Source organism: Sylvia atricapilla, chromosome 1, assembly GCF_009819655.1.
Source record: "Sylvia atricapilla isolate bSylAtr1 chromosome 1, bSylAtr1.pri, whole genome shotgun sequence".
In the NCBI taxonomy this organism is placed as follows: domain Eukaryota; kingdom Metazoa; phylum Chordata; class Aves; order Passeriformes; family Sylviidae; genus Sylvia; species Sylvia atricapilla.
The window spans coordinates 10,530,134-10,601,988 of record NC_089140.1 but is presented as its reverse complement, the minus strand read 5'-3'; the positions used below and the strand labels follow the sequence as shown (position 1 = coordinate 10,601,988).

The following is a 71,855-nucleotide window of genomic DNA, read 5'->3' as shown; positions in this document are numbered from 1 at the left end:
AGGCTGCTGTTCCCTGGTTGTGCCCCGCTCTGAGCAGGGATCACGCAAAGCGGGGAGCGGAGCGGGCTGCGGGCGGCGGGGACTGCACTCGGCTGCTGCTCTTCTCGCTGCTGGCTGAATGTTTAGGAGTTTATCCTGTTTAGGGAATTACAGAGCAAGAACTTGGCAGAGCAGACAGCATGAGGCGAAATTGGTCCATAAGTTTACAGGGCAGGGTTTAATGAACTCTTGGAGTCCGCGGAGGGTACCCGTGCCTTAGGTGTTAAACATGTTTATTTATTGCTCCACCAGTTCGCTGGTAGAGTTTCTACATGTTTTGGCCAAACAAAGCGAGCTTTTTGAGGATATTTTTGTACTTCTCGTAAGTCAGCAGAAGGCTTATATTGGAAGATTGATCAGACACCGAAGGCAGTATTGGAAATATTACTGTACTGAAGAAATCTTCTCATAGAGTGCACAATGCCTTTCACCTATGCATTGCTTTTACAGGCAGTTTGAACTATCCAAATAGATCAGTCAGGTTACTTCCTTTCTGAAAGAAAAAATAAACTTTTTGACTGAATTGAAAAAGATGTTTTGGTTGACTTCAAACTTGTTTCGTTTGGGAATAATTTTGCAGCTTAGGTAAAAGAACCAAAAGCTACTGAACTATTTTGAAAAAAACACATGTTACTTCAAACAGTGCAACTTTTCAGGGGTAGAAATTACTTGATGTATTTGCAAAATATGCTGGTCAACCTTAACCACAACAGGTAGTTTTGGGTGGCAAAGTATTTCTCAGAGAAATATTACCTAAAAAGACAGCAAAGACGAAGACTTTACACTGGTCTTGAAGGAAATTTTAAATTAATGACAAACACCCCCTAGAGCTGCTTTCACCCATGGGCTTGTGCCAGTGACCTCCCTCCTGACAATCAAAAAAATTCCTGAAAAACCTAAGTCAGGTAGTGCTGTGTATTTTGTATCACCACCATGCTTAGGTAGACACTACATACAGGCTGCTTTACCTATTTAGCTCCTGCAGTAAAGTGCTCAATTCAAGCCCATGGCAGCCAAAAAGAGCCAGCAGAGGTTTTGGAGTTACCACCCCCCAGAGGAGCTTTGGGGCTGTGCCAGTTGCCTCCAGCTGATTCCAGGTGTCCATCTGAGCACCCCTGGCTTTTCTGGTGGAGGGATCTCACTCTCTTAAGAGAATTTGAATTTTTTACATTTGTTCTCCCTGGAATGCCCTTAGGAAAGCCCTCAGTGAACCCACCCCACCAGACAGGGGGAGCTGGCATGGGGCCAGTGCTGCCCCTGGCCACCCACTGGTGGGTTCAGGCTTCCTGCATTTTGGCACCTCAGGGTAGCTGCAGGCACCAGCTGTGCACTCTGGCAGGGATTGCTGATCATTTTGTCAGGCAAGACTGGCCCTGCCACTGTGACCCACCAGTGGTGAACAGGGACTGAGCAGGGAGCTCCAGGTCTGACCCTTCCCTGGGTTTGCAGCATGGCTCCGAGCAATGCAGTGCCTCCAGACTGATGTCAGCTTGCTACAAGTAAGAATCAAGCTCCCTGAATCCACCTGCCACATAAACCAAATTTCAGTCACTCCAAAATGAGAGTTGTGTTCCTAATTTATGAGCAACAAGAGTGTAGGAGACTTGGATTAAACGATTTACCTGATTATCTAAAATACTTTATTACCTTTAAACACTTGAGAGAATAAACTTACAGTTTTCTTTTTCAAGTGCTACAGGCTTTTTATTCTCTATCCACCCTCATCAGCTGCCTTGCACCTGGGTTGATCTGGGCCATGGAATCATCTTAGCAGCTCATGCCACCAGCCCCTGCTCCCATCACGTTGTCTTGCCAGCAAACACCAGCCCAGAGCCCCTGGACTGAGAAGACAGGGGACAGCCTGAACTCAGTGACTTTCCACGGGCTCATTAAGGCAGAGTACCAATAGATGTCATCAATATTTCCTTTGCAGCTCGTTGTATATTGGTGCTAGATAACTGCTAGGATCTGCTGTTGGACAAACCCCTGAAGATGTTCTGTTCCCCAGGAAGATTCACATCTGGGTAATTCCCACATGCACGATCCCACCCAGACAAGCACACTAAGCTGGAAAACAATGCCCACCACAAAAAGCAGTATAAATCTAGCCCTGAAATGCAACAGAAGCAAGCTAATTAAAAATGATAGCAAAATAAGAGAGATGTAATTACTAAAAATCAAAAATGCTTCTGGGCCTTTAAGACAGCAAAACTGTGCTTGCATTATTGCCTCTAAATGTGGTGGGGGAAAGGTTAGTGGAAGGGGACCAGGTGAGCCAGGGGAAGGGAGGCTCTTTTCTTTCCATCAGCACATCTGAAATCATGTTACATTCATAGATGTTTTAAGATATTTTGCTGATTGCTTTTGCAAAGCAAAATAGCACCACTGCCCTAAAAGATCAATTATATTCCTTTACAATGTCCTACAGGCACATGAATTATGAACCAATAGAGTTTTGCTTAACTCCTCAGACGAAACGATCAGACCTAATTTTATTTTTGTCCTGTCTGCATATCTTGGTGTGCCCTCTGCTGGTATTTATTCCTAACAACACATCCTCCCTGTGCCATAGCTGGGGCCGGCAGCTCTGCTCACTCAGGGAGAGATTTTGGTAAACACACACGATACGAAATTTCTGTCAGAAAAAAAAAAAAGAAGAAAATAAAAGCAGGTGCATTAGCAATAGAGCAGAACTTGTGCAAAGCTGAGAGGTGAGAGCACAAATCATGTGAACACTGAGATTGTTCTCCCCAGCCTGAAGATAGAGGCTCCAGGAAGGGTGGGTAGGGTGGCTGGAGGTGGTGGCCCCAAATGTGCCCATCCCAAACTTGCCCATCCAATGTCAGCAAGTCCATGAAACGAATAAGAGAAATGGTTTGGCAGCCCCTCACAAAAAACATGTTCTGGTACAAATCCAGCACATACCTGCTGTCTCTAAACAGCCAAGAACATTTCTTTCATTCTTGCCACAAGTTTTTACCTAGCTTGGTGCTGATTTATACTTTGAAAATCAATTAAATGGGAAAGAAATAGAACATAAATAACAAAAAATAATTTATTCTGGCATATTATTTGTTGAATTATGGAGCTCTAGGGGCAGGGTCAGACATTCCCTCATTTAATGTCTTAAGTGTATGTTGAGTCCTGAACTTTTACATTGAGAGGGCCTGGGACTACACAAGCAGGAAAACCCATCTTTTCCCTGCAGAGCCACTCCTAATGAAGCAGAAAAGATTTCTTTTCTTCCCAAATAAAAAAAAAAAGAATCTGTCTCTGCTCTCAGATGCCTCATGCAAAAGCTGTTGTTGTCAATAGAGGAACAGCAGTATAAAATCAGTCTCAGAGGAGAGGTGGGCTCCCTTACAGGGAGAAATGGTGCAGCCCTGGAGCAGCACTCTTGGCACAGAGCACATTTGCTGTGGAAAGCCCTTGGACAAGTTATTCCCAGCACATTTGCAATAGGCAATCATTTAGCAACCAAGTAACATTGTCCCAGGGCCTGCAGCTCCCTGAGAGTCAGAGCTCACCTACAAGTCTGGCAATTCACTGATCATTTGTGGACCTAAAAAACAATAGACAAGCCCCTTCCCTCCCTCCCAGTACCTGGGTGCTAAACGCCCACATTCTCATCCAGAAGTCCTCAGAGGAGGATCCCAACCAGGCCTTCATGTCCCATGTCACCAGACCTGGGCTGATCCACATTCGCACTGACTGCTGGAGGTCACCTCCAAGACAGATCTCACTCTTGCCTGCACCACGAGAAGCACAGACAACCACAGCCCTGCTCCCAGAGAGGAAAAGTGCCTGCACAGAAAGCTGCTGTCATCAGCCATCACCCAAATGCACAATGAGGTTTATCCTGTGCAAAAAACCAAGGACGTAAAAAAATAAAGATAACAATATGAGGGATCAGAGGGAGGACGCAAGTGTGGGCAGCAGCAGCACCTTTGTTATCCCTGGGCTGAGCACTGGGCTGTGCTAACCCCAGCAGAGGGAACAACCTGCCCACAGTACTCACAGAAAAATCATAATGCCAAATATTTCTTGTAAATTACCCACATTATTGGCAGTTTCTCCAAGTCAAAGCTTGCACATTTGATGGAACTACAGGACTGAAAATCTATGCCTTGACAGGGCTCCACTGAGTTCAGCTGGAACTGCACAGTCATTTGACTTGCAGGATCGAGGTCTCCACATGCATTTTGACATTGTTTATTTCCAGCAAGAGCTCTGAAACTTGTTGGCAAGACTAATGGTGTTTAGAGGTCATTTGTTCTGTTGCATCTGGAGAAGAGGAGATAACTTTAAATACTTGTAATCAGCTTATTAACAAAGTGGATCAGAAGTCAGATACCATTTCTCCTATGATTTTATACTTGTAAATTTCAGGAACACAGGTTAGAGGAAAAAATCAAAGGGATATTAACTAAAGATTACAATCAAATTAAGCTGTATTAAAATAGCTCTATGTGTTATCGAGTATAACACAAGGCTGTGTTGCAAGGTGGAATGGATGTCCAGATAAATTAATCTTTGGCCTTCAGTATGTGAAAACAAATATAAGGGCTATTGACTGAGTAGCTTGGTTGTGGCATCACAGAAGCTGCTTAGGAAAAAGCCTGATGAGGAAAAATCTTTGTTTGTGCATTTGGCTTTACCTTTCTGTGCCCTCTCAAGTCACTTTGAGACAGAAAGATGCTGAACACAGCAAGGAAAAGCCCTTTTTCAGGACGCAGAGCAAACAGTGCAAGGGGGCATTCCAGTGGCTGTGGCTCTCTAGTGGAAGAGCAGAAATAAGTGATGCTTCAAAGACAGCATGCGGTGGTTCAAGGTAAAATGCCAAAAAAGCAGATGAGACTCTCTAACATTTGATTGCTGAAGGCTTGTTGAGGCCAACAGCATGGTATGGAGGGATGGGGTGTGGAAGAGCCAGAGTGCATTTGGACTTAAAAGCTCAAAAATAGGATACTTATGTATCTGTAATACTGAACACTGTGATCCTGGAGCACTTGGGGCAATGCACATTGCTGCTGCAAACAGAGAACCTTGCTGGGAAGACCTCATGCAAAGAGAGGTTACTGGAATGAATGCCTGACCTAGTGGCAAAGCCTCTTGTATTCAGTAATACAAACTGAGGCCTCTCTGGGAAGGAAGGTATTATTCCAATCTTTCTTAAAGTTCAGCTATAAGGCAAACCTTTTAGGGGTTCAGGGAAGTAGGTCTTTTTTAAAATTCAGATGAACTTCATTTCTCAACCTGTGACAGCACCAGTCAGGATCCGGCTGAACTCTCCCAGAGCCTCAGCCAAGTCCTCAAATGCTCAGTGTTCCTGCTCACTGCCTTTGGATCACATCAGCTCCTCCAAGACAAAAGTGACAAAACCATGATGTCACCTTTCCTGCTTTTCTTTTTACTCTCACAGGTGCTGACTTATGTCAGTTTTTTCATCTTTTCAACTCGTTTGCTCACTTCAGTGACTGAAGCCCATTCCCTTCACACCCTCTCACCCTCTCCTGTGATTTCATGGTTGAGCTGATGTTCACTTCCTTGTGATCCTTGTCCCAGCCCCCTGTACAGCCACCCACTACTACCAGCCCCAGCCCTGACACTCCCACAGAGCTCCTGGGGAATGCTGGACACTGAACTCCTGCAGCACCACAGGCCTGTCATCAGTCTCTGCAAACACCAGCTCAGGCACAAAGTTGCCTCTCTCCAGACCTTTTACTTCTGCCCAAATGCCTACTTGCCCAATCCATCCCAGCACTCACCTGATACTGAAGTAGAGCAGAGCTGCTTCTCCATCAGTTTTGCCTTGCTCTTGGATGCTGCATTTAGTTCTGAACATTTTTGTGTTATTTTACACCATCAGTGAATCACAACCTTTCCCTCTTCAGCCAAACTAAAATGATGGCTCAGGTCACACCTCAGCTTCCTGCAAACTCCTTTCCTTTAGTCTCACAGTTGATACAGCTGAAAATGACATTCTCTTCTGACCATATCAAACATCTCTTCAAGAGCTCCGTAACATCAAGTGGGTTTTTTGGGGGGAGTGGCGGTTTTTTGTTGTTGTTTGTTTGATGTTTGTTTCCTGGTTTGGGTGTTTTTGTTGGTTTTTGTTTTGGTTTTTTTTTGTTTGTGGGTGTTTGTTTTTTGTTTTGTTTTGGGTTTTTTGGTTTTTTTTTTTTTTTTTTTTTTTTTTTTTTTTTTGTTAAGGCTGCACAAACTCACAAGATTCTTGTTTTTACTGCAAAGACCCTTTGCAGCTTCTTCCTCCCACATCTCTCTCAGTTTTTGGAGGCCCGCTTGACCAGATACTCAATACCTTTCCAAGTAAATCTTCCTGTCCAGTGCCTCATCCTGGCAATTCTCTTTGCAAATCCCTTGTTACCCTATAGTTCCCACACAGCCTGGCAGAGTGCAAAGAGCTGGTGTGAAGAGGTGGAAGGGGAAAGAGGAAACTTGCAAAGCTTTGAGAAGGCTGAAAAATGTGAAGGAGAAGCCTCCACTATCTGTGTGTGTCTGTGAGCTTGCTGTCTAACAGCTTCATCAGCAGAGCAGGAGCAACCCTTGGGATGCTGTGCTTGCAGGGTTTTGCCCAGCATTCCTTTACTGTTTATTCTCTAGAAGCAGCTCTGCTTGTCTCTCTTCCCAGCAGAGCAAAACTTCAGGATTTTGGATGGTCTTGCCTCCTAATACTTCTATTTTTCTTACGACTGCTGGCTTTATGTGACAGCTAATCTTCACAGGGATATGGCTCTCTAAGGGGCTCTTGTTAAACTTTCCTTTAATTCACTGTTCACAACTGATCTGTTTATATCTGCTTCTTTTAAGACCTTGCCAGAATGTTTTCCAAAAGCAAAACACCAGTTTGACAAAACAAATCAAATAACTAAAAATACTACTGCAAACATACACCTGCATGGATATAAGGAAGGTTCTGCAGTTGAGCAAGCAAAAAGAAGAAAAATCAGGGTTTAAGAGGTGGCGCCATCTCTTGCTGGCACAAAGAAGTTACAAGCAAGTTTCATTTGATGCCAGTTCAGATGCAAGATCAAGGTCAGGCTCCTGTGCCTGCACCTCATTAAGTCCAAGGAAACTGTATTTTCTGATCAAAAATCATTTGGAGACAGAAGTACGTACCTCCTCTGTTACCTCCTGTATTTACATTTGTTTCTGGACATCAAAGATCGCCCTTGGTAGCTCATCTGCAGATGGGCATCCAGTAGTGTCCTCAAGTAAGCACAGGAGAGATCTAACAAATCATCGTGTTTTGACAGAAACACAACATCAGTTTGGATGGTCAGAGCCATACACATGTAGTCAGGTTTGATTTCCTCAGTTTTGCTGGAAATGGCAGAAATGTCTGAGATTTTCATGTATCTATATTAACATATATATACATTTATAATCAGCTAATCCTTCCATTTCCTTTGCTATGGAAAGCTCATGCTATGATGTCTGCACTGGTCAGATTTTTGCAAGATGAAAAATAAGCATTTGAAAGAAAGTGTTTATTCACTGAGCAGCAAGTAGTTATATCTGGAACTGATGCAATGTAGCTTCAGTATCCCAACAGTAAACTCTAAGTAGCCTTATATAATTTGGGAGGGAAAATCATCTCTCTGCTTTTCTTATATTTCAGTAAACCATGCATCTGTGGCCAAGAATTTTTCAGCTCATTAATTCAGCAGCAATATAAAATATATACAAAATTAGAGTATCATTTTCAAAAACAGGTACCTAAAATGAAGTTTCTAGATCCATATTTAGGCTCATGAATCTGATTTTCCGAGCTAGCAACCACCTGCCAGACTGTGCAGAGCGCTGATGGCAGCTCAGCACCTCTGAAGGTGGCACCACTCAACGACAGCATCCAACACTGTGACAGCCTCCTGGCAGAGACAGTTTCCACAAGGTTCATAAAACACAAGAGGCCAAAACAACACGTCCTGCAATTATCCACACTGAAAAACAATCTTAATTAATAATGATATTATCACTACGCCCTCTACCCTTTAAAGTGCTGCTGAAAAGTTTTGCCTTTCCTTCATCTCTCTCCCTTCTAACGCTTAATCCTGTACTTCAAGTGTTTATCATACCATCAACCTGATTTCAGTGGTGTTTGTTGTGTGGTGTGTCAGACTTTACTTTTTTCTTATCGTTAGGATTAGTCACCTTTCTATATGCTCAGACATCACAGCCTCTGAGGACACAGAATGCTCCACAAAATACTCAGGTTCGGGTTTGTGTCTGTACAAAGCTGATCTCAGTGACATGGCAAAGAGTCAGACAAGGTTTAAAAAAACTAACAAAATTGAGATTTCTGCCTTTATCCAAATTAAGCACGTTGAGGAGGAAGATTCATTAAAAGTATTAAATGCCAAACCCACATAAGTGTATGACATTAAATTGATGAAGTCAGCCAGTTATTTGTTCTCCTTTCTGTCAAAATGCCACCTCCATGTAAGACTGCTCCTGTCTGTATTTAGGATTTATACATTGACCAAAATCATTGGGGCCAACTGGAGTCAGAATTTTAATCACTGAAGTCAAAATCCATACATATTTTTACTTGGATTTTTACAAGACTGTCAAATTTTGACAGATCAACGAGGTGAAATTTTGAAGGAAAGGCCAGTTCTGCCTTTCCCAGAACTGAGGCACTACTGAAAATACATCAGTTTTTCCCTGATGGAATCTATGTTTGGATGCCTCTATTTTGGCTTAGTTAGAGAGATTCCCATGTCAATTGAGACTGTTCAGGCCTAAAATACTGAACTTTCCAATGCTTGAACAGGCCTCTAAGAAAGTTGGAGACAAAATTTTTAGAAGAGCCTGTTGTGAGGTCAACTTAATTAAGAGAGGGTCAAGACTAGATATAAGGAAGAAGCTTTTTACAAAACTTCACTTGTGACAGTGTTTCACTACTGGGACAGGATGCCCAGGGAGGTGTTGGACGTCCCATCTCTGGAAACATTCAAGGTCAGGTTGGACAGGGCTCTGAGCAACCTGGTCTAGCTGGAGATGTCACTGCTCATTGCAGGTAACCTTTAAAGGTCCCTTCCAACCAAAACCACTCTGATTCTTTCTGGACTGGCAAAATATTCTCAAGGGGATTGTGCAAAATATCATCTTCTTCCAAATCAACTATTCACTCAAAAAATTTCCAGTCCAAGTGTGACTCCTCATAACCCACATGCCCTGCTGCCATACCTGGAGTTTGTATGTAACATCTGCACTTCTCGGCTAAGATTAGAAATCCTTTTTATTTGTAATCCTAGGAATGCATCAGCTGTTGAGTGACTTCAGCATCATTACAACACTTGAAATGGAAAATACAATATATACAGTTAAATTTGTCTCTATATATGCTATAAGCTTTTCCCCCAAAATCAAGGACATAGAAACCAAGAAGACTGATTTAAAAAATGCAAAGAATCTTAACTTCCAGTTGTTTCCATTCCAGGCTCTAGCCATAAGCACATCCCAATATCTATGCTTCCCACTGAGCTCAGTCCTGCTGTTTTCCTCTCCTGCAGGCTGGCCCTGCCCTGCTCCCATCTCTGCTTTCCTCTCTCCCCACTAAGTCACTAGACTGAATTCCTAGCAGTTTATCCCCCACTGACCAATAGATTCCATCTTTTAGACACGCACTCCTCTGAACCACTTTGCATTTTCTTTCTGCCTGTCTCCCTCAGCTGTCCCAATTTTATTCCAGTTTCTCATTCCCCTTCATTATTCTTGCTCTGTGCTCCTCATCTGCAGTCCAAATGCTTTCACCACAGATGTGCCTCTGTTTCTCAAATTATCTTCATTAATTCCTTCTCAAATGCTGGGTCACCATACTTGCATACAGCACAGAAGCTCCAAACTAAGGAAAAAGTCTTTCACCATAACTCTTCTGCAGCACTTAAAATCACTGTATGCTCCTTTCCAAAGCCTTAAGTCACCTACAACATCACTCCAAGTCTATTTTCTCTCATCAGTTAAGGACCACAGATTTGATTCAGTCTTCACTAACCCCAGACCATTAATGCATACAGCCTTCAGGCAACTTGCATTATTAAAATTTTCATTGGAACAATTAAAAAAAATCATGAAGATGAAAAAGTGCACATTGAGATCAGTCAGTTCTCTCCTCCCAGCACAGGACTGCTGGATAGTCTTGTTTCATTGGTACAGGGCTTTGAAATAAAGATATAACTAGATTTGTTCTGCCCTAGGGAGAAAAGAAAGGTCACAAATACGAGTGTGAGAGGAACCACATAAAATTAATGTTAAACTCAAACAAATGCCAAGTATGACAAGTTTTGGTGGAAGAAGGCAGAACTGTAGTTTCCAAAAAATGGAAATGAAGCTTCAGGTAGAGTAAATCAACACAATTAACATGCAGTGGTGTCATTCCACTGCACAGCAGTCACCAGCCAGTCACTGAAGCTTCCACTTTCAAAACGATTCAAGGCAGAGGCAGAATTTGGTATTTTTTCTACCTTAACTCTCTTCTATTGTACGTGCCACTACTGACACTTTGCATCATTTCAATTTTCCTAGAGTAAGTCTGAATGCTTGAATTCCAACTTCTACATAGCATGCTGACCCATGCCAGGAACTCCCCAAACCTGTACGAGGCATCCAAGCTGCTTATTCAGAACTTCAGTTCAATGCTGCAAACACTCACCAGCCTCAACCCTACACCTCTGAGAAACAATATGGTAGTACAGAATATTCTCATTTCGAGGACATTGACAAGCAGCAGATGTACAAAATCCCACACTGCTCCAGTGTAACACCTCTCCCAGTTAATGGTATGTTTTATGACCAAGATTTACAGTCTGAATCAAACAGGATTTCCTCTGTAAGCTCCTGCAAATTACTTATGTTCAGAAAACTCTGACCTGTGGGAATTAGAAAAGGTAACAACACTCCTTAAAAATAAAATATCACAAGGCTGAGTAATTTTTCAGTGACATACTCAGGTCTCAACAGAGCATTAAATAAAATCTCTATGACGGCCTAAAGAGCAAACTACGGTGCATGACAGAGTAGTTCTTCTGCAACTCATCTTCAGGTTTAAACACAGACATATTCCTGAAACCACTAGTTGTGCATGATACTTACTCATGGGTTTAAAATAATAGTAGAAATACTAAGTTTAAGTCAGCTGGCATTGAGGCCTGATTTGGGAGCCCTCAGCTAAGATCAACTGAAGCCCAAGGTTTGGCATTCTGTCTCAACCCAGCCCTTATGTCAGTTGTGCTCCCTTGGAACTCTGGTCTTTTAGTTTTGGTCCATATCACCAGCAACTCCCATTAATTCCAGATGTGGCAATGAGGGATCCTAAAGCACATTGAAAGAGAGTAAGATGCACATAAAGCAACATCCTGCACTCAGGTACCAGCCAGGATTCTGCCTTGGCTTTTGAAACCCCAGGCTTTCTACAATACCAAGTGCTTTGGTTTTATTCCAACACTACAGAGCTTTGGTTTGAACATGGGTGCGACAAGCAACCAACCTTTAACCTACAGGAAAACTGGGGGTGGCTTTTCCTCATCAGAGGAGTTTTGCAATACTGTCATTGTATTCTAAACGTAAAAAAACTTGTTTAGATTTCACTTTAAAATGTCCGTTTTTAAAGTGGGGTGAAAAGTCACGTGGAAGCTTTTGCATAACCTGCATAAGAAGATGCAACTACAATTGTTCTTCCATACAGAATGGGAGAAGACAGTACAAATGGAGTCCTGAACACCCTTTCAGTCTAGATACTTCACTGGCAGCGTGACCATTAGTTCTACAGAAGACTTACTGTTATAAACAGACTTGGCCTTCTCTTCCAAACTGTGCTCATCAATGCCTCAGAAACAAACTCTTTGAGTAGAAGAGTGGAAAGTAAATAGGAAGATCCTTTGACTACAAACAATGGAAACATCAACAGCAACCTTAATGCAAGACAGAAGAACAGCAAATTGCAAAAAAAAAAATTGTTGAATGTTTTAATGCATTTTGAATTGTAATGAAGAAAAACAGTTTACATCTAAAAACAAATTAGCAGAATAATAAAAAGTGGTTCCACATAACTTATAAATTCTTTTCCTCAAAAGGTAGTTTTCACAGATTTAGGCAACAAATAAGATGTTTCATTCCAGATCTTTCTGATTGTAAAATATATACAAACTTTGTGAAAATTCATGTGCATTGCTTGAGAGAAAGACACAGAAGCTTGGTTTTGCCCAGTGATGAATTTTCTGTGAAATTCTGCACAATACTGAAACTGTAACTGCAACTCTCCTCCATTTAATGAAATGCTGGACATTGTTCAGTGCTGAAAAAACACTCTTTAGAACATTTAGAGCCATGAAATGTTTTCCACATATTTAGTCAATGTAGTATTATTCACTACCCCTGCTCATATGTTTTGCGTCAAGGGGAATGGCAGTTTGGCTTATCCTTCATTACAGTACAGAAAACTAAACTAAGTGATAGTTGTGTTCAGCTGATTTAAGTATTAGCCTGCTCATAAGAACGTGGCTCTAGCACCTTGTTTGGTTGATTCTTTTCAAAATGAAACCACATAACCAGCCATTCCTGGTGCCAGAGGATGGTCCCTCTGGTGATATAAAAAGTTTGCAGCAATGATGATTAAACTGCATAGAGTCCAGTGGTTCTGTATTACATATGTATGAGAGAAGCTTAGACACTTTAGTTTAGCAGGACCAAAACCAGTGACCCTCTCCTCTGCCTCAGGTAATAAAGGAGAGCCATTGCTCCAGATCCTACATGCAGGCCATGCTGGAGAAACTGCATGCACTGGCCAGACATTTTTCTCTTTTTTTAAAAACAGCATAAACCTTTGTAAAATTCTCTCTGTTACCAACTAAAAGAAAGTGAGTCTTATTTTCTTAATGAATAAAGCCTGTAATCCAACATCAAATGGCTTTAACCCAGAGTAAAAAACCCATGAGAAAAAAAAAAAAAGTGAAAATAAACATCGTCACCATCATTTAACTCTTACCACCAGAAGACTTGAAACTCTGCAGCTGCTTTCTGCAACCTCACTAGTTTTAGTATTGAAGATTACTTCAGCACAGTTGCCCATCTTGTATCTCAAGAAAAAATCCCAAACCCCTCAACAGAAAAAAAACAAGGGATCAAACTACTCTGATGATGTGTACTATAAAAACACTACATATGTTCTCCATTAAATATTTTGAGTTTCCTTAATGTTATAGACCCAAACTATGTTTAGGACCCTTGTTTTCCTTCTGTTCTTCACTGATGCATTCATTATCCCATCCCACTGTACTCCCATGCCACACACATAAATGTTAGTTAACAGGAGAACCAGCTAACACATCTTAATGTCATTATAAACAGTGCTGTAGAGGACATAAGCACAGCTGTAGTTGCACAGAATCATGATGATGAGATAAAAAGCTCTTAATACTTCTGCCAACAGACCATGAACCCCAAGATTCCCACTGTCAGAGTGCACCCTTCCTTACCCTCACCCTTCATCTTATATTGTGATATGTCAGACAGCCAGGGGTAGCATCTCCCTTTAGCCAAAAAACAATTGTCTGTCTGAAGCAGCCTTTCTACTCTTTCCAAGACACCAGCTGCCACCTGCATTTACTGATAGGAACAGCTGCACAGCAACACCCCACTGCCAGTGCATAACCAGCTAAACACAGTGAGGAGTAAAACCAGAGTAAGATCACTTGGGAGAAAGAAGGGAGAGTTATGCTAATTACGCCCTTTTGGAACAGGACAGGGTCTGCAGTGTCCCTGTCATGGCTGAGAACAGAACAGTGACAGATGATGTTGACTTGGAGTATTGCTCCACTAGCTTTACGTTAACAACCAAAAGGATTGCATGTGGGATGATTGTCTTTCCTCTCCTGTCAGAGACAGTACTTCAGCCAGAGACGAAAAGTGCTTTTTTCTAGGCTACAGAGAGATTTGATGCATCTTGACCGACATTCATTTTTGAGGTAGTACTCATTTACTTTGTATTGCTGGCTCAAAATAAAAATATGGGAAGTGAACACAATTAAAAGTATGCTCACTGTAGGTATATAAACAAAATCACCAACCCCCAAATAAACTACTTCCTTTCTGGGCAGATCACCAAAAGGAATTAATCCTTCTTACAAAGGTTAGCTCACATTCCCTGGTAAAGTCAAACTTTCATTAATGGTTTATAACAATAGCTATAAACTAAAGTGCTTCAGAATTTGCTTGACTAGATTTCAGTGATTAGAATTGTAATATTCTGGATTTTTGCTAATATGAAATGTGATGAGGTTTCAGAATCACTTTATATAAGAAGGGCAGAATGAACCTTTTTCTTTTTTCAAAAAAAGAAGTACAAAAAAGATAATGAATAAACCTGGCAGTCTATACTCACTACAAGTTGCTTGCATTTTCCTTCTCAAATCTACTATTTCTCTAGTGACCAGAGTAAAAATGGAGTTGAAGTTGCACTATACGGCAGCACTAAAAAAGTATTCAAATCAGATGCAAACAGGAAAATGTTTACAATCATACAACTAGTGAAATTCACACTTCATTTCAAAGTTTTAGCCCTGCAGATTCCTTTTAACACAAGGCAGATATGTAGAGTCATGGAAAAACATAACAGACTGTATACACTCTACAGTAATTACATAAGTTTCACATTTATGTCACAAATGTAATGCCCTACCGTGTAACTATTAAATGCTAAATAACTTATGAACATTTATGTGCTCTACGCAACAGTGAACATATTGACCAGTGGATGCCAAAATATAAAAGTTCATACACAAGACAAACTAATTGATAAAAAATCACATTTCTCTGTACAACCCATGCAAACTGTGCACAATGTGGTAACGAGAACAACATTTGCTCAAGTCTCCCCTCATGGAAGAGCTTTTACAGCGACAGCAAACCAGTGTTCAGAAAAGTCTGCCCAGGTGTAGAAGTCCATGGCAACACAAATGCAGAAATTCTCTCAGCATTTCACTTCTCTTGTAGCAAAGCAGGGATGTTGATGTTCCAGCCAATGGCCTGACGGTCAAAGCCACACGTGAAGAGGTTACAGATGGGATGGTCCTCACACCAGGCAGAGCAGCAAACCATCCTCCTGTGCCCCTGCCACAGCACAGGAGACAGCACCGTTACTGACACGGATTTGGGAACTGCTCACTGCAACTCAAAATGCAACCCTGCCAATCCTCAGCCTATTCTTTACAAACAGCCCTTGAGAATCCTAAAGGTCACTGTTACCTTGCATCTGCAAGGTACAAGTTTTCACAATGATATGACTCCTTAGCACCAGCACTGCATCCATAAGGACAGAGGCATACAAAAAGATGCATCAAAACCTTTGAATTTTCCAAGGTCTGTTTGCTATCTAGTTACATTTTCTTTACAAAAGCAAATCAAATTTTGATTTCAGCATTTTTATTTATAAAAGCAGTCTTAAAATAAGGAACTACTTGCTAGCAACTGCTTTCCAAAAAGCCTTCAAGACTAAGTGTCCATATCGTTTATAATTCAGGAGGGATAATACTGCAGCAAGAAAAATGTCATACTGATGAAAGTAGTTCAATAGTAACAAAAATCTCCAAAACAGGATTCTAACCAACATTCAAGTTAAAAAAGAAAATAAAGTAATTATTTCAGTAGTGTCAGCCTGAATGGAACTACTAAGAAGAAAAAAAAAAAAAAAAAAAAAAAAAAAAAAAAAAAAAAAAAAAAAGACCTACACACTCATACAAAAAAAACTTCCTCAATATTACAATAAATAAAAAACCCACCTAAATTAGAAAAAAAACTAAAAGAGATTAAGTAAGTCTTAGAATGCCTTCCTAAATTCTGTCAAGAACTGCTGAATCAAGCCCAAAAAGACCTATTTATGTGACATAATCCAATTAACTTCACTTAGTCTGATTTGCTCCATTAGTGATGCTTGCCATGCCAAATAGGGCCATAAATACACAAAACTTGATGGCCATGGCAAGGACAGTTTATTACATGGTAGGATGTATCTAGAATGTATATAAATAAGCACAGAAGAAAAAAATTAAACTTTATCACCAAATCATACAAGGTGAGCTCACAAAACTGATCCTCACTTTTTCCCTCTGTTTTCTATGTCATAGAGTCACAGAACAGTTTGGAAGGTTCCAACCTTCCAAGATCATCTGGTTCCAACCTTCCTGCCATGGGCAGGGACACTTTCCACTACACCAGGTTACTCAGAGCACCATGTAGCTTAGAATATATAAACCAATTAGACAATGTGTCATCTAAAAAAAAAAAAAAAAACAAAAAAACAAAAAAAAAAACAAACAAAAAAACAAACAAACAAAAAAAAAAAAAATCCCAGCCACCAATGATAAAATCACCATTAAACCTCACAGTGACCCATTCTTCTGACACAACTCATACCAAGATATTAAAATACATCTGAAATGCTCTTATGCACTTTTTCCATTTCATAGAGAAGGCAGACACATGTTTCACGTGGGCAAAAAACATGATGACATCAACTTAAAACACCATTTCCAACTCCAATAAAAAAGTTTTAAATATTCCATACTGGCACGTTTGTTTCCCCAAGTTTGTCTGTTTTTCATTGTTTGTACTTTATTCTCAGGCAGTTTTGAGGAAACTATGTATATATTTAGAACGTATCTATTTTGTTTACATATTTCTCCTCTGGGAGGAGAAAGATGATTGATGGTGATGCTCACCAACAAAGAGATGGTCGAAGGCATGGCTGGCTACCTGTGTAGCCAATCTTTGGCCTTCCTGTCAAAGTGTATATAAGATGGAGTCAGAAAAATAAAGATCAGAACTTTCCTGCTGACCTCTCTGCTGCCTACTCGTTCTTTCATGTCCCTAACAGCGACACACATTGGTTATTTTTAATAACTAACAGCGTATCTATTCGGACGAGTGCCGTTCAGCATTTGCTTAGATTTAAGCTAGGGAGACCAAATGCCAGTTTGAACCCTGCCTGGGGAAGGACAGACACAGGGAAGGTGCAGCTGTGCAGGTACCTGTCTGTTGCTGCGAGGGAGCCGCGCCAGCCGCACCCCGGACATGTCGAAGAGTCGAACCTGCCGGTTGTCGTGGGGAAGGGCGATGATTCTCTGGCCAACGCACACGCTGATCCTGCACAGAGGGGACAAAAAGAGCCTGTGTAGGAAACAATGAGCCTGGCAAATGGAAACTGACAGCACAGATTCAGGCTCATGGGAAGGGACGCAGCTGAATTTTTCCTGGCGAGAATTCACAAATGGAAAATGAGAAAAAATATTGAACCATTAAGGTATTTTCTGTTGTACTAGAGCCTCAAATAGCCTTTCTATCTGCATTTTCTTATAGAAAATTTCTTAAAAGCAATGTACTTACTAAAAATTAATTTTGATCACACCTGCACTTTATAAAACCATTTCAGACCTCTTTCAAATTCTTATAAATCTCAGGTTTAATTTGAAAGACAAAAAATAAATGTATATTCAGTGAATTAATAGAATAGACTATTTCAGTTGAAAGGTACCTGCAACTATCACCCAGCCCAACTACCTGACCAACTCAGGCCTGAACAAAGCTTAAAGCATGTTATTAAGGGCATTGTCCAAATACCTCTTAAATAGGAAGGCTTGGGGTATCAACCACCTCTCTAGAAGCCTGTTCCTGGATTTGCCCATGCTTTTAGAAAAGAAATATCCAGTCTAAACCCCAGTGGCACAGCTTTAAATCATTTCCACATATGAAAAAAAAAAAAGAAGAATTCATTAAGAAAGCATGAATTAAGCAAAGCAGTAACTCAGAGATCTATCTGCTCACCTGTTGACTGCAGAATCTGTGCGGATCGTCGCAATAGGAGACCTCATGTTTTTCAAATCCCAGACTTTCACTGTACGGTCATCACTACCAGAAACAACATTGTCTCCCACAGTGAAAACTGCAGATGTCACAGTGCTAAACAATTGGGAGCAAAGATAAAGATGTCAAACTCTACACTTCTTTATTAAACTAGCATCTGATTTAAAGTTTTACTTTCTGTTCCTGTGTTTCTTTTAGCATATGTAGCTTGCCCCTTTTTTTTTTTTTTTTTTTTTTAAAGCAGAGTAATCTGAAATTTTAAAATTCCAAGCAGTTGTTTTTGAATAAAAAAATATTCTTACAAGAAGCTATGACACTTAAGGTGAACAGGGCTTGACTGGCCCAAGTGCTGAGCAAAGCAGCCCAACAGTAAACACTCACTCGGGAAGCATCTTCCATATTCCACTGATTCTGACACGAGCTAAACAGGCCCCATTTTGAAACCTGAATTCACTTTTGAAGTTCTGTGCTAATGTCCAAGCAGGTTTATCACACAACCTCAACTGAATTCGTAGCATAGAGCACAAATCTTCTTAAGTGATACGAGATCAGTAACCAAAGATTTCTCTAGAACTATCCCAGACATTTTCATCCACTGCACAGACATTGAGGAGGTACCAAACACCTGAGATGCAGCTAAAGGTATTCTGTACACACACAAACACGCTGTAACCCACACATAGTACAGCTCCACTACCAATAGCTACAGCAATCTTAACAATCTCTAATTGTGATTTCTAGTCCTGTTTTACAAGCCGCTAACAAAATGGCAAGTAGTAAAAAGAAGCACAAGTATACAGTATAAATTTTACCTAGTATGCCTAGAAACGTACAAGTGCAGTCAGAGAAAGACTTGTGAGAATATTTCTAGCAATTGAAAATGCAACATATTACTTCCAGAAGCTGTTTTACAAAGAATTTTATTTTCTTTGTATTTTACAGTTTCAGGTAACAGTTTATCTTCAATATACTAGGCTCAAGCAAACAACTTTCATGATGATTCTATGATTATTTTTGAATATTTTATCCTTTTTTCATATTAACTGATTAAAAGCTTTTGTACTACAATTTTCATCGTAATTGTGTGAATTCCCAACTCAAAGCCAGTTATTTTCTGCCCACATAATGTACTAATAAAGTATTTTTGTCTCTCCTTATAATCATTAGGGAAGGCTTCTCAATTCTGTTTCTACAGATTTGATTTAATGACCTATCTTGTAACTTGGGTCATGCACATCAATTTCTTAGAATTTAGTAATTTTAATTTAAGTTGTCAGTTGTTACTGTCACTTTAGTTGTTCTGCAGAAATTTGAATTCATGTCCTATCCAAGCTGCTGATTAAGATTAGCACAAGCCAGGTCACAATGGACCAGTTTATGCAAGCCTCTTAATTTAAACTGACACCAAATTAAGTTTTAATTAGGATGAAGGCCCACTTTATTCATGATACCGAGTTTCCTAACACATTATTAGAGTGCAGCTAAGCCACCAGGGAGATGATTACAGAAAAAACCAAGAGGTCCTCAACTAATCTTCTGGACTTCATGAACAAAAAGTCAAAAAGTTACAACATACATGAAGGCCACAAGTGCTGAGTCTCTTTCATCAGGCACCTTCTTATTTGGGAAGAAAACTCATTCATGCAGCCAAGCTGTTGCACAATACCAGTGGCATGTTCTTACCACCAAATTTGTCTCCTACCAGCCCAAACTCCTTTAAATTTGCCAGTATCTGCACTTCTCACTAGGTTCTTTACACAAAGAAGCTCAGAAAAAAAAATCAGGCTTTCACTAATCTCTATACTGCTGCAATGCACTTGAAGCAATGTTTGAAAGTTTAAAATTCTTTATTCAATCACCATAATTTACACAGACATTGGGAGACTTCCTAGCACACAACAGCATAAAGAATTCAAGTCACAGAAAATATCCAGGTGAGTGAATATACTGCACTTTAGTATTCTGCTGCCAACAAACAAATCTGATCTGTTTTCCCATCACACATTTTATTCCAATTACAGCTGGAACATGTTGTGAAACTCTCTTAAAATAACCCTCCACTTTTGGGTGCTTTTTTTCAAAACTTTAAAGAGCTTTCCAGCTTCTTTGATCTCATATTGGTTTTGCTTTATCATTTATCACTTTCAAACATGGTTAAGTTTCTTTGACCACATAAGATTCTCTAATCCTTAGATTTATCATTTTTAAATGAAAACATTCAAAACTATTGCCAGGAAAACAGAATGCCAACCCCAGGTTAGCTCAATCCTTCCTGCTCCTCCAAAGACTCTCAAAAGATAACAAAATCCTTTCCAGCTTAACTTTTTTCAGCTTAACTGTTCAGATATTACTGGATACACCAAGCAAAAGTTTATAAAATAAAAATGCAATTAAATTCTGCTGTAGCTCTCTGGAAATAGGGCAAGTGATAGAAAAGCAAAGGGAAAGCTGCTGGTCTGTTTTCAGGGACAGCTTTAAAGGTGCTTAGTGGTCTTAGCCCTCCATTCACCCTCAGCTCGGCCCTGCAGGCTGGGATGGGCATTATTTGCAAGCACATGGGACTAGAAAAACAATATTTTTCATAAGGAGCTTTGAATTTAATGGCTAAATCTAAAAGCACTTCTTACTGAACCCAGTGTTTATGACCAGGAATTCTGGTCCCACTTCCAAACAAAACAGTATATGGATGTCTGCATAGCATTCCTTGTGCTTTCACAAAAATGAAGCATGACTCTTCTAAGAGAAACACTCAATTCAATTCTCAAAGATAGATCTCATTTTCAAAATAAGATTGCAAGACTTGAAATTTTAAGTAATTTAATAACAAGTCTAGAAAGGCCAAAACAGTGTCATTCTCACAAACCTGACAACTCTGGGGAGGGTTACCAGCACTTCATTCATCTGAGTAAAGACAAAGTGGTTTTTTGGATTTTTTTTTATGATTATTATTTTAAAGTGGAACATAATGAGTTCATATTTTAAAACATCATATGCATCTAAATTCACAAATAAGCTCAACACTACTGACTTAAAACATGAGCAAGTGCTGTGCTCATAGATCTTATGCAGCACAAATTACATTCTGTATCCTCTGATACTCCAACTGAGGCATCTCTTAATATGACAGATGGATCTCAACAATTTCTTTTCTTGGCTTTGTGTTTATTTGGGGGTTTTTTTTGGTTTTTTTTTAATTAAAACAAAATAGTAACAAGAAGAAAGGCCACTTCCTACTTATAAACTAAATCAGGATTTCAGCACAACTGAAGGGGAATGGTGAGAAGAAAGGGATGCAAACTCTGTGGGAAGAAGTTAACAGGAGCAGCCAATAAACAACCTTTCAAAAGCATTGCATCCATAACCCCACCCATATCACAAATATTAAAAGCCTTTTACTTCTATTTTCATGTGGCTAGATTTAATTTTTGTTTGTATTAGTCTTCAGTTTGTTTTAACCTAAATAAAACTCTGTTTAACATCCCCTTGGCTAAATTAATAAAGTGTCAACAAAAGATTGTCAGCCCCCCCTGTTAATTGAATGCTAGAAGACATTAGATTTTTAATAACTCAAAAAGATGACAGGTATTGTAGGGCATTAAAGAAAAAAAAAAAAAAAGAAATAAGCAAAGAGGAAGCACTCTTATGACACTTCAAACTGTGGGTCCCACAGGGAGTTTGGTGTGCTACAACTATTCTCCAAAAACAGCTTCAGCCTCCGCCAAACCCCAGCAAAACTCATTTATCTTGTCATAGGGAGCAGCCGAGCGTGTACTGCCAGCTGACAGCGTGGCACTTCCTCACCACACACCACTGCCTGGCCTCCAACATCCTGCTCCCTCCGTGGGTCTCAATCACCAGAAATGCTGTGGTGCTCGCACTCCTCATTAGGCCCAACAGCTGTCTCCCTAGTCACACTGAGACACAAAACTGCTTTGCATAACAATCTGCTGAAATTTCACACATAGGGGAAGGGGGGAAAGAAAAAATGCTAGAAATGTTGGACCATGAGATGCTGATGCAGAACTCTCACTGGCAATGCACCAAAAAAAAAAGTTAACACTGCTCTTTCCATTCTGATTTGCAACCTAAACTGGGATTTACCACTGAACTGGGAGACAACACATTTTCATGGCGTCAAACAGGCATCTACATGCATAAATCTGTGTGTGGGATGAAAATGGACTTAACCAGAGCTTTCAGAAAAATTTATTCAAGGTAACTTGAATACATACAATTATCTACAGTTGTATGCAAGCAGGAAAATTTGAGGGCTCAAATATGCCTCTCATTTTAAGTAGTAAAATTGAGAAACAAAACCTAAAGGAAGCTCAATTTGGTATCACATTTTCTGCACGTGATTCCTTTGTTTTAGGGGAACAAAGCACATTCCCACATCGAGCAGTCTGCAGCCTGAGGGGAAGCCAGGAACTGTGCTTAAAACCTCCAGATGTGGACAACTCCACTGCCCATCTCAACAGGAGATGGCACTGGCCACAGGAGGCCCAGGTAAGGAGCAACCAGTACCTCCCCATTTGAGTGCATTCAGGTTTCAGAATTGCTGTTCAGAATTGATTTGATTGCCGGTAGAGCTACACACATAGTCCCACATAATTCCCAAAGTCTGGCTGTGGATTTATCTCCACATATCAGCAGAGTTTTTCCTCCTACTTAAGAAACAGTAAAAACAAACCATGAGGGAATTACAGAATCACAGAATCATTTAGGTTGGAAAAGATCTCTGAGGTCATTAAGTCCAACCTATGATGGAACACCACCAGGTCAACCATGGCACTGAGTGCCATGTCCAGTCTTCCCTTAAACATCTCCAGGGTGTTTAACACCTCCACCACCTCCCTGGACAGCCCATTCCAATGTCCAATCACCCCTTCTGTGAAGAAATTACTCCTAATGTTCAACCTAAATCTCCCCTAGCAGCTTGGGACCATTTCCTCTGTCACTGGCTGCCTGGGAGTAGAGACTGGCTACGACGTCCTCTCAGGGAGCTGTAGAGTGGCACTTTGATAACTCCATGCTCCTATCAGGTAAGAGGAATGTTAGAAAACTAGGAATTCAGGCTGTGCAAGAGAGCAAGGACTGGTAACTTGGATCAGCTGAAAGCATGTAAAACATGCTGGCCCTAGTCTGTCCTGAAACAGATCTAGGAAGAAGCACTCACATGGGAAGTGAGCCATATTCAAAGGTGGATCCCTGAGCTATCAGTTATTGAAGCTGCTAACAAGTCTAAGAAAACCACTGACTCTTATCATGCTCTGTTAAATCTATGTAGTAAATGTAAAACAAAAGGCTTTGTAAAAACGTTCAGAAGCACAAGAAGCATTTCAAAAAAGCTAACCCTAGAGCTTCGAGCCCAGGCCAGAATCTTAATTTAAAGAATATTCAACATGCAAATGTAGGATCGGAACAGTGTGTGAAATGCAAGTTTGGAGCCTTTTCTCAACAAAATGCAAGAGGAAAAAAGTGCCTCAGCAGACAAAATAAGGAAGGAATATTAACAGCAATATCAGAACCATCTAGTTAATCAGTGAGGCTTGGGGAGAAAATTGAATGTTTCATCACAAAAATTCTGCATTTCTTACAGAAGCTAGATTGAGATATCCACACATGGGGAATGCCTAAGGCATTCTTTGATGAGAAACAACAGAAAAATGGTAGACAAAGCATCACTAAAGTCATTAATAACTGAAGCATGAACAGGACTATCTTGAAAAGAACAGATGTTTTAGACTGATCAAACACCACTGATAGCATCCAACCTGTTACATTTTGCTCAGCACAAAAGGTTTTGACTAAAGCCCAGGCACAGACTTCGTCAAAGGTGCAAAACCTGCATTTTTAGGACTACATCTACACATGTTTTAACTTCATCAAGAAAGTGTGGTTGAGTAAGAATATGTAGTAGTGACCTTGTAATATTGGGCATATCTGGAACAACATTGTCTAATGACATCTCCTCCTGCCATGACTTGCTCTTTCAAGAACAATATATTCAAGACAGACATAAACAAGGAATGAGAATTAAATCCTGCAGACCCAAGAATCTGAAAGCCTGCTCATCTTAGCAAACCCAAGTGTCCACAAAAGCTAAAGCAATTACTAGTCTCTTGCAACAGAATGCCATTTTAACATTAACTCTCGATTCACCAAATGTCAGAATTCAGCCCAACATCCTAATCAGCAGCTGCTTAGAAATTTTTATATTTTTTAATGCAGATTCTTCAGCAAGCATAGGAGTTGGAAAACGTAAATTTGAACAAGCCATATTTGCAATTCTCTAATTTCAAAGTTCTCACGATGAAGCACAACTCAGCATTCAGCTGCATATTCAGAGACATGCAGGCAGCAAATGAACAGGAACTTTCCCTTCTGGTCTCTTAAGAGCCTCATAAGCAGAGCGAAAGGAGATGAAATATGCTGCAGTCCAAAAGAGCTATAAGCAAGAAATAACATAAGAACCATAACGAGTTTGCCCAGAAAGTAACACACAGATACAGATTCCACAGCTAACACACATTCATGCTTAATGCACTGGCCCGATCTAGCCACAAAGAGCAGTAAGGCCGAAAAGTAGTAAACAAACTTTGTAATCTTTGGGGGCTAGGACAAAAGTGCCCACTCTAATTTATGGGGGTTTTTCAAGCCAAAAATGCATTTAATTGCCATGGCAAGGTGGTGCATAACTATATACTGAACAACCAAAAAGCATTAACAAAGGATATTCACTTAAGGATAGCAACCCAAAGGCGCTTCTGAAGACATCACTTTATTCTCTGAAGGATGGTATTTTCAAGTACAGACTTGGAAGCCCTGCGTATTTCTTTTCAAGCATTTCAAGAGCAATGTCTCCAATCACTGTGTACCTCTGTATTCAAGAGCATGCCAACACCAGAGTTACTCAACTACCCCACCGTGTTGGGAAAAGCAAGGCCTTCACAGCTGGGACAAGTCAGGCTGTGCAGGTGTCAGTAAAGGAATGCACAAGTGAAGTGGAATGAGCACTGCCATGTAGATGCCAGAACCATTTTGCTCTGCAGAACAAAACTTAGTTCAGCTTGAAGAGCTCTAATCAATAACCTCTAAATTGAATAATTTCTCAATAGGAGAACAGCTGTTATTATCAGTCATGTATTTCAAAGCAATAACTGCTGGGAAAAAAGATACTGGACTATGAACCACCAGTATGATTTTTAGAGGCTTTAACTCAGGAAATCAATTTCGTTTACAGGCCACAAGTTATAACATTACTATAACATAATTGTTACATAATCATAATTACTGGATTATAACATAAATGTAATCTTTTCCCAGGGCTCTGTTAAACTTTTCAGATGAGAATGTGACTGGGGACTCACAGCACTAGTAAGACAAATTCCTACTGGTGCACACAGAGAACCATACAATAAAATACAATAAAAAATACAATCAAATACAATAGAAGTATATATATTTAAGGAAACATCAGTCTTATTTCCACACCATTTCATATTTTTTTCATCAGTAAAGAATAAGTAAGTGAGATGAACTAGGGGCATGGCAAATCTAAGTAAGTGACAAGCTACTTTTACTGCTATATGAGCAGGGTACAGGCAAGCAAGTTATTTATTGAAGCAAAACAGTCATATTTATACACACACAAACACACAAACACACACACACACACACATATATATATAAGAAAAATGTAAACAAGGAAACTTTACACAACTGGAAACTTCAGTGGAAAGACACAACTTCGAAAAAGACCCCAGCTGAATGTAGGCTTGAAGGGCAAAAGTGCTATCAATGTACTACCTTCAATGTATCAACTCTTATAGACTACATTTAGTCTGTAAGTGTCAAAACATACTTAGAAACACACTTTGAGGCAAAATAGGCAACTTGTAAATAAGAACAGAAAATACAAGAAGAAAATATAGGAAACTTCCATAATTAACATAGGAAACAAAATTCTTGAAGATAAAAGACCAAAAGATGAATCTGAAGTTAGACTAGGGAGGCACAAAAAGTTTAACAGGGAAGTTATTAAACACTGCAACAAGCAACCTATAGAATTTGCCAAGAGATAAACTGAGATCTTTACCATTGAAACAAGCTAACATACAGTTGGCAATTCTAAAATCACCTCTTAATTCAAAACAGTTATCCATACAAGCAGCTCAAGACAGACAGGCTGATCACAATTATTCCTTCTGGCATTACTGGAAGAGAACTTTTTTTCTTAAACTGTCTTAGTACTAGATGGTAAAAAAAAAAAATCTGCTATGTTCAGGACACCAAATTGATAGATGATTTCTCAGTCCACTTAAGATACGAATAATCTCTCACAGATGATGACATACCACCAGTTTGACCTAGAGGACAATGCACTGCAGCTCTTCTTTTTCATACATGAATTAACTCTACAAAAGCTTTATATACTCTGTCTACAGCAGGATTCTTTAGTCTCTCAACACATCAGCACCAGTTTTAGTTTTTGGCCGATAATGAGCCATTTCGAGCAGCCTCCAGTCTGGCTCATTAGGCTAATTAAAGGACGCCGAGATCGCGCCGCTGCCGTGGGGCCGGGCGCTGGGCGCGGCGCGGTGCTGCCACCTGCTGGTGAGCGGCTGTGGCGCAGAGGGAGGACGGGACGGCGTGGGAAGAGATTTTGGGTGTACAGAATGAACACGGAATGCTGGCCTCACGATAGAGATGTCTGGCATCGCATTATATTGGCATCGCGCGTTAGGAGTTGATCTGGTGAAAAAATAGCTGCTCTGTGAACGCCAAACTCATCAGGTACTATTGAGCCAGAGGGTGTTAAAACTTATGGCTGAGGACTTTAAATCACCAGTGTTAACAACTGTAACATCCAATTTACAGAACTGATGCCAAGGGCCTATCAAAATATTAAATACTTGGCAAATTATTCAAACAGGCATTCAGAAAAGAAAAAAAAAAAAAAAAAAAAAAAAAACAACAGTTTCTTCTTCTATGCTGCTTAACATGAGCAGATTGTTGCAGTACTGATGCAACAGTACTGATGATGAGAAAGTAATTCAAAAATATTTTGCCAGTAGGCAGTACAATAAAAGAACAAAAATAAAATTCCTCAAAGTATGTCTCAACTGCAAAAATATCAACTCAACAGTAAAACACCTGTAACAGAACTACCCCTTCCACAAATGAGGGACCTCAGCAGCCCTGGCCACTGGAAAGTAAGATCAGTTTTGAGACCACCAAATTTCAGGCGTATTTGGTGAAAAGCCTATGTCAATACTAAAACCTCACACATTCAAAGTACAAAACAGAGACAGTTGATACAGCAGACAAACACAAATATGAAGACAATAAAAAGCTTGAGTAAGAGCAACTAAAGAGGTTGCACAAGGTCTATTCCATTCCTAAAAAATAAACTCTCTGCTAGTTTATAGGTGCCAGCAATGGAAGCCAAAACACCAGCTAACAGTTTTTACAGTATGCACCGTCACCCAAGATAAACATCATTTGGTCTCAGCAAATATATGGGAAAACACAAATGTCAGTCTTGGTCATTTCTCTAAAAAAAACCATCCTGAGACAAAGCAGTTAATCAGCTTGGGAAAAAATGCAAGCACCAATGGAAACAAATCCTTCCAACTTCATACTACATTCTAGGAAAAAATGACAGAAGACTACAAAAGTGATGAGATGAAACAATTCTACAATGTAGGCCACAAAATCAAGCTTACTGCTCTATCAGAAGAGGATGGCCACTGATACAGGATGATTGTGAAGCACTAAGTAATTTATCAAGCTCAGGAGTCCAGGGCAGAGGGGCTTAAAGAGGTTTTAGTTTATGTATAGGCTAGTCAATAGCTGCAAAAATGAAAAAAGTGCTGAAACTCAGCCGTAATGTTAATTACACATCTGAATTAACAAAAGCCAGAAATGTGAATAAATACTTGGAGTTTGTATTTGGAGCTAGGATTAACAACCGTCTTTTCTTCTAAAGAATGGAGGTGAATTTTTTTCTGAAACAGTCAAGCTCAAACATTCACAAGTCAAGAAAAGATTTGCTTCTTTAGGTAAAGTATTTCCAAGTTACACCTGCATTTTCCATGTATCAGAGCTCCAAAAACCAGAAAGTTAAGTAAACACCAGAACACAGACTCTCAAGAATACATCTGTCCATCTTCAATAGTAGTCCATATAATAATATTAAGACTAAATTGGTAACTACAAAAAGTTACATCAGAATCACTGTTTTGACAGAAATGGCAATCAGTGCTTGTACTTTTATTTCTTACTTTATATAAAATTAGAAGCTTTTAAGAGTAAAAATTAATCCTTTTTTATCCACTGGTTTCAGAGGACTAACCTTTACTTCACAGTGAGTATCAAGACAAGCAGAGGCAATCTGCTTGATCCACTGCATCACAGCAATAACCCCAAACTGCAAGCATAACCAATGCCAAAAAGAACCTCATACCTTAAATCACCTTTAATTGTAACAATTTTTATCAAGACTTACCATATGAGCAATTGCACACCAAGATCCCTGGCTGCTGTTTCAGAAATTATGTACTGCTGTGCTACATTTGAAGGAGGACAACTGGGGGCTTCTGTGAAAATCAGTCTCACAAAACAGGATTGAACTCAGTACCTCAAAAAGCGCACAGGAACAGTTCTGGGCAGATTTGCAACTTTTTGAACTTGTGAAAACCTGTGAAGGAGCTGTCACTTACTCTGTGTGGCCCTGAAAGACATTCACAGAATGGATAGAAGGATCTCTGAAATCCCAGAGGCGGAAGGTGGTGTCGCGTGACGATGTCACCACCAGACGCTGGGTGGGATGTGTACAACAATGCGTGAGCTCTTGGTCGTGCCCTACAATCACACATGAGAACGTGTAAGGTAATGAAAATTCGACTTTTCATTTCCACATACACTGGGAACGAAATGATGATGATTCTTGCTCTTTTTCCCAAACAGAAAGGAGTAACAATCATTCTGAACTTTAATCCTGTTACTGCTGTAAAAGTTTGGGAATGCATTTGAAGGCAAAAACCACGCTACTTATTTCACATTCAGTAGTGTAGGTTATTGCTGCTTAACACACCATGAACACAGCAAAAGCCTTCTGCAAGAACTAAAATTTGGGTACATTCAATTTAAACAACTATTTTTTCATAGGTTAAATCATAAGCTTAAAAGAAGACAAATTCATGCTCAGGGGATTTACAAGACTGCAATTTTAAAAACTATTACAACACTGAGCAACAGATGGTAAACATTCACATCCTGCTCCAGAGAAACAACTTACTTTTCTCAATGTTTTAGTATCTACAAATAATCCCTCATATTAGAAAAAAAAAAAAAAAAAAAAACAAAAACAACAACCCACCAATTTAATATTTTTGTGAGAGAACAGATACCTGTAAGAGAATGGACAAGTTCAGAAGTCTCTACATCATACAGATTTGCTGTCCTGTCCCACGATGCTGTCACAGCTTGCTTCCCCCCAACCAGCCAGTCAGCTGCTATGACCACTCCTTGATGGCTTTTCAGTGAAGTTAACGGGGCTCTGACAGTGGGGCAGTCACTGGAACCATCTCCATCTCCATCAGGTTCATCTTTATCTGAAATTTCAACTTCATCTTCTCCAGACACTTGCTGTAAAATGCAAGAGAAAAAAAAATGTAGAATAAAAGGGAAGGAATGTCTCTAAGTTACACTTGGAAGTGTAAATGCTTCCCAATCCCCTTAATGTGAATGGGGGTAAATTAATTCTGATGCACCCAGCCTATTCCAGTATTCACCATCACAAACTTAGTTGAAGGAATATAACCAGTAATTTAAATGCAGTTTTAACAACTCCCTTTAACAACTTGCTGATGTGCAGCTGAGGGAACTGGAGTTGTTCAGCCTGGAGAAAAGGAGGCTCAGGGGAGACCTAATGCTCTCTACAGCTCCCTGAAAGGTGGCTCCAGCCAGCTGGGTGTCAGTCTCTTCTCCCACGGGACAAGTGATAGGACAAGAGGAAGTGTCCTCAAATTGCACCAGGGAATGTTTAGACTGGATAATAGGAAAAATTTCTAAAAAAGTTATCAAGCCTTGGAACAGGCTACCAGGGAAGTGGTAAAATGTTTCTACTCCATTTTAAAATCTCCTCCAAACTCTTTGGCTCTGAGTATCAGTCCCCTTTACTACCTAGTAAGTGTATTACCCTAGAGTTTCATTGCAGTACATTATCAAGGGACTTTACTCCTTTCATTTTTTAAAGGTAGGAAGCATCTAACAGGACATTGACTATGTTAATCTTTGGGAAGACAATTATTTGACATATTTTTATCCATTAAAAAATCAAATCTTTACAGCAATATTTGCCTGTTGGTCAATACACAGTCATCACACAATGCTGATGTAAACTAGAAGCAAAATAAATTCTTTTGCTCATCATTAAACATCCTTCTCTGAACTCCTTTTACACTTACACAAGACAAAAACATCTTTCTTTTATGTTACTTGGGTGTGGAAAAGATAACATTTGTATTTTCTTTCAAAATGGAAATGCCAAACACCAAATAAACTGAATCAGACATTTTCCATTCAGAAATCTATCTCGTATTATACAGTCAACTCTTGCCCCTGCTTAGCCTACTGAGAAGCTCATGCTATAAAATGTGTTTTCTTCACAATTTAGTAAGGGTGTTTTTAAGTAAAATAAGCATTTGACAGGCTAGAGTAAATACTGACTAAATTAAGGCAAATAAAATCAGAAAGTATGATATGCGCTGGCAAGGATCAGAAATCAATAAAGACTCAATTAAATAAATGCCAAAATTACAAGTCTTTACCATCAGTTTTTAATCCACAGCAACTATAGCTAATACAGGTGCCTCAGTAAGTTACCCCATAAAAATTTAACCAACTTAAAAAGAACTTCATTATTACAAGAAAGAAGTTATTCGACTGTTCATTTACACATTTACTACCTTGAACAAAAAGTCAATTCATCTACTTGAAGCTCTAAATTCTATTCTACACCAAATACCTTTCAAAACATGAAGGGAGTCTATTTTCAAAGAAAAGCTGAAATATACCTATTAAACTAAAACCTTAAAATCCCACCTTTGGCAGTCCTGAAATCATGTAATTTTTTAATTATGTGTAAATTTAACATTCAGTCTTAGCATAAAACCTGTATCTGATGAAATTGCTGTGCAATTAGTTTAGTTGCAGCAAGTTGATTGCTTACATTGCAGTCTGCAGTTGGCTGAGGTGTAGGCAACTGTACTATGTATCTCCAGATGTGAGCTGTCTGGTCTCCAGATGCTGCACAGGGGATGCGGAAAAAAAAAGAGAGAAAGAATAAATAGGAGTATTTCCATGGGCAATAAAAACAAGCTTTAATATTACATTTAGCAGTACTGTCTAAGTTGCATCTTTTCCTAACAGACACCATTATGAACTTTATGGTAAGCAATTCTCAACATCTCAAATGTAACTCATTATGCAGGATATAAGCAGCTACTAGAACACCACACATCAGAACACGAGTCTCACTGCTGCTCAATAAGGAACATTTGAAGAAGGCATTTAATACATCACCAGATACTCGTTTACTGTTTCTTAAAATACTGAGGCTCTTTATTAAATCATTTCTTCCATTAAATGTTTTTACCATAGTTTTAATGAGAAACCCAAAATAGGAAGTGTGAAGCTATTCCTCTTCTGCCTTAAACAACTCAGCTTAGCTAGCAGCAGTTTACAGCTCAGAAGATACCACGTGATTTTAACTCTATCTGCTTCAAAATAGATGTATTCATTATTAACTAAGGGCAAACTCAAGATTATCCTTGCTATGGTCAGAACAAGCATGTTCTAATCCTGCAGGGCAGCTCTCCAGCCACTCCTCTCCCAATTTATACTTTTGCTCAGCATTACTCTGTTTTAGCTGCAGCATCTGGCATCAGAACCTGTTAAATTTCATCCATTAATCATCACTCAGTGCTCTCACTTATTTGGATCCCTCTGAAAGGTTTCCTGTCCCTCACAAGAATCAGCAGCATCTCCCAGTCTGGTATCACCAACAAACTTGCTAACGATGCATTCAACTCCTGCATCCAGGTCACTGATAAATCTATTGAACAGGGCTGGCCCTAGAATTGATTCCTGAGGAACACCACTGGTGACCCTTTTCCAGCCAGATGCAGCCCCATTTACTACAACCCTGAGCTCTGCCCTTCAGCCAGCTGCCCACACAGCACACCATGAACTGGCTCATCCCACAGCTGGACAACTTGTCCAGAACAACACTGTGAAAGACAGTACCAAAGCCCTTACTAAAAACCAGAAAAACTTAATCCACCACATTCCCATTAACCACTAGGTAGGTGACCTTATCCTAGAAGGATGTCAGATTATTTTAGTAGGACCTTACACTTTGTGAACCCATGTTGACAGTGCCTGATGACTGCATCATTCTTTAAATGCCTTTCAGCAGTACCCAGTATAATCTTCATAATTTTTTCAGGAACTGAGATTAGATTAAGAGGTCTGTAGTTCCATAGGTCTTTCCTCACACCCTTCTTGTAATATTGGCGTAACAGTAGACAGAAGGGACCTCTCCAGACTCCCAAGAACTTTGATAGCTAATCAGGAGGTATCCTGCCATAACGCCCACTAGTCCTTTGAGTACTCTGGGATGTATTCCAGAACATTCACCTGATGCATGATTCCAAGTATCTGGTTTGGAGCAGGCAAGCACAAATGACAACATGATATGAAAAACACAGATGGCAAGATCTAGCTCTGATATGCCTTCAAATACAAAAATAATTCAATCAACAAGGATGCTGACAAATCAATAGGGAGAGAGGCAACCAGAATAAATTAGCAAATTACATTTATTTTCCTTCAAGATTAACATATCTAACATGTGAAAAAACATGGCATACCTGTAAGAGCCACTTGCTCAGTGGGATGAAACTTTATGGAGTTTACTGTGTGAAACAAAGCAAAGTTTTAAGTTAGTATACTGAAAGAATTCTTTCACAATATTTTATCAGCAAAGGCATTGAAAAATCAAGTAATCTTAAGTTTTCAGCAATTTTTGGTAGTAATCTTTGAGGTGATATAAAAGTGTGGTACCAAGGAAAGCAGCTACAATTGATTATACAGTAATGCATTTTTCTAGCAAGTTGTTTCCTGAATCTAGTACAAGTTTAGACAGGATAAACAAACCACACTCAAACTGTATGTAAGCTGACAGGGGATAATGCTCTGGACTTCCATAAAGAGAATTTAAGTATCCATAATTATTTCTAACTTAATGAAAACTTAATATATGTTACCATCAACATTCTGCTTATTACTTAGAACTGCAAGAACAAATGCCTGAAAATCTGATGTAAGTAACACAAATCAGATTTCAGTCCTGCAATCATATGTAATCAAAACATGATGTCCTGCAAGAATTCCATCAACCAACAAAGCTCCTCATTTAATTTCAATGCAGAAGATTCAATTCAAAACAGAACTTAGAACTCATTTCCATCCATTATACAAGTAAAATAGATGCATATGTTGTTGGGAGAGCGTGGTGTAATGAGTCTAAAGATACTCCTTAAATTGAGCTAACTCTGTGGGGCACCAGCTGCTGGCATCCAACACCTTTGCACCATTGCAAATCAACTGTCAAACAAAAAAAAAGTTTTATTACATAAAAAATACATTATTTCTATTATAATTTATAGATGTATATAGTCATATAAAATTTATATACAATATAATGTTGTTGTTGTTGTTGTTCAAACACAGTTGTTTATAAATACAAGCTAGAACTTATTTTCAGACTTATCCAAATAGCAATTTTAAAAGAAAACTACCAGCACAAAAGTTCAAGTGTGAAGTTTTCAAACATGACTTTATAGAACTTAGAGGTCCATGCAGCAAACAACCTGAGAAATATGAACACATTAATGTGCTACCAGTTGTTTCTATGCATTTATCTTTGTGCTGTAGGAGCTAGAAGTAATGTAGCAGGAAGAAAAAGTACAACTGACAGCTAAAGCAGTTCTAGAGAACTTAATTCTATTTGTACTCATGCCACAAAGTTCATGTGATGTACTGAGTTATTTATCCAAACAATCCTGGTCAACAACTGGGTTCTTCACTTTCCCAGGGTATGATAACTCAAAGTGCTCAGTTCACAACAACAAATTAAAGCTATGGAAAACCTCTCCAGTTTTGGTCTATAAAATCCTTATTCTAAGTCACTAAGAGGCAGAAGGGGGTTAATCAAGTTCTTGTTAAATTGGACACCAAAAATTAACATCAAAAACACTCACTGCACCGCACCTCCTCCCCCCAAAGAGGTGTTTAAAAAACAGTTTCCACAATATTCATGCTGGTATAAAGAAAGACAAACACCTATACTTAACTGTCTTAAAAACACCTATATTTAACTGTCTTAAAAACAAGATCTTTGTACTATGCAGCAAATTATATATGGGATCTTAAACAAAGAAGTGCAAAAAGATATTCACCCAGCAACTGTAGTTTCTAACCCAAATATAACACAGATCCTGCAAGACAGCTAATTTCTGATTATATAAGCTTCTTTTGTTCTCCACATGCACGACACCACAATGAGTTGTGACATTTAACTTCTGAGTGTCGTAACTGTGCCTGTAAAATTCTTTATATGGACTTGTTTATTCATTTAGCATTTGCAAAACTGTCTTAATGTGCCTCTCCAATAAAGAATCATATTACAAAACGCTCTCTGTATGAAAATTAGTGGAACTTCACAACTGACTTGTTAACGATGTTGGCAAACCTGCAAGTGAAACCACAACAAACATTTCTGTAGCTGGTCAAAACGCATCTCCCCCTCCCATGCTCTGTTCCCAGTTTTCACAACATACCCTTATCTTACCTGAGCCGACATGCCCTACATACTTGACAAGGCACTTCCCTGTTTCTATGCTCCACAGCAAAGCAGTGTGATCTACAAAGATTAAAAAGCAGTTGTAAATAGTTAAAAACATGCGGTTTTCATTTTTACCCTTTCAACAAACAAGTTATCTTGCACTGTAGTACATACCATAAGAAACAGACTTTAAATGTAGAACTCTTGACTACCACCTTATATAAAAACCATAACATGTTCCTACCATTGTACACATCTCCCCCAAAAAAGTAAAGGTGCTGTCGTAATCAGATTAATTTGCAGCAAGTACTGAAAGGCAAATTCTACTTTTGATATGTTTCCTAACTTGGTTATATGCTTCTGTATAATGCTCCAGCTGTGTATCATGAGACTCAGATAAAAACAGAGAAAGCATTCCATGGTGAAAAAGGCAGTCACTACAAACAGGAATTCTATGCACAATCTATTTACTTCCTGCATGGAAATCCCAAATGCATACAGCTAACTGTGGAGCACTAAAAAATTAATTTAAAAAGGAAATCACTCCAAATGTCACTCCTTTATCCTGCCACACCCAAAAATAAACAATTAACTTTATTATTTAAGTGGGTAGTACCTTAAAGCTGAATTGGAGAACAGCTGTTTCCCAGTTAAATCAGGACAGAGACAAGATGTCCCACACAAAGACAAAATGTGCCCCCTCAGCAGGCACATAAAAATTCTAACAGTTCAGTTCAAGAAGCAGAGATTTCTGGTCCGCAAATATTAAAGTCTAGTCAGTACCTTTGGATTCTGTTCCAGCTTCAAAGGAATGTCACTTCAAATTGACTGATTCTATCTGGTTATGATTTATTTCCCTAACAATGTTCCAAAACTACACAAGTCTCTACATTTATTTTTGGACTATAATAGATTTAATGATTTGTTCATTAGTACTTGTACCCCCTTCAGGTGGAAGGACTAAATCTAATAAAGGAAAAAGGACTGAAAATTAAGATTTTTAGCTGCCTCTGTGTTCCGAGGCAAAAGACAGAATGCAAAAATACAAGAATATGCAAACTATGACCACATGTACAGCTTCTATAAAAAAAGGGCTAAACAATGCTAGGACAGAAAGCCTGCAGCGATCTCTGTACCCAGCCATATGGAATTCTGTGCCAGAGGCTTCCCCAAGCAAGCAGCTCCCCATCCCACCCACCCAACCCAACATACCAGAGCTTACTAAGGAGACTGTGACCTGCATGGAAGTGAATTGGCACGTACTTTAGAAAGACCAGCAAGTATGCTTGAACCTTCCAAAGAAAAGGAAATCCCAATTTTAAGGATTTTTTTGGCTACAGAACTTTTTTGAAAGGACTCTACCAGTGTGGAGCTCAGTTTTCAAGCATGCTTTGGATCTGGATTTGCTATAGCTGAGGGGCTTAACCAAAATTTTCTAAATATTCAAGCAACACAAAACTTTACCAGCAGATGCAGTTCCCAACACCACTGGCTGAGTTTTCGCGACACTGACATCCCAAATACCATCCCTGTGGCCAACATATTCCTTTACCAGCTGACAGATTGCCCTTGATGTTGTAGTTTTAAAACTGGATACAATCTGAAATAGCAGAGACACCAACATATTTTTTTCCACATCGATCCAAGATTAAGTATCTCACAAATAAAAATAGATATGAACTTTTCCATGATTCTTTAATGTTCGGACAAATCACTGTTGTCAAAAATTTGATGGTAGGAAAGTGAATCTGGATGCAAATATACCTCTCACTTCTTTTTTTTTCCTTTTCTTCTTTAATAGTAGCCTTTTTACAGAATGCAAGACAAACTATTCTGTACTACAATAATGCAATCTTATTGGAATAATGAGTTGTACAAGTGCAGAGTGCATTTCTCATTCAGCCTGAGTAAGAATTTTAATGGAAAAAAGGGAAAAAGACCAAAACCAGCAAAAGACCTTAAAACTTTCCTGGCCTATTCCCAAACAAGTAGATCTGGTAACTCAGACAGTCCCTGCTAGCCAGTGTAATGTGTTTGAAAAAAAGTACTTTTTATATAATTCTAGTAAACCCCAGAAACATTCCAATTTAAAACACTCAGTGCTGTTTTTCTTTAAAACTGCATGAAGCTAATCAAATCAAATATCAACCTGAGAGCATATACCTGTTTATTTGTGCAATGAAGCTTTTAAAAAAACATGTCAAACTCATTTAAACATTTGATAAGCATGCTCCCTCAAACTGAAGCTATTAGGGGGAAAACAGAGAAGACCCATTAAATCCAAATTACTATGTGCATAAGTATCAAACGAAAGGAAGGAAAGTCTAGTAAAACTACAAATCACTGGAGTGTAGGAATGCTCAAAACACTCAGCAACTACAGAAAGGAAGCAAATTGCAGAAATTCTACATTTTCAGATAAAGGGGAGTGCAATATCAAAAAAAAACCCAAGTTCCTCTTGCTGAACGCTTCCAGGGACAATTGAAACCAAGAGTCATGAAAGATGACTTGAAAAAGTAAAGACCACTATAACAAATACCCTATTTTACCCCACAAGTCTTAAACTCATAACTATTCTTTGAGAAAGACTACCTCAAAAGCTTTCTTAAACTGAAAGAAAAAGACAGCTTCAATTTATCAGTGTTTTCCTCAGCATGGAATTACAGGCAGATATCTGACCAGTTAAATCAAAACCTTTAAATACTTCAACCCAAATCACATTAAGACTTATCTACAGCTTAGTAAAAGTTAGAAAGTTAATTAAGTCTACATTTCAGATACAATAAACTGAAGTTAAAATCCCATTAGTTTCTGGTATTAAAATAGAAGGTCTTAAGTATGTCATTAAAGCAAATTACTTCAAAAAACGTTTTTAAAGCTAAAAGAAAATCTGCAGGAGCATTCCAAATCCTGAGCATGTCAACTCTCCAATGATGAAATGATAATGCCCTATTTGAATTCCAAATTATCGGTGAATACGCATTTTGATTTCACAGCAGCAGAAGGAACAATCATTACAGATGCACTGAAAAGAAAATGGGCTAATGGTGAAGATTATTAGTTCAACCATACTGCAGAATGTCCTAAATTTTGAACACAATCCTACTGATGCAACTTTCACATCGAATACAGTCCTTAAATTAAATGGACTTGTGTATGAGAAGTGGAACAGCTGAATTAAGGACTAACAGGAAAGGACTAATACAGCTCTCAGCTCAAACTCTAAACTTACTATTTTCCAACTCAGCCTGTGCTTGCATTCTGTCTTTCTAATGTTGAGTCAATCTTCATGCAAACATTTTCTAGGAAAAACTACTGCCTACCCATCAAAAAACACAGAATTTCCAAAACTGCTGGACAGTGGTTTCATTGATCATTTAATGGCAAGGATGTAAAACTCCTTTCGAGGTGTTAGCAGTCTTTAATTAACACACAGAAGAAGAGTTCAAGAACACTATGCAACAGTAAATATCCTGATACAGATATTTACTCAGCACACACTTTTTCTATGCTTTTTTTTTCCTTTCTTTTTTTGATGCTCTTCACATACCAGTAAGTGTACAAACTACACAGGGCCTGGACTACTTCCTGCTTTGCTAAACACATATAAACAATGTCCCAAGCCAGGAAAGGAAGTATTTAAAAAACATGGAACTTGCTAAAAAGAGGTCTCTGTAGTGCAGAAAATTTCTGAAGTGACTTCTGTAGATCATCATATACAAATAAATGATCAACCACATCCTGAGTGTGTTTCACCTTTGTCCGTCCCCTTTCTTAAATTGATACAGTTTCATGTACTTCCTTCTACAAAAAGACTTAAAAGGGAAACAACTGTTTACTATGTAAACAAGTGAAAATTGAACACAAACTGAAACAATTGCCAAGACAAACAGAGTGAGCTTCTTACACAGAAAAGGCACATTGGAAATAAGTAAGAAAACTTGATTAACTCAGGACCAGTCCAGCAGCATTACACTGTGCCTGATGAACAGAATGACCGGTGAAGCAACTTTACGCAGTGAGGGTAAAACTACAAAGTTCAAAAAGTTTTATTCTTTTTAACTACTGGGTGAATAAATACATTGTTTTAAGTCTTTATCCTGATCTAGACAAACCAGAGATCCTGGAATTTAGTTTGGATGGAGCAAGTTACATCATTTCAGTTTATTTTAGGACTCTGCATAAATAATTGATGCTTCCCTGATGTTGTAACAATTTTCACAAGCCAGGAACGACTAACAGCAGCCATTACATTTTGTTAGTATCAAAACATGGATTTCATAGAGTGATTCCTGCATCTAAAACCAATTGAAGCTAAATCACAGAATCCTGTCCATTAACAAAAAAATTAGTTAAATCTAGCCTACTTCTTCAGGATTTGGACACTGGTGGATTTAGACACTTGCTGCTAAAACCATGCTTTTCTGAAATGAGTTTTGCCAACTTCATATGTAGCTAAGAGATGAAAAGTATTCCAGTATGGAAATTTCATATGAAGGGCTTGAATTAAGAACGTTCACTTCAGCATTTTCCCCAGGAAAATGAACAGATTGCTATAGTATTTTTTACCAAGTCCTAGTATTTTTTGCCAATATTGAACCAGTCACGGATCAGCCTTCTCATTAGATTAAGCAAATAGTGAAAGGTCTTTTGAGGAAAAAAAATTCTATATACACTGCCAATCTGAAAAATGTAATTGTGTGCAATTACACAAAACAATTGATTTGTAAAACTTAAGTCTCTTCGAATTTTCCACAGGCAAAAAAAAAAAAAAAAATCCAAAAAACCACAGAGAAATCTTCCCCCTAGGGTAGTAGTATAAAAGAAGGGCTGAAGAGAAAACTTGTGATGTACTACCCCAGTGAGTTAGAAACACAACCATTTTGGGAAACAGCATTGCTCATTCAGTACTCATAGAAAGTACAGCCATAAGAAGTTCAAAGCTGTTGAACCCTTAAAACTCTAAACACGTTTTTTCTCAGACAAGGTACTGGGGAACTACACCCAGTCAGGGTACAGATGGAAAAATCATGGTTTGTTAGAAAGTTACACTCTTTCCTAACTCCTTACTATAATCTCTGTGGGTTACAGCTTTGACTCTTCTGTGTGGGAAGGAAGAAGAGGTCAACATAAAGCACCTCTGTAAAGTGCATTCAGGTTTCAAAGAACACACTGGACAGAGATGCTCTCAGTGTTGTAACTTCCCTCAGCTCCTGTCTACTGCCCAGTAAATTCTGATTCAAAGCTGTGAAAAGAAATACAACAGCACCTGCAGACGTCTGTTGGCTACCAATTGATACAAGAGATGTTAATAATGTTCAGGTATTCAATTCTTCACGCTCCACCACTCATGGCTGCTTTGCTGTGCATGTATATCAGCTCCCCAGCAGGCTCCACCTCACACTTCCAGCTTCCCACACTGGAGCTGGAAGGTCTGCCTGTCTTGCCCAGGAAAAAATATGAGCACTACATTGCAAGAAAGTAAAAGAAGACAAGGATTTAACATCTGCCTTAAAAACCAAAAAAACACCCACAACCCTAAACAAAACCAAACCAAAAAACCCACAAAACACAGCACCAGTCTAGAGGGTACTAATTTATAACTACATAGTAGGTGTATCAAAACTCCTATTAATATCATGTTGTCACTATTTCAGTGGTCTCATTAAAGAATTTGTAAGTCATAAAGTCTTAGAAAAGACATCTATACACATCAAACTGGTAAAAATAAAAGTTTGAAAAACAACAAAATAAAAAGGAGACCAAATAAACAACAGTAGCTTCAGTCTTTTCCACTACCTTATTACTACTCTCAAACTTTCATACTTAAGAGAAGGTATTTCCAAGACATCTACACCACATATCAGCCTGCATTACAGATCTCCACAGAGCTGCCTATACAGCTGGTTCACATACCAGATTCCACTGCAGTTTCCTCACATTTTACTTAACCTTAATAATGTATCATTAAATGACTCTGATATAGAGAAAAAAGAGCAGCAGGCAAACTGTCTGCAAAAATTGGAAAAGGGGAGAGAGCAAGGAAAACAAAAATATCAGGCTGATGCAGATGTACGAAATGAAAAGCATCAGAAAGGTTAACTGTGCCAAAACACCAAGCAAAAAAAGATCACTAGCTACTGATGAGCAAGGCTTGCAACACAAAAGAAACAAATTGTTCTAGGCTCATAGCTAAAAATAAAAATTATTTTTTAAAGGAAATTTGCAATAGTACACAGAGGCGCCTAATTAAATCCCCATTTCAACTGCAATACCTAAATCTTTATTCAGAAATCCACCATCAAGTTCTCTATTTCCCTCACGAAACAGAATTATTTTTTTAGTTCTATTTACAAAGCAGCACTCCCATATACACCTGTGCACACTCTCTCCCCTCCAATGTCCCTTCTTTGAAAAAGGCAAGCACTTACTGGAACACTATCATACAGTATGGTTGAAATAATGGGTCACTGATGAGTCCAAGATAAACATGCTGCTCCTTAGGAGGCAGGTATACTTACAGACCACCACCAGCCAGCTTAAAGAAACCACAATTTACAACTTAAAAGACAGTCACGTTAGTCTCATAAGTACACATGGATGAACAGAGATTTAATTTGTCTCATACCTTGCTAGTAGATGCCTTGTAAGTTGTCTTTAATTTCTGAGAAAGCTGACTGGTACTGTGACTGGCTGTTGAGACAAATAAATTCAAAGGTAGATATTTCAAATACAACATTAGCTTGTTTGTGTAAGTAACTGGTAATAATTCCCTTCAGTAACATTCTAAGTTTTGGTCAATGAAGTACAAAAAAGTGAATTCAAAAGTCCTGGTTTAGGATTCTTTGTGGCTCTCTTACCTTTTGTTTTCAGTTGTCCTTTGCTCAGTTCAGCACCATCAACTGTCTGTCCTTCACCCGCTAAGCGCTCATTCAGTGTCTCAATCTCCCTACGCACTAACAAATCCAGAAACTATCATTAATAACAGCATTAACATACTATTAAAAAACTGTTATGGTTAGTAAGTATGTTATTTTATGCTAAGGAGAGGAAAGGAGATCAACTGGGATTTTATAAAAGCAGGTCTCATCAAGACAAAACAAGACTCATGCTGAATTTTCCAGAGATTAACCTTGACCCAGATTCCACACAAAGTATAGAGTATTGGCATCTAATTACTCTTACTAATAAATGAAACTAAGGTTTAACAAAACCATTTCTGTGAAATACACTGCCCACTTGTACTGAATTAAATCCAGCAGAAGACAGAAAACTTGTGGCATCATAAATATTTTAGACACACATTAGACACTTTAGAATTAGCACATCCTTTCTTAACACAGGTTTTATTAATCACAAAATAGCATTCTCCCCAAATACCTGTCTACTACTAGAGTCTCACAGGAAAGGCAGTGCTGCAAATGACTATTTTTCATACTTTGGAAATTTTTTTTTTAAAAATTATGTGTCCAATACCTCCAGCAATAGTGTAGGAATTAGACCAAGAACTAAAATTATTAGACTGAGCGTGAGAAGAGAAAAATTTAGAAACTGTCAGAGAGATGAAACAAAAGCTGTGAGGTGAAGAAAGTAGATAAAGAAATAGAAAAGAAGGAAAATAATCACACTCTGGAGGGTACAAATGCACCACTTGTTTTCTGACAAGCATTTCTTAAGGCTGGGGAGGGAAATTCTACTTTTCTTGCTGCCAGCCAACTTCTCAGTAGGAGGCCAAGAATTCAGTTGTACAAATTGTCACTAAAAAATGGGTACTTTTGATGACAGCCTTTAAACCAACACAATCACAGGTTTTAAGAGAATAAAACACCCAGAACATGTCAGAAAAAGCAGGCAAGAAATTTTGTTGTTCTTGTTGTCATTGTCGTTGGTGTCGCTGCAACACGAGTGTCTGGTTGAACTGTGGGAACTGATTAGGTGTGGAAAAAAAACTGACTTGGACCCAAATCAGACAGATTCCACAATTCAGCATCCAAACCAATGTAACACAGCTTAAAATTCCAGCAAGGGAGGCTTTACTGTATGACTGTACAGGTCTGTGTTACTGAACCTTGGGTCTTATTACATCACCTTAGATGACTTACATTATCAGACAGTTGCACTGTCATCAAACAAATATCTTTTTCAGACAACACCTGGAATTTTTATCTGATTGCTTGACTTCGAAATCCCCGAACAGCTGCAGGCACTAGTTATGCAATGTGTAAGATATTTGATCCAAAACCACCTCATTTTGTAATTTTTCGAGCAAGTCGCTTTTCCAATTTTATTTACTAATATTACATCATTAAAATTAAGCCTGTAAATATAAAACAAAGCCAAAAACTTCAAAGGCTGGATGGAGTTTCTAGAGATTAACATAACCAGAGCCTACAATGATAAGGAGACAAGACGCTTCACTGGCTTTGCCCAAGAGTCAAGGCTCAAAACAGACATCAGCTCTCACTGCTCTCATCAAAGAGCTGAGAAAGTGATTTTTCTGAAAAGGTACAAATTCCATCTTTGGCTACAAGTTCGGAACAACTCCTAAACTGCTCACAGCAAAGCTACACTAATTATACTACAACATCCAATGTAAGCATTTTAATTAGTGTTACTATAACCTAAATACAAACAATTTGTAAGTTGCCAGAAAGAAATAGATACTCACATTCCAAATTTTCAATATACAGGTTTTCAAATTCCCGCTCTATTTGTCCAAAAAGTTCAAGGAGTGTATTCCGGATCGCAGATGGTAACTTAGAATCCTAGGAGGCAAAATATTGGGGGGATTATATTTTTCTTTACATATATTTGATAAAATTACTCTTCAGTCTGGAACTGATTTTAACGGTTATCTCAATGTCCCAGTAAGGAAGGAAATTAAAACTACTGCTAGTGTAGAACACAAAACAAATAGCTCTGTGCATCATAAAGTTTTTAATTTTATATATTCTTTCTCTTTCAGGGGATAGAATTCAAATCACCTATGATATTTGTTTTGGTTTTCTTCAGTAGAGAAAAACTATAAAATCAAGATACATGAACAATTCATTTTAAAAATAGAAAGTGAGAAAAAATTTCTTTCTAAAATCAGTATGTTTCCAATTCAAGAAAAAAGAATACCTTTGTTTGATAAAGTAATTCAAAAGTTGACTGTGCAATGGGTTAGAAAGTTGTGAACACAATGCATCTTATTACCAAAGCTTAAGACACACTAAAATTTTAAAAGTATTTTTAATATTTACCTACTTTTGTCACTAACTTAAGTGTGAAGAAAACTACAGTTTCTAATCCTTCCCTCCCCAGATATTACTCGAGCATTCTATTCTTCAGCTGTTCATAGATCACAATATGTAAATTGGCCTGCTACACTTACTATTTACCCAGGTAGCCAACTATAAACTTCTTTTTAAGAGAGTTTTCACTGAAGTGAGTCAACTTCCGCCACAGCCCCGGGAATTGTCTGCAGGCACAGCGGGAAAGGCCGGCCATGACCCTCCCTGGCTGTGTAAGTCATTTCCCAAGTTTTAAAGAGAGAGAAGAGAAACCACTCATAGCCGTGATGCAGAGTACACTTGCTTTGTGCAATTTTGCACAGGTCCACAGCTGGCTTAGGCTGTGGCACTGTGCTGGAGGAAGTGTGACATGCTCCTTAAGCCCCCCTACATCATTTCTTTCTTCATCTGCCTCTCCCTTGATAGGGTAATTTTGTTCAGGCATTCACAGATAACCAGAAGCAAAACAGATCCTAATTAAAACCAACTTGAAACAAAACTGATTAAACAAAAACACTGTTATAAATGGCTATTATAAAGTTGGCTTTTCACAGGATGTGTACTATATGATTGATGGCTTTGTGGTAAGGATGTAGGTTTTTATTTTCTGCTGTTAGTGGAGAAGATTGGGCATAGTGGTAGTAGTGGTGTGGCATGCTTGAACTGTCTGTTTGGCTGGGATAACATCCAGTGAACATGTAAAGAAGACTCTGCTATTGATACACCAACTATCAGCATCTCCCATCTGAAGAAAGCACGGACCAAGGCCCAATCTGGAGGTGATAATGAAGACACAGCCAAGGAACACACAGCTCTAAAAAGGCGGACCCAAGGAGGGGCCATGCAAAACAGTCCCTGGAATATGGAAACTAGTTTATGGAAAAATATGAATATTCAACAGACTGATACCACAGAAAGGGTATTTAAAGAAAGTCTGTGAAATAGCTATTTGTGGACTTGGCTAAATGCCAAGTCACCCGGCCGGCTGTACTTTGCTTTTTTTCCTTATCTCCTAATTGTCTTATCTTTTTATTAAAACCTATTTCTTAAAATCTACCAAAAAGTGAATCTTGTTTTTCACAACACTAACTACATTAAACACTATTAAGAGAAATACTAAAGTTAGAAGAATTATTTCTAATTCAATTACCCAATAATTTCATACAGAAAGGTTATGGAAGAAACTAACTTATCCTACAACTTTTGCAACTGAAGAGGAGATGTAGAGAAGTTTTTCAAACCATTTCTCAAAGCCTGAAAGTATAAACAAATCTAAACTTATAATGAAGTAACCAACATAGTAAAATGCATTCACTTCCTTTCCTCTCTTTAAAGTTGGCATTATTCAAACAGCTTATTAAAACAGCATGTAATAATGTTATCTCTTTATCTGCAAAAGTCCTTAGCTAGACCTCATGCGGTTTACAGCTCCACTGTGAAGGAGCATTAATGCTCTCTACGTGATAGAATCTGCCACCTACCTGCTCAAGGTCAACAAAATCAAACAAGATGAGAGATAAAACATTTTAAACATCTATGCATTACAGCATAATACACTTAGAGTTTGCCAAGAAATATTAAAATATCTTAACATTTGGTTTATTATGCAGGGGTGACAGCATGTCTTGACCTCTCAGCTGCCCTTCACACCTTTCCTGAAGTAATGCTGCAGTAGTTCCAAATGCATGAAGAGTGTTCTATCCATGTACTTGCATTCTCCAACTTCTACATGACTAGAAGCAACAACCTAGGCTCTATTAATTCCCAGAAAACTAATGCTATGATTTACTGAAAAAAAAAATAGATTCAATTAAAAAAATAGTCAACACTGAGAAAACACCAAGTTTTCCCTTCAGCATATCTGCAGACTTCAGTGTGAAGTCTCTCATAGCCAAACCCCATTTGCATTTCAAACCGTCTGATAAAAATCAAGTTTTGCATCATCTTTGCTACTCCCACACTAACAATGTGTAGTCAATTTGACAATAAACACTTTTTAAACTGGCATTTGCTTATCTTTGCCAGAACTGCTTCTGACAGAAGCCTTACAGGTAAGCTCAGAATTTTTAGATGCAACACTCCAAGTCCAGATTGCACCCACTACCCTGATGTGCTTAAGAAAGCTACAGAAGCAGCGGCTGCTGTTCTTTCCCCTAATTTTAATCACAGAAGAGCACACCTTCATTTGAGCCAAACAAAAAAAAATCCCACAAACAAAAATTTGAGTTAGCTCACACTTCTGCCAGGCAGGCAGTATTTGTTTACTTTATGGAAAGGAACGCAGAACAGCGTTCCAACTAATATTTTCCCTATCAGAGTCATCATAAGAAGTATTTGGTTTATTCATATTTCTGGGTTGCTGCTGTTCCAAATGCAAACTTATGAAAGCGAGAATCAACCTTGAATCAACTTTTTCTTTTGCAGGTAGGGAGGAGAGGTTGCAGTGAATAAACAGGCTGGGGGTTACACTGTTTTCTGGCTTCATCATTCATGTAAGAATACACAGAAGCTGATAAACTCCACAGGTCTCAACACAACCTGAAACACAGTCAATATCCACATCAATGATCTCCAAAGGCAGTGAGCACTTACAAGCAACAAAATCTGTTGTTCCTGTAGCTTTCCTGGACATATTTCAATAATTGAGTTTGTTTAGATTCTCCCCATAGAAAACACATTAAAAAGTGATGCAAGCTGCCAAGCATCACCTTACCTGCCCTTCCAACATGTCTCTCTGCAGTCCCGCCCGTTCCTGCTCGGAACTGTTGGTCCTTCGAATGGAAAGGCTGTGGGATTTACGTTTCTGCTTTGCTTGGCGAGCAGATGCACAACTTCCACTTTCTATTGGCATTACTTCAAAAAAACAGCTTCACAGAGGCTCCTATGATAAACTAAGGACAAGCATTACATATTACAAATTGCTCTGCCGGATGAACCACAGTGTAAATATTCTTCTCAAAATGGAAGTATTTCGTTCCACTAAACTTTGGAGTTGTTTGGGTTGTCATTAAAAAGAAGAGACCCCTCTTACTTACAGCTGTTCTTCAAACAACATTAATTCAAAACCATATGCATATATGTAAATAGAGTGGAATTGCTTCTGCATTGTTTATTCATTAGCTGCACAAACCTCCACAAAAGGAAAATAAATTCCACTTCCTTGCTCATTTTGGAGAACACCAGCAGAGACAGCCCCAAAATGCTTCCAGGAAACAACTATTATGCATACTATAGTTCACTGAAATGCATGCAAAATTAAAACCCAGCTGGAAAATGAAAGCAAACATGGTAATTTAGGGACACTGTCAGGTTAAGAATGTATTATTCAACTTTAAGCATTACTATACAAAATTTAACAGATGTCTTTGTTCAGACATAAGCAGAAATTAATTTTCATGACAGAAGTTCTGAAAACTACCTTCCACCGTTTTTGGCAGCTCATGGTTTCACTTCCCTTAATAATGAAACTGCCCATGAACTTACCAGAGTAGTGAAAGTGCACCTGCCTTAACAGCTGCTGGTGATTTGGTTCATTTCTATCACTGTGAGAAAGCCAAATATATGCATTTGAATATGCCTAAAAACACCTGACAGTATCTCCAAACAGTATTACCATGTACGAGCTACTGCTTCCCCTGTTTAAGAAAAATCAAATTATGTCTGATTTATTGCATAAATGTGGAGAATATATATGAAAAATCAAATTATGTTTGATTGCATAAATATGGAGAATATGTTCTTTACTGCCAAAATCTTATTTTGACAAACATTAAATTACAGGATTTTTAAAATTTAAACCAAACATTCAACAGAAATTATTTTTTGTTTCATGGGGTACTAGTTGTCAAACATTTCAAATGTTTCAGGATTGATTACCCAAAATTTTTCACTCATGCACAATGAGAACAAAATAAAAATTCATTCTCCAGCATAAATCATTTCTGAAACAACAATTAAAACTTAAAATAGGTGCAATAGCCTGCAGAGAAATAGGAGAGCAGAGTTGGCAAAGCTAACCAGGCAACTGAGCTTCCTTTTAAATAAGTTGATCAGAGAAAATTTGAACCAAACCCAGGGCCATTTCCAATTTAAGATCCACCAACACGCTGGATCTCACGCTAGGAATGAGCACCATCGCTATTAACAAGATCAGGCATTAACCACTTCAGGGGTCTGACATTGTGTTTTCAGCTTTTGAACAGATCATAAAGCCAAGGAAAAGCATACCTTCCTAAAAACACAGTATGCACCGTGAATAACAAGAGCTTGAAATCTCCTTTGGGTTTTCTATCAAAAAATGAAAATGTATAAAGGTACAGAAATTTGTATCTAAAATGAGACGAGATTTAGTTAAGATTTTAATGCCCATCCATCCTTATTAAAAAACTTGGTATTTTAATTAGCTTTTGGAACAACTGAGTTCCAGTAACCTAACACAAATTCCATAGTGGATCTAAAATAAAATTTAGGTTGCACCAGTAACCTGTACTGTACTAATTTTTTTTTTAATATCCTCTGGATTCCACAGAGTCCTCTCCTGCGCCTAATCCCATCAGAGCTTTCTATGTGTGATTAATCAATAGTAACTAAATAGCTATATTCACAAATTAAAGCAGAGACTAGAGAGAACTACCATTGGGTAGTTCTTTATTTGCCTAAATTCTGCTATTCACTGTGGCTAGATTCCTCTAATTTTATTTTTTTTTTAAGTCCATCCCATAAACAGTTATTGTCAATTTTCTGGGCTTCACTAAGTATCTTCCTGTTCATGGACATATGGTCAAGACTGAGGAACAGGTTTTCCGTGCTCATCACATTTCTATTTCTTTTCAAAAGAGGATCAGATCCCAAGAACATATATATATATTCTCCCCTCTTCCACCCTGCTTCCTATCTCCCTTGGGAACCACTCACTCAATGGCTTTCAGTTACCATATTCTGCAATTTAGGATTACATTTTAAGGCCAGAAGCATCAGTGTGCAAACAGGTAGATTTGTTAAGACACTTTTATTCGTACGCATAGCTACATATAATCCCATAAATCCATTAACATCATTTCACTTAAGATCTAGGGGCAGAGGGGGGTAAAAAAAAAAAAAGGCAATTTCTAATGCCTGCTGGAAGAGGCTCTCAAACTGTTAGACACAAAGATGTTAATGTGGCTTATGCCTTACCATCCATTGTTTTAACTATGTTAGCTTCCACTTGCCCCTTCTGCCAAGCTACTTCATTTTGGAGGATGTTACTGAGCAATATCCTTTTTTTGAGTGCTCAATAAAATCATAAAATTATTTGCATTGGAAAGGACCTTTAAAAGTCATCTAGTTGCACTCCTCTGCAATGGGACATCTTTATCTGCATCAGGTTGCTCAGAGCCCTGTCCAACCTGACCTTGAATGTTTCCATGGGTGGGGCATCCTCTCTGGCAACTGTGCCCATGTTTCATCACCCTCACTGTAAAAAAATTCTTCCTTCTATTTAATCTCAATCTACCCTCTTCTAGGTTAAAATCATTATCCTCTGTCATATCACCGTAGGCCCTGTCTTTCTCTGAAGTTCCCTTTAAGTAAGGAAAGACCCTGATAAGGTCTCCCCAGAGAATCTCTTGGGCTAAAACCCCCATCTCTCTCAGCCTTTTTTTTTTTTTTTTTTTTTTTTCACAGAATATGTTTGCAGCATTCTGATAACTTTTGTGGTTCTCTTCCAGACCAGTTCTAGCAGGCCCACATCTTCTTATGCCATTGCCTGTCACCGGCTGCATGCACACATTTCTGCCTCACGTCTTATTTTTCATGCCCCAGTACCCCCAGGTCCCTCTCTGCTGGGCTGCTCTCAATCTGTCACCCCCCAGCCTGCACTGATTTCGGGGACTGCTCCAGCCCAAGGTACAGGACCTTGCAGTTGGCCCTGTTAACTTCATGAGGCTTGCATGGGCTCACTCCTGAAGCCTGTCATGGGATCTCTGGGTGCTATCCCTTCCCTCAATGAATCAGCTGCAGCACTCAGCATCAGTACACACAGATTTGGCAGCTATACACTCTAGCACATAGAATTTAAAGGGACACAGTCATATGCATGAGATTATATCTTTGCAGAGTGAAATTCTTACGCTCACTACACAGAAGTTTCTACTTTGGCAGCTCAAGAGCAAACGAAGCAGACTGGGTAGGAAACTGTCTCTGTTTGGTAGCAGCACTTCACCTGCAGCCAGTGTCACTGCCAGGGACTGCCCTCTCCTCATGCAGCAGCATGACACACCACCCATGCACGTTCTGGAGAGGGCAAACATGCAGCTGTTCCCAGGCTCGGCAGGAGGGTGCACACAGCCACAGCAAAGCTGAAACCAGAGGCCACAAGCAGGCATGTGCATACAGAGGACGGGAAGGAGAATAGCTTCACTGCCTTTAATATTATCGTTCTGATCCCACCAAACAGCCTTACCAATTTTGAGTAAGGGAGCAATAATCAAAGAGGTTTTTTAGAATAAGGATTTGAATTCAGTTTTAAAATAGTGACAGTGTCCCTTTAAATATTAACTTCACTTTGACAATTTCAGAACTCTTCTGATTCTAATTGTAGCAGTAAGAAGCTGAAGGTTTTTCAAGAGTAGATTTCGAAACAGATCCTTGGCAATATGATGCTAAAAAAATAAGGTGCTCATTTCTAGCAGTTACCTGATTCCCCTTATTATGTAAGGTTTTCAAACAATGAAAATTACCTGTCCAGAATATCAGTGTCATGTTACATATCCTATGAAAACCATATTAAATATTGATTAGTGAAACAGTCAGTAGTACACAAACCAATCACAGTCTTTCAAATTTTTGAAACTTTTGTAGTTAGAACACACCAGACAATGGGAAAGGGGTGATGAGGGAAAACATAAACTCAAGTCAAGGTTAGGCACCAAATCCCAGTCAAACCAAGTAAGAAAAAAGTACTTCAAAACAATCTATTATATATTATTAGCCAAATATAGTTAATCTTAACTTTCAAGTGTTCCAAATGGGTTCTGAAAAAAAAATTCACTAAGGTCATTCTCCTTCTACTCAGTAATGTAATGTCATCCATTCCAAGCAGGATAGAAAAACCACCATGAAGTACTGAAATCTTGCTTCCTGAATCAAATGAAGCTAAATTCACAAAAGCTAAAAATTAGCAATCAAGCATAAAAAAGGCTGAACAAAAGTACTTTCTGAGAAGAAAGGGAGAGGGGGAGAAGCAGGAAGCATATTGCATTACTAAACTATTTTCACTAAGGGTGGCAGTTCACAAGTACTGTATTACTAAAAAGTGAGATTAAGAGACACACTGAGCTATTCTGCTCAGTCGTTTTGGAAAATACTAATTTGCATAGACTTCACACAATGATCTGTCAAAGCCTCGAGAGAACCTTCCTAACAATGTAAATCTGCAGAAATAGAGGAGGAAAAGATGTTCCAGAAAACATCCAGACCACAGGTGGTTACTACTTGCTGAATGCAAAGATACTCCAGTATTTCAGATACACTGTTTAATTAAACTCACAAGAAATTTTACAGTGGTGTTAAATTAAAGTTCCACCACCTACCTTTCTGTAACAGATGTAACAGTCACAGGAAATATTTCATCAGAGTAACAGTAAAGAGCAGATGTGAAACCAATTACTGTTTTAGTCAGCTACAACAGAGAAACAGCACCAACCAAGAGTGTACACACTGGCCTTACCAGGCTTAAAAACTCACTGCAGCAATAACTTGTCGTACTTGCCTACTTCTGCTCTTGAACACAGAACAAGAAGGGTCTGAAAGGAGAGAATTCCTGGGGTATGGATGTCGCTGAAGCCAGGGAGAAAAGCTGTTTTAAGATGTGTCAGAGCACAGACAGAACAGCTACAGTATTGCATTTCCTTTTTTGTTCATTCAAGACAACACACAAGTCTGTAAAGGGAAAGCATCAGGAAGATTCAGCAACATCTTCCCCAACATCTCCCTGCTCCATTTTCTTTACAGTTTAGAAATAGCAATAGTTACTATTTAAATGATTGTGTCAAATGAAAAGAAAAACCCACACAATTTTAGTGTATTTGTGTATGCTTAAATACCTTCATCTCATGTCTCACATTTTCAAACATGGCTTAGAAAATTTCTGTGTATACTACATAAAACACAAAGGCATTTTACAATAGTAATTATTGTCTAGTGCAGCATTAAAACCTTAAAGCACAAAGATGCCCATTAATGTAGGGGAGTGTGTGGGTTTGGGTTTTTTTTTTTCCCCAAAGCAGGGAGGGAAAGCAGACAGAGAGGAGAATGATTACAGTTATTAAGTTCTTAATTACATGGAACTCAGTTTGACAGTATTATTCATGAGTTAAGGGAATTTAAGTATCAACATATGCCACTACACTCTTTCTTAATATGCAAAGAAATCAAATTTAAAGGAGTAAAACTTCCATTTTGAGGTCTTCAGTGAACAATTTGCTTCAGTGATGCTGTACATTCAAGTGCCATTAATTCAATGCAAGCCTCAAGACTACAGCACACCTGAGAAAGATCAGACTAAACAGACTGCTTTGTAAGACTAGTTGTTTTGCTAAAGGTAAATATTTAGGAAACAAAACCATTCCAGATCATCACAGATGATGCTAGAAACACTAACGTGTGTGCTCAAACCTCGTGAAATCCACTCAAGCATTACAACATTGATTTTTTTTTTTCTAAATTCAGTGCAGCTTTCTTTCAAATGAAACTGGATGTTCCTCGAAATGTAAAAGGAGAAAGCAGGCATCCACCACTCAAAATGACAACCTCCTTTCAACAGAAAGCAGAGTAAAGAAGCTGCACCAATAAATTTTAAGTATGTTATACAGCTGAAATGGAGGATAAAAATTTTAAGAAATTAGTGAGTACCTACACTAAGCAAGCTTCTAACACCAACATCCAAATGTAAGCCAGCCCAGTTTTGCTGCTAGCAAGCTTTGATCTTGCTAATTCAACTATGTCAGCAAATGCTGCAGTCACACCAAAATGCAGGGCTGACCCAGCCTGCCATGCACTCTGCTAAAGCCAGAAATGCTACTCTCACCTACAAGCTTGTATTATCTAATACTAAAAAATAACAGTCAGCAGACTTGGATTTTTTTTTTTTTTTAATATAGGAGAAACCTTCCTGGGTTCACTAGTAATCATCAGACTAAGACTTATTTAGTGAAATTGCTGATGTCCTCCTGAAAGCTTCCTTTTGAGACCAGGGCCACCTGTGCTTGCTGAGGGTGCTCACTGTTTTCACTAGTTCAAACGGTGCAAGGTACAATACAATCTTAGGTTCTACTATACTACTAGTCAGTAACTTATCACTATATATTGTATCTTCTTTTATTTATAGGTATTGATGAACTGACTTTATTGAAGACTTCAACAGACAGCATCAGGTCCTGTTAAATTACTTACAGCTGGTTAACTCCGAAAATATGTTTGAAGGGTACTTTATTTCCTCAGCTGTTTCGCAGACACTGCAGCTCTCATTTCTGTATCAGCAAATCCCTAACAGTCCAGAAGTAGCCCACATGCAGGCACAGGGATGCAAATATATGACCTGAGGGTGAGGAATCCTAAGGAATTTCAAGAGCAAAGGTGATTCAACCAGGTGTTCCTTCAAGCACCACATTCAGAAGCCAGAATCTTATTCTGCTAGACTCTAAACAAATAATATTTATGCACTTGTTATGGATGTACTAGATGAATTATGGTCTTATTCAAGCAGAGTGGCCCTAGTATCATTGCTCTTCATCTTGGAATATATTATTTGCCAGTAATTTAGAATCTTTTCGTTCTTGAGACTTGAACAAAAGCAAGTAATTTTGACTCTAACTGTAATACATCTAGCGAGCTCTTCACGAGCACCAATAAATAATCTCTGTACAGCACATTCTTGAAGCATTACCTCATATAGTCTAGCACAGAGAACTACAGACCCTACCAACAGTCCATGTAAGAGCACTGTGAGCACCCAGCCTACCATCTTGATCACCAAGCCTAAAAATAGTCAGCACATATTGCTTGAGGATGAGAAAACACAAATCCCTCTGGCTTGCAAGGAGACCATCCTGATTCCTATCCATTCCTCAGTGGTCATTCACAGAGCAGTAACCAACTCTCCTAGGAGGGCTTTGAAATGCTGACCTCCAGAAAAAGCCCCTCACCCTGGCTTTCACCTCACAAAACAACCTACTAGCTACAAAACTTAAAATTCCGTAACATAAAAAGATCCTAATCTCATCTCAAATTTACAGAATGCAATACCACTTAATTCCTCCTTATTTGGCACATACTAGCTCTGGCTTGCAATTTCAGGATTTCATAGAGGTAAGATTTCCTTGTAAGACATTATCACCACACAAACAATATTTGTCTTGTGACTGTACCAACAAACTTAAGCACTTCAATCCATATTAAAGGCTGCATGCTTCAAACAAGTCCTGAATTAAAGAAATAGATGGTGGAAGGGCCTCTCTATATTAGAGAGGCAATCTCATCTTAGAATCTTTAGATTTAACATGATAAATGGGATTCAAGGACAAAGATACACATAAACAACTGGCATTAAAAAGACAATCAGCATTATAGCTGGCCTCTGCCTTAAATTCTAGTGTTTGGTGCCAACACCTTTTCTTAAAATAACTGCCCAAGTCCACAACACACAAAGCTACATCTAAAGTTATTACAAGACAAGGTTAGAGCTGACACCATGCACAAAGATTATCTAATCTAAACTACCGATTAGGAAACATATTTGTGGGTTCTTGGGGTTACCAGCTCTCTTTCAAAAACATCAAGAAATGCCAACAGCAGACTTGCTTGGAAAGCAGTTTCAGAAATTTGCTTAAGCAGAATGATGCAGTTGTAATATTGTAAAATGGGTGCCTGAACAATAGCCATTTGTACCATGTCAAGGTGTACCCAATGACACTGAATGACTTCTAAGAAGCTGTTCCACCAGTTCCTTACATAAACCATCCATAACATTACTGTTATAGAAAGCCCACTTTAACTGCAATAACAAAATAAATCTGACAAGCTACACAAGAGAGATAAAACACACGTAGAAGTTTCTCTTTTCTCACAAACACCAAGATGCCCTTGAGCCACAGGTCAACACTTACCATGAAAGAAGTTTTCCTCGTCTTTGCATAAGGAATGGAACCTAACATCCACTCAATCTCTGAATACATTAAGCATATCTATTCTTTCCTCAAACTTATTTTCACAGGGATTAGCTCAGAAAAAGACAGAACTACTAAAGATGGCTCTTTACACACGAGGTTTATGCATCTTGGACACTTCCATGTCATCCCCCCACTGCTGAAGCCAGGTTCGCCCCATGTCACCACAAACGGCGCTCCCCTCATCATTCAGATGTGCCCCTCTTCAGAAATTTGGGTGTTGCACGTTTACTGCACTTGTACAGGTGTCAGAGGACCTGAACTGCGCCTGTAAACTCCTGGGGCTCTACGCCTGGCCTGTCCTTAGGATAGGCAGCAGCACAGGAACAAAGTTAGCGAGAGGAGTCTCCTCAGCAGCACCCGCGGCTTCCCTACCCGCAGCCCGGGAACCATCCCCACAGCCTCGGGCTGGAAGCGCTCAAAAACCGCGACACACAGAAGAGGAAGGAGAGCTTATTTTCGGCTATTTCTTGTTTTTACAGGAGAACGTGCAAGTCATTTCAGGCGGAAATAAAGCGGAATAGGACGGGCAAGGGAGGGGGTGCCCAGGCAGGAGCCCCAGTTTGCGCCGCGGGCCTGGGCGGCGGCAGCGCGCAGGTACCAGGGCGGTGGTGCCGCTGCCACTGCCGCTGCCACTGCCACTGCCACTGCCACCGCCACCGCCACCGCCGCCCGGAGCCCGCCCGGAGCCCCGCGCCCCTCAGCGCCTCGGGCGGCCGCGAAGATGGCGGAGGGTCCGCGCCCCGCTGCCCCCGCACTCACCTGTCAGCAACAGCCGCGGCGCCGGGCGGGGAGGGGCAGGGCCGCAGGCGGCGCGGAGAAAGAGGAGGGGAAGGATGAGGACAACGAGGAGGAGGAGGAGGAGAAGGCGGGAGGGGCAGCAGCGGAGGCAGCAGCAGCGACGATCGCGGCGCCGCTCGGGCAGGACGCGCCTCCCCGGTGCCGAGCCCTCGCGGCGACATCCGGCGGAAGCGGCGCGGCCCCCGCTCCGAGCCGCGATGGCGACGGGCTGGCAGCGGGACGGGCTCCCGGCCACCGGGACAGGCTCCCGCCAGGCACAGCCCGGCAATGCCCCGGCCACCGGGACAGGCTCCCGGCCACCGGGACAGGCTCCCGCCGGGCACAGCCCGCCAATGCCCCGGCCACCGGGACAGGCTCCCGGCCACCGGGACAGGCTCCCGCCAGGCACAGCCCGGCAATGCCTCGGCCACCGGGACAGGCTCCCGGCCACCGGGACAGGCTCCCGGCCACCGGGACAGGCTCCCGCCAGGCACAGCCCGGCAATGCCCCGGCCACCGGGACAGGCTCCCGGCCACCGGGACAGGCTCCCGCCAGGCACAGCCCGCCAATGCCCCGGCCACCGGGACAGGCTCCCGCCAGGCACAGCCCGCCAATGCCCCGGCCACCGGGACAGCCCCGCGGGCTCGGGATGTCCCCGGTGGCCGGGCAGGAGCTGCCCCACCACCGCCCCACTCCTCGGCCCCGCTGCTCCCCGGGTCACCGTGGAGCTGGGGGTCACAGCGGAGCTGTTCCGTCCCGACCGCGGCCCCTCGGGGTAACGCTGTGTTCGTTTGCTCTTACCGAATTAAAACTGCTGCTGCTTTAGTCAGTCAGTTACCCCCAGCAACACTGCATCAGGTGGACTGAAAAGGGAGATGAAACTTCCCTGAAACACCACTGGAATTCCATATATTTTTTAATGCAGAAGGGCTGGGAGATACCGAATGTGGAGATTTTCTACTCTGTCTGCAGACGGAGTGACAGAGGCAGCGCATCAAAGCTAACCACGATGTTCTGCAAGAAGCCTGTTCACTCTGAAGCCTACAACGCGTAATTGAAATGTGATTAATTTCTTTGCTGATTAACACTTTGAATAAACCTCCACCTAAAATTCTTATTCATTATAGCAGATAATGAAAGTCGAAAGAGGCCTTTGCCTAATTATTTTCTCTCTTCCAGCAGATTATTTTAACTGCCTTGGAAGAGGTCTGTAAAAAGGCCAGAAGAACATGTGCCAGTGAGAGCTGGAAATATTACATTTTCTTTTAATGTGCTTCCCAACTACAAGTCTGCCTGCAGTTCTCATTTGTCTTTTTTCCTTTATACTCTCTTCTCTGCATGTCTTAAAGCTGTATTAAACAAAAACAAACATAGTGGTTTATCTTTTTAACTGGCATATTTCTCATTACTGGTGGTCATTCTTCAAAATCACAGCCTAACTAGTTGAGAACATTCCATAATTTTAACCTATTTCCTTCTTCAAAGCCACTAACAGAGAGCAAACAAAGTAGCTAAATGGCTTTAAGGCGTGGAAAAGAGGGAAGATTGCACAGGCAAAAGGAGAGGGACAAGAGATGGAACAGAGGTACCCAGGAGGAAACCTGAACACAACCTGACCAAATGCCCCAGTTTGATTCTTTGAATTCTCTTCAGAGTTGGTGCAGTTGTAGGTGGCTTAGCCATCTTAGCCAAGTGACAATTCGAGTTCTCAGCTGTTCAGTTGCTAACTAGACATTTTTAAACCTCATAATTCTTACCAAAATTACTTTATCCTAATATAACAGTACTGTACTGTAACAATTTTAGCTACATATACGAAGAAAAAAAATGTCCAGCAGGAATACAAAGGAATACACAGTAGAGATTTCCAGGGGAGAACACCTGGCAGCTTTCTTTTCCTCTGAAGCAGGACACTTCCTAAGAGCAGGGAGCATTACAGAGACAAGCACTTTTTTAACCTGAAGAAATGCAAAATACTGAAATGAGGAAAGATGGGCTTAGACAACTTTTTCCTTGGTACAGGGTGCCTCACCTGAAAATGAACTGGCTCTGTATGGATTCAGTTGCTTTTTCATGAGAAGAGAATGACAAGTGGCCTGTTGTCGCTCTACTCTGCTACTGTTTTGGTTTTGTCATGGCACTGCAAGAGTAGCAGGCACTGTGTAACACACGGGAGCAGTAGAGAACAAAAGACTGACCTGCTTTTCACAAACTACCTGATACAAAACAAGAGAGAGAGCAATACAGGAGCCTAGAGAAATGGGTCAGTGCTAGACAGCATCTTTCAACAGCTAAGAAGCTTTTTAAATAAGCATACAGTAAATAAAGTGGCACAAGTTAGGTTGTCCTGGACAAATCTACTTCTGCACCCATGGCTGGACTTGACAAGGTACAAGGCTTGGGAAATCAGCAACAGAACAGAACAATAGCTGAACCCAAATTAGCATTTTCAAACCCGTAAATGTAGCAAGAAAAGGCAAAGCCTTCTGTCCAGAGCCCAAAGCAAAAGAAATAAAAACAAAACCAAACCAACCAACCAAAAAAAATATCTAAGGGAGGAAAGGACTCAAGGCTTATTTCTTGATTCATATATGAAACCTCCTAATAACTCCTTCCTAGAAGAGTGGTTTCCTATACCATTATTCATTCACCTTATGTTGTATAAAAACATTTGGAAGCCATCCATCACAGCACTCTTTCCATCAGCTTGAGATAGCAGAATGAAATGCAAATACAACATCCTACTTATATATTTAGCATATATGTATTACATTCTTACTACAAAGACATCTGTCTTCTCTGAAGTGAGATGAAGCCAACCCACTTCGCTGAAAGAGGCCTTTTAAGTAGAGTCAAGGGAACAGCAGATTAGTTAAGACTGGGAAGTATTTACCTCACATTTCAGATAAAACCCAGGTTGTTTTTTGCTCAGCACATGAGTGGATGACTTAGACAAATATTTTCTGAAGAGCTATGACTCCAGGCAGGAAAGTACACACAAGAGGAATTCTCTAGGGAGACCAGGAACAAGGATAGCTCTGTAGCTGAGAAGAGTGAAGTGGAAATCTTAAACATCAGAGCAAGTTAACAGGAAGCTGAAAAAGAAGTTTGGTTGTGAAGGGGGAAGAAGCAGCCCATTGATTTTCCTTAGCAAATCTGAAAACTGAGGACAAGCATTTTTCAGGAGTTTATGCATTCTAGGCTGGGGTCAAATCCCAGGTTTGTTCAGCATTTATTTCATCTTGTAGCTTGTCATCATCATCTTGTTTAACTTGCTGGAGAATTAAAAGGTTTTCCTTCAGTTTGGTGGAGATTGCACTTCACTTTATCTTAGTAGAGATCAAAAGTCTGTCAGTGGTTTGCAGCTGGTTGGATTTTCAGGTGAATTAAAGGCTTTCCAGTCATTACAGGAAACTGTTTTCCCCTTGTTAGCTGAGTGAAAACAGTCAGCAGACCTCAGGAGATACAAAAATTAAGTCTCGAAAGCATTTGTATGTCACTTCAGGCATTCTGTTTATGCAGGGTGGAGTAGAAGTTCTGAGGTTACAGTGAAGTGCATACCATTACAAAAATTAGCATGCTTTATTTTCAACACAAAAAGCTTTGAAGGTGTAGAGCAAGTCTGGAGGGGAGCAAAAGAAAAGATGATACAGGTGATATAAAACAGCTGATCCTGAAAGTATCTGGTTAAAGGCTTGGGAAGTCTCCTCCTCGTTGTTCTGTGAAAATGGTTTGTTTTGTCTCTGTCATCCTTCCTCCCTGCTTCTTTGCCTCTCATTATCCACCAGGACTTGTTGTCAGTTCTTGTTGCTCACCAGCGTTGACTCAGGTGAAGTGCTTTGTTTGTCTGTGCAAGACAGGAACTGTAATTGTTTCAGACTGTCAGGTTCTAAAGTGCCTGTAATGAAGTTTTCAGTAGTTATTACTAGGAAGAAAAGTCTCTTTTGTCTATCGTCTATAAGGACATTTTCCCTGGTTTTCCTCTGCTGTGTAGCCCGAAGCTCACTGTGTACAGCTGCTAATGTCCCATGCCAGCTGTGCCCCGGGCACAGGCACATCTCTGTCTCCCAGGGGAGTAGTTCCTATTCTAAAAGAGCTTTACTCACAGGAGAGCTGCTTGTTAACTCTGTTGTCATCATATGAAATGCTGGTTTGTATGTCCATCTCAGTAGGGTTTTTTTGGGGTTTGTTTGTTTATTTGTTTTGGAGGTTTTTGTTTTGTTTTGGGGTGTTTTTGGGGGTTGGGGGTTGTTTTTTGGGGTTTTTTGGGGTTTTTTAATAGATCTGTTTTGTTATTTTAGGAAAATGATAGAAGAAAAAATGACAGTTTGGGTTTTTTTTAATCTGGAACAATGAAACAAACAAGTGATCAATGTGGTAAAGGATGTTCTCAGTATTTCTTCAAAGCTCAGTCTTCAGTTACAGTGCTTTTGTGCCAGTGACTCAGCAATAAGTAATCTGTAAAGTAATGAAAAGTAAACTCAAGGTTCAATAAAAGGCAATCTCTGTGAATTTCTGTCTTTTCTGAGCACATATTTATTATCAACATTGTTGTGATAGCATTAAATTTGCGGTTTATTAATGAATAACCCAATATTAACATTAATTCCACTATTTTTATGTTGTGTTTTTTCCACTATTTTTATGTTGTGTTTTATGTAGTTAAAAGGAAATGTAGCAGCCAACACACTGATTGTTACAATCCTTTTTTTTTTTTTTTTACTTTTGATGCACTGCTGGTTTCAAGTGGCTTTCATTCAACTCACCTCCACCCTTCTTTCTTTCAGCGAGCTCTGCACAGGGGAATGCTGTAAGATAACCCCCACCACCCCCTTGTAAAATATTAACTGTCTATTTGAACATTTGTGCTGTTAATGATATCTAAGTGACAGGCCATATGTCCTATTCACAGGAAAAATCAAGAAAATCAGACTGAAGTGCTGGAACTTGAGCTGAGAGGGAATCAGAGCAAGCCATGCCTCCAAGACATGTTAAATATAATTTCTAGGCTTTTTATGGCGTCCAGTCATAAACCCAAATCTGTGGATGAGCAATAAACCAGCAGAAGTCTTGCTGAGAAGGTATTTAGCCATGGTGGTGTGAAGTTTCTAGAGGCTAGTATTGAAGTTTTTCTAGTTTGTCATCTGTGAATATCTAAACTCCACTAACTCCACATGTTGACATCCTGCCTGTGCTCCATTCCCACCCAGAAAGTGTTTCTTTCTCTGCCCCTCAGGAGCTCACTGAGACAGGCAATTTCAGAGCTTGACTGTCACAGGATCTGCTTCCCACCAGCTGCAGCTGTCAGCGCAGGAGGGGAACCAGATTCCCCCACTCCCGGTGCCACAGGCTGGGATCTGTGCGGCACACGCTGAACCTCTTTAGCTCGGAGGACGCTAGTGCGGATCAGAGAAAAGCGTCCAGGATTAAATGTGCCCAAAAGCCCTGTACTCTGCAGTCCCGGGCTTCTGGCCGCCACCGGAGAGCCTCCCAGAGCTGAGCACAAATCCGGTGCTGGAACCGTTTGCCACAAAGAGCGGAACGTTTGTAGGAGCCGGTACTCGGGCACAGTCCTTCGGGTCTCGTGGGGGCGTGAAAAGACTATAAGCAGCGCTGAATGTTAGAAATGTTCAATCTTTAGACATTGGAATGTGCTGCCCAGGGAGGTGGTGGAGTCACAGCCCCTGGGGGTGTTTAAGCAAAGACTGGATGTGGAGCTCAGTGCCGTGGTCTGGTTGCCATGGTAGTCTCATAGGTTGGACTCGATGACCTCAGAGGCCTTTTAGAGTCGCAGTGATTTTGTGATTCCTCGGTACCCTCAGAAGCGAAAGGCTTATCCCTACTCAGACAGCCTGACCCTCTCCTGTGCCGTCTCCGGGCACCGCCGCACGCCCCGCCTCCGCCCCGCCTCCGCGCCGCCCCGCTCCCATTGGCCAGCTCGACTCCGCTCCCTGTTCCTATTGGCCAGCTCGCCGCCGCTACTCCCTGTCTCTATTGGCTAGTGCTGATCCGGGGCTGTGTCGCGATTGGCCGCGCGCTCCGCCTCTCCCACCTGTCACTGCTGGCACCGCCCCCCACGCCGCAGTGGGGCGATCGGGCGATGCGGTGACGTCAGCGCCGGGCGGCGGCGCCATTGGCGGGCGGGGTGTGACGAGGGATGTGGCGCGCGCTGCTCCGGGCCGGGAGCGCGGCCCCTCGGAGCGGCCCCGGCGTGAGGGGAGAGCGGGTGCGGAGCGCACGGACTGCCAGGTGAGCGGGGACCGGGGACCGGGGACAGCTGCCGAGCGGGCCGAGCGCCCTCACCGTGCCCTCAGCCCTCCCGGGGCGCATCCGCAGCTGTGTGTCCAGTTCTGGACTCCGCCGTACCAGAGAGACGTGCAGCTCCTGGAGCGCGTCTGTTGGAAGGCAGCGAAGGTCGTGAAGGGACTGACGCATCTCTTAGAAGTAAAGGCTGAGGGAGCTGGGTCTGTTCAGCCTCGAGGAGAGATAGCTGAGAGGAGACATCGTTAATATCTATAAATATCTGTGGGAGGGTGCCAAGGGGATGGATGGTCCTCATTGCTGAGCAGTAAGACAGAGGCAGAACCTGATGCACAGGAATTTGCAGCTGAGCGTGAGGATGAACTCCTTTGCCGTGTAGGTGACCGTGCTCTGGAGCAGGAGCCTCCCTCCCCGGGGATTCTCCAGCCCTGTCTGAATGCAGTCTTGTGCCGTGTGCTCTGGGGTCACCCTGGCACAGCAGGGAGAGTCACCAGGGGATTCCCTGGGGTCGCTTCCAACTCGACCCATTCGGGGATTCTTTGGGCTACCGGGAGCACGGCCACGGCAGCAGGGACTCGGGCCAGGGCAGGTGATGCTCTGGAGGTGCCTCGGGCTGAAACCCTGTTACCAGCCTTTAAAGACCTGTGGGGAGGAGAAATCCTCGTTCACCGGATGCCCGGCGTTATAAATGTAACCAGAGTTAGTGGTGCTCGGCTTGAACTTTGGAATTAGAATTCCTGCCACTGACAGCCCATATAAATGTTAAGCTCAGCATGGCTGTCCTGCAGCAGCTGCTGCTAGGGCTTCCTGAGAAATAAAAATATTTCAAGCACCTGCCAAGTGTTGCTATATTTGTATTGTGGATAAGAAATTTCAGGAAGCTAAAAGCCTGCAAACCTGTCAAAATAAAATTGATGTGAAATCTACACCATATCATAGAAACAAGCCATTAGGTTATTTCTCACACCCTCTTATGAATGCTGTTTTTAGTGAATGACTCTTCATTGTCTGTCTTCAGTAGAACGTGTGCTACCATCACCATGCCTGAAGTAAACACAGATCACCTGGATGAGCAGCAGGTGCAGCTCCTGGCAGAGATGTGCATCCTTATCGATGAAAATGACAATAAGATTGGAGCAGAGACCAAGAAAAACTGTCACTTAAATGAAAACATTGATAAAGGTATGGATTGCTTATCTTCTAATTGAACCATTACGTTGATTAAATATTTTCAGAAGCATGATCATGATTAAATTAAAGCCTTAATCTCAAGCAAGTGTTGGATCAAACCAGAGCAAGTACCTCCCCATAGGCCCCTCCTCCTCAGCATAAAATAATTAATGTTAGAAGTCTGCAGAATGGAGGAACACTCAATTGGAGGCAGTTGCCAAGGAGAGAAATGTATGATTGCGGTACAAGCTTGATAAATATTTTTAATCACATTTTGAAGATAAGGTAGTTTTTCCTATTATGGATACCTGATTCTATGTAGCTTTTTCTAAAGAATGCTTTTTGCTTCTTTGCTGAGTTCTTTTCAAGTAGAAAAGGATTTCATTTTGAAGTAGTTCACCCAGAGTTCTACTTCAAAGATTGCCAATAGGAAAGGGTTTAACTAATCTTGGGTTTACTTGAAGTTGGTCAGATTCAACAGTCTCATGGTAGTGTGTAACCTCTTCTTATGGACTTGGGAAAAGCATCTTCCTGAAGAGCAAGGAATAACAGACTGAAAATGTGAAGAAAACAGCAGTTGTGCTGTTTTTAATGGAGCCTATTTTCCTTCTGCTTTTGCAGTTCTTGAAGGGCCTTGAAATTTTATACAGTTTTTTAGGAATTTTTGAGTCATCTCTTTTTGATTGTAAATTTATGGGTGTCCTCGGAAGCTTGCCCAAATGTGCATATTCAGAATGGTGAACTGACTGAGTTTAGAATTCCTCTGTTGCATTTTTGTTCTAAGAACTCTTCTATTTTCATGTTTTGCATAAGCTGCTATAGAAACCTGAGTAATAGCTCTTGAGTTACTCATCAAATCCCTGGTTTTTAACATATATTAATTTTAAATTGGATTATGTAAAAATGAGACTATTATAAACCCTTAACTGTCATCATATGGGTTTTTTTTCTCTTCTATTAAATATCTCTTTTATTGTTTGTTTGTTTTATTTTTAGGTTTACTACACCGGGCTTTCAGTGTTTTCTTGTTTAATACAGAAAATAAACTGTTGCTGCAGCAGAGGTCAAATGCCAAAATTACATTTCCAGGTTAGTACTGAAACATTATATAAATGTTTTATTTAGATCAGCATTTAAAAAAAATATGTCAGTTCCATCCTGCAGTGTAACTCGTTCTGAGGTTTTAGAATTTCCTGCTTTGGAGAGGACAGGCTTCCAATGCTTCTGAGAGTTCAAGTTATCTTGTGGGTGAAGTAGATAATGGGAACACTGGTGTGTTTTTTTATATGTATTTATTTATTGGGAAATGGATGTTTCCTGCCACGTTTGATCCTGTCCATGCAAGGGCAGAGGGTGTGGTGTTTACCCCCTCTGCTGCAAGACATTTATTGGAGTTGAAGAAATGGCTCTGGTGGCTGTGGGGAGTGTCCCATTCTCCTGGTAAAAGCTGATGTGCAGCAGAGCCCTGGTGCCCAGGACATCTGTGCAGCTTTGTCTGTGGTAACAGACACTTCCTTGACTCTGCCAGAAGTGAGACTGTGTGGCCAAACCATGCAGTGCATGGCTTATGAACACTCCTGAACTCTTACTGTCAAATGCAAATGAAGAGGCATAAAAATAAGGAGGGGAATCAAATGAAAATAGCTTCCATGAGGCATGCTGGAGGGAGCATGAAGTTGTCTGTTGCAGAATTTCCAATGGAAAACAAAATCAAGTGTTTCCGTCTTGAGGAAAGAAGACCTTTTTCTTTTTTCGAAGGGAATTTTTACTTTAGAGATTGTTTTTAATTTTTTCCTTTTCTGCTAACCAGTCAAAATGCTCAAATGTGGTTTGTAGATATTCTAACTATTTTAGATGCTTTTGAGTTTGACTTTTATAGACAAAAGGTTGAAACAGAGTATGGATCGGCTGTCCTTTAAACACAGGTATAAACTCTGTATTTAATTGTACCTGCTGCCAGCTGTTCTTGAAGCTCTGGGAATATTTTTCATTATCCTGTCACATATAAACTCCCCAAAGTAATTTTAATTAGCATTTGAGAGATAAACAAGGTCTTCATAGACTAGCTCTCTAAGTAGATGTGTTGGGGATCAGAATCCTTGTCCTCACATGTATCAAACATCACCCTGCAAAGTAGAGCTTGGCAGAGGCAAATCCCAGCGCAAAATATAGAAAGAAAAATAAGAGGTGTTAATATCCTCTTTCTGTGACCCTTCTCTGCACAAGAGAAATGAAGCTGTGTTGTGTTGAATAACTGGCCTTTGTCTCCGGGGGATTTTGGTGCTGTGGTTTTTTGGGGTTTTTTTTCCCCCCAGGTCTTTATATGTGTCAAAAATGGATCTGACTGATGGAAACTTCTTGCAGATTGTTTTACCAACACTTGCTGCAGTCATCCTCTGAGCCATCCACAGGAACTGGAAGAAAATGATGCCATTGGTGTTCGGAGAGCAGCACAGAGACGGCTGAAAGCAGAGCTGGGAATTCCCATGGAGCAGGTAAAGGAAAGAGGGAGAAACAGCAATTCTTGGCAGCATTTGCCAGTTTACTGACTGTGTCTCAAACCTAAAAATGAACTTCTCTTTGGAGATGCAGAGAAGTGAGTGAACTTCCAGGGATCCCTGGAGGGCAGGGTTACGTTTGGTCTGTCAGGACATGGTTCTGACCTTGGCTTCAGGTAGTTGTCAAGTCTTTTCCTGGGGAGGTGAGGGTAGGTGCAAGTGTTTGTGTTCACCAGTGTTCAATGAGTGTGCAGTAAAGTCTGGTAATTATTTAAAACAGACTGTATAGGAGAAATATATTCCAAGTATTAGAGGGTGAGTCTGGCTAGAGAAATGCTGTGCAATTCATGCCATCAAATTGCTTTAAATTATTTTTTTACATCATAATTCTTTGTGAAACTCTTTGTACATTGCAGTTGTACACTTGGGAACAAATAATTTCTAAGGAAGAGGATAATAGCTGATAAATTGTGCTGCAGTGCCCAGCAGTGCAATTCTCCTGGTCTGGCAGCACTTTCTGACAAGTGTTTTGGTTGTAGGTAACTCCAGAAGAAATCTTCTACCTGACACGAATTCACTACAAGGCCAAGTCTGATGGGATCTGGGGAGAGCACGAGATAGACTATATCTTATTTGTGCAGAAGGATGTGACACTGAACCCCGACCCCAACGAGATCCAAAGCTACTGCTACGTGACACAGAAAGAACTGAAACAGCTCTTGGACAAAGCTGCCAGGAATGAAATTAAGATTACTCCATGGTTCAAGCTGATAGCAGAGACCTTTCTTTTTAAATGGTGGGATAACTTGAGCAACTTGAACAAATTTGTTGAGCATGAAAAAATACACCGAATGTAAATAGCTGGGATAAAAGGTGCTAAAGGGTAGCAATGATGTGTTGTCTCATTAACACTGTTAAATCATGACTTAACTGCAAAGAATTGGTCCACATGGAGCATGTTAATTTATACAGATGTTGTCATAGCCAATGTTTTTCCTTCTGTCTTTGTCACCTCATCCCCCTCATCCTTGGTTCCCTTGGGCCTGTGAAGATCTCATGTAAAATGGGTAACAGTAGCATGAAGCCCCCGGGTTCCTCTGCCTCCATTGCCTGGTGCAGGATCCTCAGCCCGTGTGTGCCCTGCACACCTGGCAGGGACCCCAGGCACCTCCTGCCCAGCTCAGGACTGGGCTGTTCCCACTGAACCTTGCCTTAAATAGTGATTGCACAGGACTGTGGGCTCTGCTGTGATGTTGAGAAGACCAATTGCCAGAAGGAAAAAACAATTCCAAGTAATCAGGATTCTTTTTAATTGCAGAAAGCAAATCTCTTCAGCTACTGTACTCTATAATTAACCAAACCCATAAAAGCTTAAGTAATTGGATTGCCTGTGTGGAGTAAGTTTGACTTTGAAGTGCTGACATATGTGTTAAAGCTTTAGATAATAAACAGTGCTTGGGGTTTTTTGCTCCACCAGGCCTTTCTGATTAGTTGATGGCCGAGTACTGCACATCTGAAAATGAAAAAAGGGTTAATTACAGCAAATGTAAATGGTACGTGTCTAATGTTAGTAGTCTGTCTTTGGGGACAGGATATGCACTGCTCTTCTCCATTTTCCAGAAAAGGCATCTTGATACAAGGGCTTTTCTTTTCCTGTAACAGTCATTCCCAGACAACTCAAACCCACTGAACCCCAAAATTCAAGACTGACAATTTGTGAGCTTACACTGGGTCTTGATGTTAATCAGAAATTGTACCACAGTACCAGAGCTAATCCTTTTTGATCTTGCAGTCAACCAATTGCTAGTAACTTAGGAGGCTTTTTAAATAAGACAAATAGTCAAAGGTGCTTCAATTTTTATTATAGGCTGGGGGAGAGGGAGGGCCCTCAAAAAAGTTCGTGGTTTCTTCTGTTAGCACCCACTCAAACTAGATTTTTTAAGTTCTCCCAGGGCCTGATGAAATAGGCTATTTGTCATACCACTTACCATTACAAGTAAACATGGTTCTGTGTCTGGAGTCCAGGTAAAATTAAGTTTTTCCAGTGATAAGGTTTCTCTTATCCCTGTTGTGACTGCAGCACTAAAGCTTCCAGGTACCAGCACCTCCAGTGGTTCAACACTGAGGGTTTAGGGCTGAATTTGTTGTGTATTGGCCAGAATAAATGTATTGTTTCAAAGCAAATAGTATCAGGTGAGGGAACAGTGATGTGATGTAGCACTCTCTTGAATTCAGTCCAATTATCCATGTTACCCAGCTGTAAGCAATGGAGAAGTTCTCAAGTATTTTTTAAATCTAACTTTATAATTAAAACACCTCGCCTAAACCCTTGGACTGCTGTTTTCTTTTCAGATGTGAAACCACATGGAGAATGATCTCTGTCATTGCCACACTCTCAGCACCACCCTGCCCATTAAACACCACTGAAGCAGCATGATGTGGGCAGGGCAGCAGGGCACAGGTCTACTGGAAAAAAGTTCTGGTTTTCTAGTTCAGCTTGGAGCAAAAGCTGGCAGAGCAGATCCTGAAGAAGTCCTGTGCATACAGATGCTGAAAGAAAAGTTTTGCTTAACAATTCCTCAAAGTCCCTCAAAAGTTTTTCTTGACATTGGTCTTCTTTGCAGCATTACAGTATGCTTTAATTCTGAATTTATTACACAGAGTAGATGAGAGGAACACTGTAGATTTACACTTGATGCAGAAGCTGACATCTGAACAGTTCCTGCTTGTATTTCAAGATGTTTTGAGGGTTCTTTCTTTCCCCTTATTTTTGGGGGGTGTGTGTTAGATTTTGATATGGATTTGAAGTGCACTGTTCAAGCAACACATTTATAATGCATCACTTTACAAACCTTTATGTAACCATTAACTAAGTAGGGACAAAAAGGAAGTATTTCACATTTGACAATATATTTTGTCTTGAGCAGATACAGAATTTTGTCTATCAGATCCTGAAGAGAAAATGTCTTGTTAAGCCAAGAATGACAATAAGGTGTGCTTGGCCCAAAATTTCAGTCTGATCCTCATTCTCTACATATTTATTAATATTAATCTGAAATATTACAAGTTGTAAAGGTGTAACCTTCCCTGCCCCAGGTCAGTACTAGAACTGCAGTTTCCCCTCCAGTCACCCTGTATTTTAGTAAAGTGGCAGCATTTTTCCTGTGCTTCAGTGCACTAACAGGAACTTTGTGTAGTTCTTGATGTTCTCCTGTTACTGCCCTACTCATTTCAGCCTTCACAGCAACATAAACTCATCACAAAGGATTACTTGCATGCAGCAATCCAAACCTTACTAAACCCAGCCATTTTTCATTAATGGCAGTTTAACCAAGTGTTCACATTTCTAGATCTAACCTTATTTTAAATTAGTCTTCTATAGAAATATAAACACTTAGCCGAGAGATGAAAGTCAGGAATAAGAATATGGAAGAAAGTATTTTTTATGTCTGTTTATAAATGATTTCTGCCACTATTGAGAAATTTCTCATGGTATTGCTTGGAACTGCAACATCAACGTACTGAAATACTGAACCTGAAGTATCTTAACTACTAACATAAAACACACACTTAACCACCAAGTATTACCAAAAAGGATATCAGGACTAGAAAATTTTAATAAATTTAATTTTTATTTTAAATTTAATATTTTGTTTTTGATTAGTTTTTAATCTTGGTTCAGAAGACTGCTCATCTTCTCTGTGTTTTACCAGATTTTCTCTTCCCAGCCAGCAGGTGTTTTGGCTTCAAGTTAAATACGTGCCTGTCTGCCTCTCCTTTCCTGCCCAGGCGATTCATTTTCTTTTGAGCTTTCTTTGCCATGATCTTGACCTTCTTCACCATCTTTAAAGACAAACAAACAAACAAACATGCAGAGTAACTTCCTCAGTAACCCAGGTAACAAGGTTTACCTTTAAAAAGACCCACTAAGGTGGATGTTTTTATCAAGGACATTAACACCAGCTCTAGAGCAGTATCACTGTGACACTATCAAAGTGACAGTAACCCTCCTTAGCAAAACTTCCCAGTACACTAACACAGGATCATGCTATCCCTGGAATTCCTCACTTACTAAAGGTGGAGCTCCACAGTTTGCAGAAATCTTCCTTCAGACTTTCATTTAGAGACAAGAATTAAAATGTATTTCCTTGGTCTGTATTATTACATGTTATTTGTAAGAAGGAAGTAAAGAATTACAGAGTCCAAGTGAGAAGACGATGAAGCTGCAGAGAGACCAAACACAAACTGGACAAATGTAACCAGCCTGCTCTGCAGTTTCCCAGGAGCTGCTCTAGGTGCAATGACGCTGGATTAGCTGCCAGACAGGTGAGCAGAGATAACTGACAAACCTTTTCATCCCGAAGGCCAGACACGTCCCGAGGTGTGCGAGAGCAGCTGCGGCTGCGCGACACCGACCGCGGCGTTTCGGACTCATCCCGTTTGCGTTTCCTGGTGCTGCTGCGGGACCTCCTCACGTAATGTGCCTGAAATTGGGAACATCATTTCACCTTTACAGCCAGAAACAATCAGCTCATTTCTAATCAGAGGAGTAGGAAAACAGGAACACTAGATTGCTGTCATAAATTATATTGGTTATTCCATTCCAACCTTGACAGCTGTTGGTCACTGCCTCTCTGTCATACAGGAACACTCAAATTTCACTGAATATTTGCTATTTTTCCTCCACAATTACTAACTGGCTTTTTCTTTTTTCTTTGGGGGGAGTAGACTCATATGTAATCAATAAAAAGATACAAATTAATGGATAGCAATACTTGAGCAATTTTGCAACAGCAAAATAGCAATGATGAACCCTACCCTGCTTAGTGTCCTGTGTACCAGACAAAGCCCTAAAGAATTTCAGACACGAAGACTCATCGTGTTATAGCATAAGTATCAGGTTCCTACAGTACTCCTACATCACCATGGCATGGCAGCTCTGAGAACCATAAAAATGCTTGCTTCAGATGTGTAATGCTGACAGTTCTTGTTTCCTAACTCCTGGTTTAGCTGAAGAATTAGAGATCTCAAGAGCCAGGAAGCTGTAATACTGCTATATTTGCTGTACAAAATGTTTGGAGGCTTTTTAATTTCTGTTAAAATAAAATGTCTCCTGAAGGCCAGTCTCTGACGAAATACTTTATCTGTCTTACATTTAACGATGCCAGCTGCCCTCAAAAACTTCAATTACAGCTCATGAAATTAATGAACTATAAAAAGATAGGCCTGATCTGTCACTATTACTATTTCTGACATAGTAGAGTCTCATCCAACAAAGCAGACTTGAAAATTAAGAAGTATGCTTAGCCAAGCCTGTTCTTGAATACTAGACAAATTCCAAGAAAGCAGTGCACATGTACATATGATTCTTGATAAAGGTTAGTTTTTCACCTTATCCAACCTGTTTTGATCACATTACTCAAAAAATTCCAGTACCAACTGCCTCATCTGCAGTTCCCAATTCATCTTTAATAGATCCCACCTTTCTCTTGTGACAACTACAATAAGCATTTCAACTGTGCTCCAAGAAATTTAAGTCTCTTTTAGATAAATATTATATTAGCAAAAACTTACATCATCTTTATTAGTCATGTCAAGTCCAAGATCAGTCATTTCTTTCTCTAACACCTTCCTCTGGACCTGTAAAAAAAGTTAGGAAAACAAATTTCTTTCAAAAAAAATCCTTCCACCTTACTTTGTCTCAATACATCACCGCAAGTCCATTATATTCACTGTTTATTTCTGGCTTTACCATATCCACAAGCAGGTCACTGATGTAGTACCTTCACATTGCATTTTTTGCAACTTATTTATTTTCTCAAAATGTCTAGTT

The 71,855-nt window shown here is 40.0% G+C and overlaps 3 protein-coding genes across 5 annotated transcripts in view; 1 reads left to right on the top strand and 2 right to left on the bottom strand.

Moving 5' to 3' along the window:
* Nucleotides 1–12,008: 12,008 nt before the first annotated feature.
* Nucleotides 12,009–56,233, bottom strand: WDR37 (WD repeat domain 37). 2 transcript variants are annotated; one of them, XM_066314773.1, is made up of 14 exons: nt 56,076–56,233; nt 46,823–47,000; nt 43,503–43,599; nt 41,695–41,790; nt 41,463–41,527; nt 36,299–36,434; nt 34,841–34,912; nt 32,859–32,903; nt 31,157–31,233; nt 29,334–29,571; nt 28,644–28,785; nt 17,881–18,015; nt 17,088–17,202; nt 12,009–15,171 (listed from the first exon to the last, which is right to left on the bottom strand). In XM_066314773.1, exons 2-14 carry the CDS (start codon nt 46,958–46,960, stop codon nt 15,040–15,042), a joined length of 1,488 nt encoding a protein of 495 aa, XP_066170870.1. In that variant the 5' UTR covers nt 46,961–47,000; nt 56,076–56,233; the 3' UTR covers nt 12,009–15,039. The 2 variants fall into 2 exon arrangements, with proteins under 2 accessions (XP_066170870.1, XP_066170879.1); XM_066314782.1 differs by lacking the exon at nt 56,076–56,233 and adding an exon at nt 50,829–51,166.
* A 6,000-nt stretch (nt 56,234–62,233) lies between these two features.
* IDI1 (isopentenyl-diphosphate delta isomerase 1) lies at nt 62,234–68,041 on the top strand. Of its 2 annotated transcripts, none has more exons than XM_066314759.1 (5): nt 62,234–62,342; nt 63,376–63,536; nt 64,521–64,613; nt 65,889–66,019; nt 66,562–68,041. In XM_066314759.1, exons 1-5 carry the CDS (start codon nt 62,251–62,253, stop codon nt 66,877–66,879), a joined length of 795 nt encoding a protein of 264 aa, XP_066170856.1. In that variant the 5' UTR covers nt 62,234–62,250; the 3' UTR covers nt 66,880–68,041. The 2 variants fall into 2 exon arrangements, with proteins under 2 accessions (XP_066170856.1, XP_066170849.1); XM_066314752.1 differs by having other exon boundaries at nt 62,235–62,342; nt 63,373–63,536.
* A 1,594-nt stretch (nt 68,042–69,635) lies between these two features.
* Nucleotides 69,636–71,855, bottom strand: part of GTPBP4 (GTP binding protein 4) — a 10,608-nt gene continuing 8,388 nt past the window's right edge. The window contains exons 15-17 of the mRNA XM_066314739.1: nt 71,597–71,662; nt 70,372–70,506; nt 69,636–69,865 (exon numbers count right to left, since the gene is read on the bottom strand). Coding sequence (XP_066170836.1) covers nt 69,713–69,865; nt 70,372–70,506; nt 71,597–71,662 — 354 coding nt within the window. The 3' untranslated portion in view covers nt 69,636–69,712. The remainder of the gene's footprint in view (nt 69,866–70,371; nt 70,507–71,596; nt 71,663–71,855) is intronic.

What these genes read in the sequence shown, in the direction of transcription:
- WDR37 (XM_066314773.1), bottom strand. Translation starts at nt 46,960, where the DNA reads ATGCCAATAGAAAGTGGAAGTTGTGCATCTGCTCGCCAAGCAAAGCAG. An exon ending in GAGACATGTTGGAAGGGCAG is followed by an intron (nt 43,600 to 46,822) that starts GTAAGGTGATGC and finishes TTTGCCTCCTAG; the next exon opens with GATTCTAAGTTACCATCTGC. An exon ending in ACTTGTCCATTCTCTTACAG is followed by an intron (nt 28,786 to 29,333) that starts GTATCTGTTCTC and finishes GTGTGATTGTAG; the next exon opens with GGCACGACCAAGAGCTCACG.
- IDI1 (XM_066314752.1), top strand. Translation starts at nt 62,251, where the DNA reads ATGTGGCGCGCGCTGCTCCGGGCCGGGAGCGCGGCCCCTCGGAGCGGC. An exon ending in AAATGAAAACATTGATAAAG is followed by an intron (nt 63,537 to 64,520) that starts GTATGGATTGCT and finishes TTTTATTTTTAG; the next exon opens with GTTTACTACACCGGGCTTTC. An exon ending in TGCCAAAATTACATTTCCAG is followed by an intron (nt 64,614 to 65,888) that starts GTTAGTACTGAA and finishes AACTTCTTGCAG; the next exon opens with ATTGTTTTACCAACACTTGC.